Source organism: Corylus avellana, chromosome 1 (genome assembly GCF_965113065.1).
Source record: "Corylus avellana chromosome 1, dhCorAvel1.hap1.2, whole genome shotgun sequence".
NCBI classification, from domain to species: domain Eukaryota; kingdom Viridiplantae; phylum Streptophyta; class Magnoliopsida; order Fagales; family Betulaceae; genus Corylus; species Corylus avellana.
The window spans coordinates 2,769,591-2,838,936 of record NC_142490.1 but is presented as its reverse complement, the minus strand read 5'-3'; the positions used below and the strand labels follow the sequence as shown (position 1 = coordinate 2,838,936).

Genomic DNA, 69,346 nt, shown 5'->3' with positions numbered 1-69,346 from the left:
TAGTTTTGGTGTTGAAGGCAGGGTATGAACAATAGCTTTCAGAAGAGAAAGATTGTTGAAAATTCTCTTCAATCGCAGTGGCTATGTCATGCGTTGTAAACCCATCATAATTTTGGTGGATGTAGTTGTAATCATCCACACCCTATAAATTATAACAACCAAAAATTTAGGAAATGTTCACAGATAAAAAAAAAAAAGAAAAAAAAGTTAATTCTTCTGTCATAAATCATATGATAATTAATCTTACCAATTCAGAAAGCCATTTTGCCGATGAAATTTCCATTGCTGCAATTCCTTTATTCACTCTAAAAGATGCGGAAAGGCAAGAGAAAGTATCTAATTGAGTGAAAAAAGAAAAAAAATCAGATACCAATATCTTTGTTAGGCAAAACAAGAGAAGAAATTAAAGGAGAGATTGAAGCTTACCTTCTCCCTAGGAAAGCAAAGGCAAAGAGCGATCCTTTTCCAAGTGGCCCATGGTAGACCTTTCTCCAGCTGCTTTCACCTTTATAGCAGTTGATGTTCATGATGATCCATTGATTCCTCTGCTTTGCACCCACGTGTGCAAATATTGTCCAGATCCTTGTTCATTCAAATGAAGGCTGGTTCTGTTCAGGAAAAATTAAAAAAATGAAGGCTGGTTCTCTTTCTCTGCTTCTGTCTCGATGCGACGTGGAATCATGGGCACTAATAAAATAGCAACTTGATCTATGAAGTGATAGCGGATCTGTGGAAATTAGAGAAAAAAAAAAAAACATTATGTTTTCTTTTTGTCGCAAGTGGCTAGCTAGGTCTGCCAACCAGAGTCTGAATATTGAAATCAATTGTTTACGTGTACAAAAGGAAAAACAAGTTTTCAATTTTTATTTTACCCTGAAGTTCACGGCTCGATCACTTCAGTAGGCCAGGCCTTCAAGTGTTACTGTTTTCTTCTTTGTCAATCAGGGTTGATTTTTATGAAAATACAGGATGATGCTGTGGGAGGCCACGGCATGGGAAACGATCAGAATAGCTTTGATTGCAATTTTTTTTTTTTTTTTGCCTGTTTTATTATTCTGTTATCTGTCGGACAACCATTGCATAGATCGATGTTTCGGATTGCAGGACAAACAAGTGTTAGCTCGATTGAGAAAGTTCTTGAGACGAACTACACAATTGCTGATCAACTTATCTTGGAACTTGGTCATTTTTCAGCTCAATTCGAGAGGAAAATATTGACTAAATTTCCAGGTTTGTGCTGTTTGATCATCCAAGGATTATGACACAAAATCTGGCATGGGTAGTATAAAAACTGGGTGATAATAGCAACATAAATCAAGCACAACTATCGCCTAGAGCAAGTGGAAGAAGCAATAACTTTCTTAATGGGTGGAAGTAGTCAAGAAAGAGAAATAATTAAGAAATAAAATACATGTTTCTTGTACGTTTTCCTTTGGAATCTCCTATCATATATATATATATGCTTTACATATGATTATATATACATGTGTGTGTGCAAAGAAGGTGTAACAAAGTAAATTTAACGTATATCATAAAAATGCAAAAAAGATGTGCACCTTATGCTAAAAAAGAAAAGAAAAGAAGAAAAATGAACGAGGCTGGAGTTGCAGGCAGCCTATTAACCTTTGAAGTTAGTGAGATTTTATATAAAATGATATAGCAACATATACAAAGTTAAATATAATAAAATAAAATCTTAATCGTATCAAAGAAATACTCATTTTGATCAAAAAGTTAGGCACATGGGCCTTCAACTTGGACCATTAATTCCCTTAAATTCTCAGTACTCTTAGAATTCAATTAAAGATGTGTTTGAAAATGGGGAATGAGAGTGTCGCTTCCTCTGCATTATTTTCTCCTTTAAAAAGCACTTTCGTCAGCTTTAGGTTTTGAGTCTTGACAAAGGTTAATAGTAATTAAGAAAGTCATAAGTATCTAATCTTTTTTTTTTTTTTTTTGTGTTGAAAAAATCTTTGTAAATGGCGGAATAGCTAGTCTTAGAGCATTCACATTAGCTAGCCTAAGGTTATTTTAGTTGCCTATTGCAAAATTGGATCCCACATCTAACTAGATATTTTAACTAAAAAAAAAAATTGCTAGTCAGATGTGGTGGTTTTTAATTTGGTGAGCATTGCACCAAATGTTATATATATATAAACATAAGAAAGAAGGAAAATATGAATTTTAAATAATAGGGCTGTTGAGAAGAGACACAAATTTAAAAATATGACCATTAAGAAAATAAAATTTTTTAAAAATATAGTTGCTTTCGAATAATTCACGAGGGAGATTATCATATTTTTCTACAATTCAATTAGATGCGAAATCTAGAAATACTCTTTATTTTTGTAGTTGTAGAAGATATTTTTTGTTGGAACCCCACCCCTTTTTTTGTTTTTTCATTTTTAAGGAACAGGATCTAATCGTTCGAAATTCTTTTCTTCTCATTCGAGAGATTATGTGAATGAACATACTACTACTGAATCTAATGAGTTCAAATTAAAGTTAAAAAAGGAAAGTAATAAAGTAAAGGGCATTAATAAAGAATAAAGAAATCATTAATAAAGAATATTTAAAGAATAATGCTATATATATACTACACCTTGATACCGTCATCCCACCTCCATCTTACTGAATTGATGTGAAAAATGCCTATTAGCTAGCCCTTAGATTAGCCATTGTTTAAAGAAAAAAAAAATTAAAAAAGAAAACTTCAAAGGCTGATGGACATTGTCACATGAGCCAAGAGAAATAAAAATATAGTAAATAACATTCTTCATATTTAAATGGAATAGTAAAAGTTGATAAGTAAAATAAAAAGTGCGACGCAAGTATACTTTAATTTGGAAAAGTGGGTATATATATATATAAGCTCGCATTCATTTTAGGTTCTATTATTAGAAGGATTGTGTGTGGTGTAATTAACCATCATCAACCCCAAGAGTGTATATATGGCATGAACAGAAGAATCAAGAAGATGAGCAATTAATCCTTCATAAAAAAGCAATGCTTGCTTGTGATGAGCTATTAATTGAATATCACATGGGGGTTTCAAATTTAGTAAAGCTCTCCATAACCTGCAACAAGAATATATAAGATTGCTTGCTGCATTTAGATGTACGATCGATACATATATTTTTTTTAATTCCCAGGAGACCCCTATATCCATTTCTATAATTTGTATCTACTTTTAATAGGATTTTGGAATCTCTTTTGTATTATATTTTAATTAGTTGTGATAATGGCTTTCCAGATGAAGGGCGGGCTAGAGAAATTAGATATTATTTTGTATGTTTATTTTCTATTTTTTATAAAGAACAAGGAACATTTTCCTTAACTATTGGGTCTCCCAAGTTGTTATGTTTATGCCATCAATATCAGTCGCTCTTTATCATATAGACTGAATCTCGTATGAGAGATTTTTTTTTTAATATATATTATAATTTCAAAGGCAAGAACACACATCCTAACTAGACGTCCAAAAAGCTAGCTAGATCCAAATTCTTGCAAGGTGAAATAGATCGACAATTTTATATAAGAGAGTACTCAAACTTCATTGTTTGTTTAAATATCTGAACGTACAAAACTCAAACCAAATGCCTTTCTTATACAAGGTTGTCTATTGCAATGCAATCGAGAGTCTCATTGCCCCCAATTCTCAAGCCAAAAAGCTGTCACATTATTGATCCTACTAAAATAAAAATTTTCCAACTCATCGATCATTGCTTTAGGTTTTGATTTGAATTGATGAGTTGGCAAGTATTTTCATAAGAATTTATAGCGTGGTAGTTTTGAATAGAAATTTCTAGTAATTTTGCCACTTGTTCAAACAAGTTTCCGACAACTCATCTACCCGATTGGTCAAATGATCTCATAATTAAGTACTCTAAACAGAAGAGTACCACAAGGACTGATCATATTGCTAAACATCCTAAACCGGTAGTTTTTGGGTCATCCATATATATATGAAGAATGGTTAAAGATTTGCCAAGTTTCAGGTCTTTCCAGTATCTCTGATATATTGCGTAGGGTATAAGGTATTGTAGGAGAAAAATTGACCTTTTTAGTAAAGATAATAACATTGCTAGTCACATCACAAAGAAAACTATTGATTGGTTGGAGCTTTTTTCTACGCTGATTGGCTGGAGGTTTCTATTATGTATTATGTTGCATATATATATATATATATATATATATATATATATATATATACGATTATCTTCCGGATATAATGCACCCCAGGTAGGTAGAAAATACTGCTCTAGACATTGTAGCCAGCAACCACCATTGATCCTCAGCGATCTTCGGACTATTTTTAATTTTCGTGTAATCCAATGAATGTTATTTAAGGTCAAAGCAGTTCGCATGATTGACAACGAAAGGTCTGCAAATTAACAGAAAACTTCGCTGTAATCCGCTAATCATTTTATATCTATTTAATTGATTTTCGGACAGGCTGTATGAATTTTGATAGCTAGCAGGGAAACTAACTCAAGTGCGGGCAACAATGGCGGTCCAAAATTAACCCATTTTCAAGGTTACATATATGTAAATAAATCTGGTTAATTGTACAGGAGAATACTGTCGTTATCCTAATGAAATGAATGCACGAATTGTCGATCTGCATTTTGAGTATATCTAGAGGGATTTTGATTTTCAATGCTTGCCAGGCAACAAAAACAAATGGGTATTAAAATATTAATTTGATTTTGAATTTGAGCATGTGCAAATAATGTAGCCGGATTCCATTGACCGAGTCATGGAAATTGGATTTTTTTTTTTTTAGTCCCCCACGAATGGAGGAGCACTATAACTATAAGTATATAAGATTGTTGTGGCGAATTTCCCGGCGAAGCTGGCGAATCCAATAAAGAAAATTGAGGACATCGAAGCAGTACTATTCCAACACGAGGAAGAAAGGAGTGTGAAGGTACTATTTTGTCTTTGTTTTTATTGGTGGGTGTTGAGCTTGCTTTGCTTTTTCGGCGACAACGTTGTCTTGTTGGGTGTCCGAGGCCACAGCTCCCCGTTTTGTGCCAATTTTGCAGTGTTGTTGGGTGTCGATTGCTTCGTCAAATTGTGTATCAATAGTTCCTTGCCTTGAGAAGTGGCCATCACAGTAATAATACTATTTGGATTCAGTGTATTTGATTAGCCATTAAAACAGTAAATATTTTTTTAAAAAAATTATAAAATTTATTTATCATGGAGTATTTGTCGAGATAAATGAACCCTATAAAATTTGTAGACAAAATTTATTATCATGGAGTTTAGACACTACTCCAAAGTTTATGAACTTTTAATTAAAGGTATCGGACTTTCAATTTTTTTTCAATTACCTTAATTTTGTTATGATTTTTCGTTAAATTTTGTCAATATTTTTAAAATACCTTTTATTTATTTATTTGATAAAAAAAAAAAATGCAAAGATGTTTGTTTCTTTTATATTTAAATTATTAGTTAATATTTTTATTTTAAAAGAAAAAACAAAAATTTTAATAAAAGGAGCCATTTATACTTTGTTTATGCTTTACTACATATGCATATTTGCAATACTGCAGCAATGAACAGTTAAAGTGTAGCGTGGCATAAATATAATTGGAGTTTATCTATTGACAGAATAGAGAGTTTGAATATTAATCTTACTTTTCGGTTTTGTTGGATACCAACACTATCTTAATAAGTGGAATCCTGGACATGTCACTGTTGTAGTCAACTACTAGGTAAGAGGAGACTTATTAGAGTAATTTTTTTTTAATTGAAAGAGGAAAAATGTACAAGAGAGGGTGATTTTTATTCTTGATTCAAATGGAAGAGAGAATAGGAGACCCTGTGAGAATGCTTTTAAAAACATAATTAGAAGCGGCTCATTTAGTTAAAGCATGTATCTTAAAATTGGCACATCGAAAAATTTTGATTTGGTTATTGGGCTTTATGTTATATAAAAGTTTTGAGTTAATTTTTTTTTTTTTTAAAGAAAGAAATGTCTTTTCAAAATTGAATTAGTCTTTTGCGAGGAAATTTTTTTTCTTCGTTGTCAGCAACATGCCATCTCTTTTAAAAATGTATCATTTTTCAAGTTATTCGATGCAATGTACAACCTAAATTCACATAATTTTAAAATCTACAAATTAAAAAAAAAAAAAAAAAAAAAAAAAAAAAAAAAAAAAAAAATTATAAGGAATCCTGATCTAAATAGATTTGTGGGGTCTGAGGACTTGCATTCCGGAACTGAGAAAATATGAACTTTGTTGTCTAGTTCAGCCGAACTCCATCCAGCACTTTTCCTTACTCCCTTTTCTAAGTTTGTTGAATCAAGTTGCTCACCAGTCACCACAACGACTTCAACCCATATACCACCAGCTTTTGCATAAATATGTGTGTTACAAGTGGGGCAGCGTAAGCGTTACGTTGGCTCCATCTTCAAAAGCTCATTTGCAGCCATTTACTTCACCATGAACCTTGCAAGAACTTAAAAAGGAAATCCACATTACATAATTGGTTGGGATCAGAAGGCATTTCCCGCAACTGCTTTGCTATTCTTAGATGCCCATTTCATTCAACCAAGTATGCACATTGATCTAGCTAAGGAGCAGGTCATACTCCCTTTTCATCTCTCTCTCACAAAAGAAATCCTGCATTATTGCAAAGATGATTTCTGGCTCTTCTCTCTCTCTCTCTCTGAAATATTCATGAGGAAATGTACCTTGCCTAGATGCCTCCTCTAATCCTGTACACGAACTAATAACAATAAGTAAAACAGTTAGGTCTAATCTGGCTACCCAACATCTTTTTAGACATCAAATACCGCATGCTCAGCAGATTCTCTATTAAAACATTTTCACATGATTAAATGACATTGTTATATTAAATACCGGTTTGAACATAGAATTCAATCCGATCTCAAATAAGTAAAGTTCTTAAATACATTGATTAAATAAACCTACAACCTAAAATTATCATGCAGCATAATGGGCCTGGTTCTGTAGAGAAGCAAGAGGTTTAGCCACACAACAAATCTGTCTTCCTCCAAAGATCTTTGTCAGAGCCCCAGATGCAATAATGCTAGAGACTCAGTCCAGGATCAACAAAATCAATCTTTCGTCTGAGTCCAGATCTTTACGGTTTTGTCATTGCCAAGTGAACCGGAAGCAATCATGTTCTCAGAGGGATGACATGATACCGATACAACAGTGTCGGTGTGACCTTCCAATTTCTGAACTATTTTCCTGGTCTGAAGATCCCACAAGTATAGACAATTATCTTCAGAACCACTAACAATATACTTCCCATTTGTTACAGAAAAGGTGGACGAAATGCAGTATTTGGAGTTCATATGACCAGTGTAAGTCTTCAAAAATTTCCCAGTTGAATAGTTCCAAAGCCTCTGCAAAACGCAACATAAACAATACAGATGAGCCTATGAAGGACAACGAATAGAAACCACTACTCAAAGAAGACTGGACAATGAAAACATCAATAATGTAACAATTTATCTCCTTATGCAATTCAAAGCCAACAATTTTGTTTTATATGTCCTGCTTGATATGCAAAAACATTAGAGGAAATTGCTTATTTGTGGATTATATATCTTGCTTCACATACTGAACATAGAAAACCCCTTCTGATGCTATGAAAGGTTTCAAATCAGAAAGGCAGGCCGAGACCATCTATGAGTATATATAAGTTTATAACCAAGTAGAAGGCAGTACTTAAAGTACATCACAGACATCGATGTCCTAAACCAGAAAAATTCTGAAGTTTTTCCAGTTTCACACACAGAACCTTTTCGGACCAAGATCCAATTTAAGGTGCATGAATTAGCAAGGCAAACATATAAGACCTAAGAAAAGCATTAGCCATATCTGCAGTATTACTTCAAAAAGACTAGTCAATTTGGAACTTTCCTAAAATCACTTATAAAGCCCAGACTGTTTTTATAAACCACTTACTATAATTGAGGTGTTATAATCTCCTCTCCTTAAATTCCTGACAAGTCATGTAGTGCTCCAATATCACATGACATTACTAGATAGCTCCGATAGGGGTGGGCGTGGGTCGGGGCGGGGAGGATATTTGTCTTTTCCCCTACTCGACCCGCACCCTGCGGGTTTGAAAAATCCAAAATGCTACCCGGACAAAGTGAATACTATTAGCGCGGGTTCGGGTTTTGCGAGGTGGGTTGAACGGGGCAGGGCAGATTTCGTCATGGAACTCCATGAACGAACCTGGAGAGGTCTTCTTTGAGGACCACAGAAAACTTAAGATTAACCCAGAAGATTAAGAGAAAAAATAATAATAACAAATAAATAAATACCGAAAAGAAGCTCAAGATTAACCGAGAAGATTAAGAGAAAAATATACAAAAAGACCCAAAAATCGATACCCAACAGCCGAAGACTTCGATACCCAAAGATTTCAGTCAACATGAAGAAAGCTCACAAAGCAGTGGTATGAGCTTTGTTGGTCAATGAAGACAGAGACAGACTCTACGAGACATAGCACAGAGAGAAGAGAGAAGAGAGAAAAAAAAGAAAAAAAAAAAGAGAGGCACTGGGGGGGGGTAGGGCTAGAGAAAGAAGATGAAAACTAGTGTTTTTTTTTTTTTTCCTTTTATTTGCTTATGTGGGGTGGGGCGGGTACCCGGGGCCCAAAATATTTTATACCCTCAACCCGCCCCGCCCCGCCCTGCACGGGTTGGAAGAAATCCAACCCGTACCTGCAAAAAAACACATAAATCCGCACGGGACTGGGCGGGGCAGTTTGCGGGTTTTTGCTTGCCCACCCCTAAGCTCTGATACCATTTATAACAATCATATTTCAATAAGGGATTTTGATTTGTTTATCTTTAAATATATATATAATATATGTAATTTTTAATCTTCCATGGAAGGATGACATACAAGCGATCGGATAGAGCCATTAGGGGAGAAAAAACAACCTACTTAGTGCACTAACTCAAACCTAGTTCTTGCATGAAATGTCACTCCTAGTTCTAACAGAGGAGCACTCCTAATATGAAATGGAAGAGCAAACTTCTTTTTTTGGCATCAAAGGGCTATTCTATTACAAAAGAAGTTACGGACTCAGATATGATGTTCAAATGATCCAGGAAAAGCGCTACCCACATCTATGCTATTACTCTAAAAAGATTATTCAATTTGGAGCTTCCTCATAATCACTTATAAAGCCTAGTATTGTGTTTTTATCAACCACCCACTCTAACTAGGGTGTTACAAGACATAACAGGGGTCTTAATCTTCATAGTTCTAACATAGGAGCACTCCTACAAAGAAATGGAAGAGCAAACTTCTTTCTTTGGGGTCAAAGGGCTATTCTATTACAAAAGAAGTTACGGACTCAGATATGATGTTCAAATGACCCAGGAAAAGTGCTACCTACATCTGTGCTATTACTCCAAAAAGGACTATTCAATTTGGAGCTTCCCTAGAATCACTCATAAAGCCTAGTCTTGCGTCTATATCAACCACCCACTCTAAGTAGGGTGTTACAAGACATAAACGGGGGATTGACTTCTATGCACAATGTGCAATAAAACATTATTTACAAGTATGTTTGAATGCCTGAATCGGATTCTTCTGCAACAGCACATGACTGCCTCAAATCATAAAAAGAACTGGTCGGTACCAAACAGAACAACTTGACTTAAAACTCCAGCACACAAATACAAAGAAAAGATGTTTTTCATAATAATTTTAACTAATCCATTATGTTGCTTACTGCTTATAAGCCTAAGTTCTTACTAAAATATTTACGGAAAAATCTTGGATTTTAGGCTTTTTGTTCTAAGCCCCTTTCATAATCCATACACATGTAAAAGACATCTAGATGAAGCCCATTAAGCAAGCGATCAAAATAAGTCATTCAATGGTTTCATTTCCTTACAAAAGTGTCTTTTGTCTTAATTCCGACAGCAAATTATACTACTAACTACATATTTCATAGAAGCAGAGTTCTCCGGATAAAATTGAGAACCAAACTACTATTAGAGACGGATAGAAGCTATGCACGTGAACTCCGGCCATCATATGAGTAATTTAACAATATTATACGAAGGTAAAGAAGTAGTATTTTGAGGATCAATGCCTAAAAAAGCACAAAGAAAGACTCTGAACCGGAAGGAAACATAGCTAAAAGAAGTTCAATTTATTTTGTTCCAAGGCAGTACCGCTGTTTCCCCATACTATCCTATAGACCCTCTCTCTATTCACTGCGGAATTTAAACAAACATGTAGCAGGACAAACCTCGTTTAAACAAACACACACAAAGATAACAATGCCATTGAGCCAATATCAAAACTTTACGCCAATTACTCACCAAAGTGTTATCCAGAGTGCCCACAAGAAGATACTTCCCGTTGGGCGAGAACTTCACGAACGAAACGGGCGGGTTCTCGTCGTCGATCAGGGTCTTCATGCAATGGCCGGTACCGGCGTCCCAAATCCGGCACAATCCATCGTAGCTGCTGGAGACGATCAACGAACCGTCGCGATTGAAGTCGACGGAGGTGACGGGGTCGGAGTGGGCGGGCAAGACCTTGAGGCACTTGGCGGACTTGACATCCCAGACGCGCACGGTCTCGTCGAAGGACCCGGACACGATGATGTTGGACTGTGGGTTGAATTTGACGCAGAAGGCGTAGTTAGTGTGGCCCGTGAGGGTCTTGATGAGCGAGCCGGTCTGGACGTCCCAGAGGCGGAGGGTCTTGTCGTCGGAGGCCGAGACGAGGAAGCGCGAGTCGGAGGAGAAGGCGAGGTCAGAGACGCCCTGCTCGTGGCCCTGGAACTCTTGAAGCGGAGAGAGTGTGGGATCGGAGTTGGACAAGCAGTAGGTGCGGAGGGTCTTGTCGGCGGAGGAGGAGGCCAGGAGGCGGCCGTTGGATGAGAATTTGACGGCCGAGATGGGGCGCTTGTGGCCGGTTAGGGTTTGGGTGAGGGTGTAGGGTCTGAAGGATTCGTTGGGTTCGGTCGTCATCGTCAGATTGGGATTTTTGGTTGACTGGTTGATTGAAGAATGCGAGGACCGGAGGGGGTGAGGGATTTTAGCGGGAGAGGAAGTTGAAGCGAATGAGACACAAGGAGAAGAGAAACTCTTGAGCCTTGGAGTTGGAGCAGCGGATAAAATATTTCTTTTTTTTTACTTTTTCGTTTTTTTGGGACCCAGGAATATTGGAGCTTCATAATTATCCAAGTCAGTAAGATGCAATATCTTCGGAACAGGATCTTCTCAGGTATATTATGACCGGAGAATATTTAATCTATAATTAGAATTTTGATAAAAAATTTGTTCGCTATAAATGGGACACATATTTTACTAATAAAAATAATAATAAAATATTATTTTAAATTAAAACAATTTATATAAAAAAAAAAAGAAAAAAAAAAAAGGGGTGACAATGGCTGGCCAGGGGGTGGCCGAACTACCCCCATAGGCCATGGGGGTGGTTCGGCCACCCCCTGGCCGGCCATTGGAAGCCACCCTCTACCCAAAATGGGGGTGGTCTTCTTTTTTTCTTTTTTATTAATTTGTTTTTTAATTTAAAATAATATTTTATTATTATATTTATTAGTAGGATATGTGTCATATTTATAGTCATAAGATTTATTATTTGAAATCCTAGCCATTTAATGGACTAGAGATGATCATATTCCATTATGTTCAATGTTTTGTCATAATAACTCAGGTGAGGTTTTAATTGGTTTTGGTAAAATCCACATACACTCCTCATTACTAAAAATGTAATTTTATCATTGAGGGATATTGACAATATTTTGGTAATTTGAAAGAGATATTGTCACAATTGAAAGTTCAAAAAGGAACATTGTCATTTAGGTGGTAGTTTGAGAGGGGTGTGTGAACTTTACCCAAAATATAACTTTAACCAAATTCACATATCTCAAAACCTACCATCCTTTACCTAATATCATAACTATCAAATAATTCCTTCATGATGTAAGGCCACACATCAAATATCCCTAGAATCCACTTGTAGTTATTTACTATCTATTTTATTACATCTTGATCTTGTCATACTTTTTTTTGATTTCATAAAAAGTACATTTTATTATTTACTGTTAAATAAAACTTATAAACTTTTTTTTTTTTCTTCTAAAAGGCACTTTTAAAATACCAAATAATTGTAGAAACTCTTAACCAAGAGTCATGGCTTCAACCCTCATTTAACCTCAAGAGATACCATATTTTTGCCAAAAGAATGACTCCTTGTTATGACATGATCATCAAAACGCTTTGATATTGACCCAAAATTCTTATGAATCTATTTTATATTTAACTTTGACCGTTTTATCGTGTCCTTTTAAAATTTTATAGCATGATTGCAACTCACCTTGCCCAGTGTATTTTTTTTATATTAGTTTTTATTGAAGGGACAATGTCTGCACTTTTTATATGCATTCTTGAAAATTTAAACAGAAAATAAGAAAATCATACTTGTAAGTATCCAAGAAGCTAGGTTCCTTCATCTCTTCCTTTTAGTCTTTTCCTTGCCTCTAGAGTCTTTCCTTCTTCGGTTTGCTTTCTCTCATATCTTTTCACACTCATTGGTGATTATGTTAGCTTTTTAATCAACCAGCTAAAAAGTAAATTGTATGACCTTAACCAAAACCAATAGACACACATAAAAAATAAACTACAAGTAAAACGTTTTTATAGGGCAATATAAATTATAGTTTGAACGATAATTGTTGTTTAATACAAGAATTCCAAACAACAAAAAGATTTCAAAAGAGGGAGGGTTGCTAGGAATAGAACAATTATGAAAGGATTTGTTTTGAAGATGGTGATGGTGTTGATCATCCTTGTGCAAGTTGTCGTGAAAGCAGACAACCCTTCATTTTTGTATTTCCCTCTCAAGCATCTCCCTTTTCTTTCTCCTTTTTCACCTTCCCCTCCAATCCTCTCTCATTTTAAATCTCTAAATGGTTCAAAGAAAAAAATTACTCCTAAAATACAATACTCTCCACTAGTACCAACACAAAAAGAAAAGTGTGTCGAAAAGTGCAAAAGGAATTACTTTGCAGCACAGCAAAAGAGTTTCTCTATCAAGAACTTTCAAGATTGTGTCAAAGCTTGTTTTAAAAAATACGCAGAACTTGAATATCCGACACCCCCAGGACATGCAATTTGGTAAAAATCCTCAACCCCTCTCTCTCTCTCTCTCTCTCTGGTAGTTTTACTTTTACTTTCAATTTTTACCTTTATTTTCTGTTGCTCATAAATTACAGTGGTCAAAAGGTCAAATGTTTTATCTTTATTGGCCATTTTACTTCAAAATTCACTTTAATGTTCGTTTTCTCCATTTATAACTCTTAATAATTTAGAGAGGGTTTAGGGCACAAAGTTGCTGCATAGTTAATAACCTTCCCAAAAACTCTGGAAATATTATCACAATAAGTTGTTGTGCAAGCACACACACAAAAAAAAAAAAAAAAAAAAAAATCTAAGACCAATACTCTTTTACTAAAAGAGTTGCCATATCCATTATATCTTCATCTAATTCCTTGTTAAAAAATAATCATAAACTAGTACTTTTATTGTTTCAAAAATCCCCTAGAATTTGGAAAAAAATTAATTGAACAATGAATTTAAGACATAAAATCTCAATAATACATTGGACCAAAAATTTTAATCTCTCGAATCATGATTTGATTCAAAATCTTGAACTTGAACGGCGTAACCAGAGACGGATTTAGGGGGGACCGGCAGTGGCCCTGGCCCCCCACCAAATTACAAGAAAAAAAAATTTTAAGGAAAAAAAAAAATTAAGATAAAAAAATAATAATTTAAGGTATTTTTTGCCAATTGGTCTCTCTCCAAACCTAGTTCCCCCCCAAATTCAAAGCTGACTCCGTCCCTGCGGCGTCATCATAATTTTTTAACCTCCCAACACAAATGTCTTGTGTCAACCAAGAGTTATGACACAAATCTTTAGAGTAACAAGTCACTAATACTAATACCAATGTATTATGCTATAATCCTAGCTTGTGTTTTGGACCAAAAATCGTAAAAACTAGTATTTTATACAATGTGTAACCCCAAATTAAGGTGTTGAATTATTTACAAATTTTTGGAGGATATTTTTTTCCCAATTTAGAGAATTTTACAAATTTTGGACGATTATTTGCTCCTATTTTTTTCTAAGTTATGTTTTTTAGTTTTAAAATAACATCAAATACAAAACTAAAAAGAATAGTTTTCAAAAATTCATAAATCTCTTTCTATGCTGACAAAGAAATTTTTGTACTTATTAGGAGAAAAAATGACGTTTGCCCTCTAATACAACGACCAACGCTTTTCTCTCTTTTTATTTATTTATTTTTTATTTGTGGGGGTGATTTTGGTGAAATACTTTGAATTTAAGTCGACACAGCTAGGATAATTATGTTATGTTTTACAATGTCCTTGAACTATATATATATATATATATATATATATATATATATATATATATATATATATATATAACCATAAGTAATTATTATTATTATTATTTTTTAACTCACTAATACTACTAATGCATGCAATATGGCCTAGTCAGCGGGTTGACATATAGACATAAAAATTTTGTTATCTTGTTTGTTAATGTGGCAGACGTAGATGAAGGTGACATCTATATGGAAACTTGAGAAAGTAAGAATAAGAAAAAAGACAAGTTGTTTTCATGTGGTTGATGAAGACAAGAGAACCACCCTATGGCAAGTTTATGGCGACTTACAATAGCATTGAGAATAAGAGTTATTCAAAAAAAAAGAATAAGAGTTATTGGTTATTTAGCTTTGATATTTACCTTATTTAATGAAAATAGAAAGTGCTATATGTGCTTAAAGAATAAAATTAATTTACTTGTAATTAGAGACGGATTTAGGGGGGGACTGATAGTGGCCCTGTTCCCCCCCAAATTACAAGAAAAAAAAATTTGTAGGCAAAAAATAAAAAAAAATTTTAAAAAAAAGTATTTTTTGCCAATTGGTCCCTCCCCAAAATTTTTTTTTGCCTTGGGTCCCCCCCAAACTCAAAGCTGACTCCGTCCCTGCTTGTAATGAATTGAAAGTACTATTCAGTTTAGCACTTATCAAAGTAAAATATAGTAGAAAGCAAGCACTTATCAAAGTAAAATGTAGCGGAAAGCTAAAAATATTGATCTCGGCTAAAAGCTACATTCCTCAATATCTCGTCTATCATCAAATACATATACAAGAGCCTCCAATGTCCAAGACAATTACAAATATATAATGCCATCATTGTATTTCTCCATGCATAAACATGTCTCTATAAGCCCTTCACTTAGCCTCTTTAGCTTCACGAACATATATACTATAGTTTTACCCTGACCTCTTAGAAAACCTGCTAGAATATAAAATATTAGAATGTTTTACAACTGAAAAAGTAATTGTGTAAATCTACTACTTAGTAACTAAATCACCATGGAGCTTAGCCCATGCAATGAGCCTAGTATAATAGAAAGTAATCAAGAAAATCAAATACCCTAAAGCACTATCATGAGTTTGAATTAAATTGGTGGGTATTATCTTATGTTATTACGCCATTAGATCAAAACAGTAAATTTTGTAAAGCGGTTAAGGCATAATCCAAGGACAATATGTGTTGGATTTTAATGCAAAAAACCATGCTACAAAGTGTGCAATTTAATATGAAAATTATAGCCCAACACTCCAACGTTAACCTAGCCAGAAGAGGGTTGAATAGGTGTTCACAAATATAATGCAGAATTTGAAATTTCATGACCACACAAACAATCACCAAATATAATAGAAGGAGAGCCCATTTTATCCAGTTGTGGTGTAAACCGCACTTTTAGAGCTTCAATAAAAATTTGACACATAGGCTAAACAAATCAAATAGATTGAAGGTGAAAACACCACATTTTTATACCAAATTAACCAACACATTAGATGATTATTCCTTCCATAAACGCTCGAGAGTTAAAACTCCTCATACCAGCAGGCTTCAGGTTCTCCTTCCTTCCCTCCCTCCAATTCTGTGTTGGTAGAAACACATGCATTGGTGGTTGCAGTTCAAAGCCCTTTATAATTGCTGTATGATCAGGAACATATTTCCCTAGAAACAATTGGAATAATCATCTTAGTTTTCTGCTCATGGGATTGAATTAATTTATAATCTGATACAGCCAAAAATCCAACATAATACTTGCGAGTGTCACCATTCATGTGGCATTGCTCTTGCCTGTCTTTGGAGAGTACCTGACTAAAAAATTTCAGTCCAAATTCATGGCTAACGTCAAATTGGTAGAATTATGAATTGCTATTTTTCATTAATCCAAGTAGCCGAAAAATGTACACAAATATATACAGACACAGCATCGAAACAATGTCGCGGAAGCAAATCGACATGTTAGAAAGTCTACCGACTACCTAGTGCTGGACTATATTCACACCAAAACCTTCCTACAGAATCCTTTTTTTCTCCCCCTTTTCTTCAGATAGGAAATTAAAAAGGCTCACCTGCAGATTCTGAGAAAACCTATTAAAAAGCGAGCATGCTCAAACACTACAAGTCTACAACATATATGTACATTAGCAGAAAACAAATGAAAAAATGGGCAGGGGAAGTGGAAAAAAGGAGGTGTAGTATTCAAGAATACTACTGCTATACAAAATTGGAAGGGTGACCTTAGGTATCCGGATTTTGAAAAGTACGATTTGAGCTGAGAAAACCAGGGCCTTGTTCGAGTGGGCTGCATCCAAACAAACCTTGAGTTGTCCCACCATGGCCCATCAATTTTCCTTTGTACAACTCTTGGCTGCTACTCATTCGAAGATGAGGACTCTCGTATAAATGCTGCCACATAGTAGTATTCCATGCATCCTGTGGAGAAAATTAACCAGAGGTCAAAAGACATTAGTCATGCAGTTAATATTCAAAAGAATGGGAACAGAATATTTAAGAAACAAATGCAGCATTTAGAAAAGCATATGGCAATGAGTAGGACATTTTTTAAACAGAATATTAACCTCTCGATAGGAGGAAAAAATTATTCAAGTGCAAGAGTATTGTCATCTGGAAGGTCAACAAAACTCCCCAAATGATCATATGATCGGAGGTCATCCAATTTGAAGATTTTTCTTATAGACTATTTACACAAAACCAGAACATTTATATTCAAATGCCTGTAGGGTATAGAAGACGCCTATTGAGAATTGACTCTTTTGAGTCATATCATCCCAAGCAATCTGGTTAAAGAGAACAATTTAATGATTCTGCATATGAATTTCTTTTTCCCATGTTTCTTCTTCAATAGGAGTCTAGACAGATCAATTCTGTAAAGCATACAACCATGTTGTTCTTCTTCTTTTTATAAATAAATAAATATTAAAAGAAATGAATGTGATACAAAGGAAACTGTTTTAAGTCTATTAGCTCAGATGTCCAAGAGAAGACAGAAGAAAGGATGGTCTAAAAACAAATAGACTAACAAAGCTCATGAGAAACAAGGACTAAGAACAACACAACTTTCACCCAGAGTTAAGAATGCCTTTATATAGATCTATCTGATAGCTACATGACAAACTCCAGGAAGCATGTCCATAATTATAATATTTAGGTTGCTTACCTTATGCTGATTGCCAAAATCAGCACTGTGCGATGAAGAGGACATGCAGCCTTCCCCATAAGGAGAAGAATGAGTTCTAATCTCTGGATACGAATGTCGCAAATTTTGAGGATGTTTCATAGGAGTGCCAAAAAATGGACTTGCCCTGCCACCAACCCAATGCTCACTACTCCTCCTCAGCCTCACACATGATGATGGGGAGTGATCATGCGACATTAAGTAGTATGAGCTATGGTGCTCCTCTCTGCAAAAAGTAGAAGCTGAATCCCAGTGCTCCCTTGAAAATGATCTTGAACCAAAGTCTTGACAGTGCTGGAAGACGCAAGATGTTTTCAAGAACGACTGCCCCATATATGGACAATCGAGGGGTTCCAATCTGCCAGAAGCTGGATTCGGTGACTGCTTCCTGTCAGAAAGACCAAGAAATGGTGCCACCGTCCAGTCTTCAATTGTTATTCCCTGTTTGGCTGCAAGGTCCAATATCTGTCTCTCATCAAGTCCTAATCCCATGAGCAAGTTCCACATGTTTCTCAGTGATTCCCGTTGGTTGTGGATGACTTGATCCCTCATTGCCATTTCAAATTGAAGCTCAGTATTGGTCATTCCCTACATCAGAGCAGCAGAACTGTAAGGCTCTAAAGGCAGGTATATAAAACAAAATATACAGCCTGTGAGATAGTACAAGGTTTCAAAATCTTCAACTTGATGCTCCTGAACCAATGTTTACTATACCAGTTGGCAGTCATCATTTCTAACAGACGGTAACCAACATCAGCTTAAGACAAATGATTATGTCATGACAAGAGTAACCTGTTCATTAGATTCTTAGTTGAGGTCATTAATACAGACTAGGGAGTAATTTTTATATTTAAGTTAAGAAAATCCCATCCCCATGTTTTGTTCAGTAAAACAAAGACTTACTTGAGAATCTCTTTGTACCCTATATTAGTCAAATGGATCCAGGCTCTGGGATCAAGTTTCTACAATCATAACAGCTAATTCCAAGATGACTAGATTGAATCCTACTTATGTCTACTCACCAGGATCCTGTATTGACTGAGAATGCGCAAGTAAGTTTTGTTGCCATTGTTACTAATGGCTTCCTCGATCATATCTTGGAGTTCGCATCGATGCCTCTCATTTGCTTCAATTTCCTGCAAAAAGTAAAATTGTTAATATGGTAAGAAGCATCACAAAATGTAATTCTTAAGTAGTACACGGATCACTACCTTTTGGTAATTGACACCAGCTTCGTCATTGTCACGGATGTTATCTAGAATGACTTGCCGCCTTGCTCTTAAAGCATCCACAACTGCTCCATCTGTTCCAATAGCCTGTGACATAGAAAGTACTCCATCGTTGATGTAAACTATGTAGAAATTCAATCCTGGTTTGGTAAGCAAACCAAGAAAAGATTGGGATGGAGATACAACAGTAAATCAGACATTTAAACCTCTAGGTTGCCTGTGTTTGGGTACATTAACAATAAGATTTTGTTTGTGGACAATTTAGAAATGCGAAGCGTTATATTCTGCATTCTAAGGATTTGCTTGGGGCATCAGATCTCAGAAGAAATAAGCACTAAATATTGTTATAGAGTCCAGACATAGACTTGAGATAGATTTAAGGGTAGACAAGAAACATTTGAAGCCCAAATTGTATAGAATATGCAAAACACAGTCTGCATGGTAAAAGTCACAATCTAACCTGTTGTTTTGCAATAGCATCATCAAGATGTTGGAGTTCAGTGCGGTTACGAAGGTTAGTTTCCTCAAGCTCAAATAATGCCTTCTGCAAGTTTATCCGCTCCTGAACATTTTCACTGATTTCATGACTCAATATATTCAACCAAGACAGCTCATTGTCTGCAGCTTTTTCCACAGGTTTGACACTTAGCTGTGATTCCTTTGCAGCTAGTTCTTTGTTTAGTCGGCAAACCTCAATCTGTAAAATCAAGTACGTCATATGCCAAGAAGTATACCATGCTACCTTAAATAACAGATAAAATTCCATTAGTAGCTTACCTGAAGACTGTCAATCATCCGTTGGTAGTCTGATACATGGGTATCCACTGTGCCAATGTTTTTCTATACAGAAACAAGGGTGTTATGAAAACTTCTATAACCAAGAAACAATTAATGCCTGAAGATGTATGAGTCCAGCAAGTGATAAACAGATAAAGAGCACCAAAAGAGAACATATATCATCTGAAATAAGCCTGATAAACCAAGTAGATACCATACAGAAACATACAGGAAGGATACATTTGGCTGTGACAGAATAGAAAGTAAAGCATTGACAATTCAATTAGCAAACAACAACATGACCATACTCCAATGCCATGCAAGAGGGAAGCTACTCCAAACATAAGGAATGAAAGGTCAAGGATTATTAAAAGCAATAATTTAAAAAGAGCTGAAATTGATGCCTTCAAGCATCATCCAAAGTGAATATCGGTTATAGCACCTCAAGCATAAATGAGATCCACAATGCTCATGCTTTCAAGAATTATAAATTATGTCCCACGATAAATTTGTAAGTCTCACCTGAATGTGTGTCTTTATTTCCTTTGCCCGGTCGGCATACTTCAAGGTATTCACAGTGTGATGATACTGACTGTCTGCAGGGGATACTGTAGCAACCATGACCGTTTGAGAATTGCCGCTCAGACCATCTTTAAGTATTCGTGTCAATTTGCTGCAAGAACAAGTAAATTAGCTACAATAGCAGGGAGGAATTCAGGCTATAATGAGTACCATCAGAAAAAAGAAATAAAAAAGGAAAAAGAAAAAGGTACCATCAGATACCTATTGCGGTAAGGAACATAAGCAAGACCCTTCTTTTGTTGTTTCCCCAGTGCATTTATGCAGTTTGCTAAAGCAAGAAGTGACCGGTTGATATTAGCTCCATCTCTTAGCTTTTGGCCCCCACTATTTGTTTCAGAAGCACGTTCACTGCCAGCAAGATCTACAAGTGCAAGTTTTCCTCGCAGGACTTGATTTCGATACTTATTTCTCTGTTTTCTTTTCACAGTAATCTCCAGAACTGCATGTGATCTGGTTGCATGGAAACAACTTTGCATGAGATCATGAGAAAAGGTTGCACAGGATAGAGGGCTCCATGTAATAAATTTTTCAATATGGAATGATGGTGATGATAATGATCACAGTTGTAGTAAAGTGACAGGTGATAAATTTGTCAAGCTGGTCATGATGGTGGTCATAATATTTATAGTATCACTGAAGTTGCCGTATTATTCTTGGGAGCAGCAGCAGTAGTAGTACCTGCTCCTTATAGGCCAGAAATAGCCTTTAAGAAACAGGGGAGGAGTGGGTGTTGACATAGGGTTAGAGTGGTAGTACCTGTTCTTCATAGGCTATCTACAAACAGCAAACAAGAGTGGGGATGCTCAACACACCCTAATGACAACAATGACGATGATATGTTTAGAGCAAGTAAGAAATTCAACTAATCCATACTCACCGTGACGAAGTTGCATTAACCTCTGTGCTTTCTGTTTTCCGTCGACCATTCCCCAAATTCAAAAGTTCAAGTATCTTATCAGCAGAGTGAACCTGAATCAGAAGCAAAAGCAATCACTGATTAATAGGTATGCTGATCATAGTAGACACTTGCTGCATCAAGGACCATAATGCACATTGATAAGGTAAGTAAAATAGAGGAATCACTGAATTTTTTTATGGAGAAAGTCAAACAAAAACATACCAGATAGCGAAAAGAATAGGTAGTCAAACCATAAGTGGCTATAAGGTCAACTATGTGACCATGCAATATACGAGCAAAACAGAAGAAAAATGAAACATCATTTTACATTACTAGAGACACTGATTAAAATATATATATATATATAAATTGCTTCTCTATGATGAAGCCATTACACAAAAATATCCCACTTGTCCATTGACAAAAACAATAACAACAAAAAACGAAAAGTCATTCAAGATATTCTAAAATTCCGTTAATTTGAACAAGGTTAAGAGACATTAAGGACTCCTATACTTGCAACCAAAATTACAGAGTTTAAATGCCATCTTTAGAAGAATATGTTGATTCAGTTCTCATGAACATCCAAATTCTCAGTTACTGGAATTATTTGCATCGCAACAGATTAGAACAGTAGTAGAATAGAGTCTTCTCATAGATTATAAGACTGAAATGGACAAGCAACGGAGATATTTATCAATTATTGAAGATAACAAAGATATCACGGCAACTTTATTATATTAGTTTAGATAAATCCTTAAAAAACAGTGATGCAGATAAGAAAGTCCCTTTGTTGATTCTTTTCAGACTTTGACATGTTAACAAAGGTGGCTCACAAGTATGCAAATGTTTACTTATCAAGAAAAAAAAACCCCAATATTTGATTCATATATATATGAACCATTTTCTACTCCAACCCTGGCCACAGGAATCTATTTTTATGACTTTACTAGTTGTAGGCTAAAGCCCATAAACCCACTGAATCATTGCTAAGTGCTGGAATCATGTTTAACATAGAGAGAGTATACATGTCACCAACAGATTAGCCACACTTCAGTGATGCATTCAAGGTTTGCATCTTGCATGCCAAAGCATCACTCATATGAAATATACCAAAACCAGTAATTCCAATTAATACACCCAGCAAAATAGATTGGGTGGGGGGAAATAACATTGAACCTTGATACATCTCAGCCCAGCAACAATTATTCCCTGCTCAGGATCCTCTCTAAGCTCCAAATGTCCAGATGATTTTTCGAGCAAATCATAGATGACCTAAATTTATTAGAAATGAAAAAGTCAAACAACTTTGAAAGAACATGAGCAATATAAATAAGTCAATATCTTAATCAAAATGCAATCCCTACTTCATTGTAGACTTCAAGGTAGGAGCATGTGACTTCAAATTCATCAGAGCTCTTGTTTGATTTGATTAGATCAAAAATTGTATGCAGACTCAGAACCATGAGTCCAGGATCATCTCGAGTCCCAACCATTGTATATGTTTTACCACTAGATATGTATAAAAAATGTTGAAATTCAATTATAAACAGAATTAACAAATGGAGAGCACAAATCCCAATACAGAAAGATATAAGATCAAAATTTCGAAGGAATACAAGTTGATTTTGACATTAATTTTTCATCATTCAGGGTGCCCATAAACGATGATGATGATGAACTTCACAACCAATGTGCATCAATGAGCAGCATACAGGCTCACAAGTTGAATAAAATACTCATTACCACAGATGGATCAAGAATGCCTTAAGATATGGAGAAATAAAAAATCTGTGACTGGAGACCAAGAGACCAAATCTAATTGTTTTTATAACTAAAGCCTACTCTTGATCTCAAATGCAGGCAAAAGAAAGATACTTTTATGGCAGCCAAATACCTGCTCCAGGTTAATCAAAACTCTATGGATTAAGTGCAAACTTGTATGGTATTAAGCACAAAAAGTGGTCGCAGTGCCCCACATCAAGCCTTTCTATCCTATTTAGAATATCTTGTGAAATAGTTATCTATTCCCAAATATGAAAATATTTCTAGAGTGATTGAATTTCTGAAGAGAATGCCCCACTTTTGATTTTCAAATTGTTCAGATTCTAGAAATTAGCATAAGACTTTATCTAGGGATACTTCTTTTTTTTTTTTTTTTTGACATGTTCACACAAGGGAAAGGGGAGGGGGATTTGAACTAATGACCTCCGCTTTATGAGGCGTGGTCCATAGCCGATTGAGCTAACCCTTGGGAACTCTAGGGGTACTTTTGAATACCTTTCATGTGCATGCATGGTTCTAACACTTTTTATTTTTCTTACCAAAAAGAAGAAAAAGATTTCAAAGTTACAATAAAATACTTCCCAAAGTTGATCAATCAAATCCTTGACTAACTTGCAGGTAGCCCCTATGCTTTGATGCCAAACCTAAATCATGCCCTACAAAACCCAGTCTCTACATTATAGCTTGCCTTATTATAGCCTATAGGTTTTTTTAAAAAAAAAAAAAAAAAAAAAAAAAAAAAAAAACAGTGTGTATCTGTGAAATCTTGGAAACTAATGGTAGCAAATGTGGAGTAATAAAGCAGAAGAAAAAATCACACAGAATTTCAGATAAATGAGGACCAAGAAAAAGTAAGTTGGCTTGTCTGGTACAGACATAAAAGGGGGAAAATTTGATATTAAAAAAAAAAAAAAAAACCATTAATATATCTCGTTAGTACCTTCCAGTTGAACCATATGCAAATACAGTTGCGTTCAAACCTTGAACAACCCCCGCGATTACAGAGGATATACATTTTTTGTACACATCCTGGATAGATGAGTATTGTCAGAAAAATAGATAATACTAACATAAAGAAACATTAAAATAGCAACTATACTTTTTACAGAAGCTCGTATGGCCTATGACAAACCATCCCAACCTGTAAAGCTTTGCACATGTAAAAGTTTCTAATGCTTTAAGATTTTTATGGATATTAGCATATTAGGAATGCAGGTGAACAGAGTGCAACACCCAGAAGTTATTCGGAGTATAGAACTACTTTACAGTTTACAATAAATTTGTACGAAAGAAACCATCACTACGTCTCTTTCTATGGAATATTGTATCAAAATGCCAAAAATATTAGACATCGTTAATCAAAATGAACAAAAGAATATAACTCTTAACTACATGAAAAATGCAGCATACCACATTTGTACAGTTAGGACCAAATGCGTGATCGAAACAATATTTCTTTTCTTTTGTTCGATTCTGTATGCGAACAAGATAGTCCTTCGACAAGTCAGGATCCAACACAACCACCTCCTACAAATCCAATCACCACACTAACTAATCAATTCTACTCCAAAGATCAACTACACAACTAATTCAACATAGTTTCAAGCAAAGCTAAAATGCTAAACGGCAAAACCAGCACCACACCTTATTGTCGATCACTCGGACAATGTCACGGCCCCGTTCTCTCTCCGTTAACGGCCTACATTTTACGGCAACCTGTGGCGAAAATTGATCAGAGACTATCAATCAAGAAAGAAGGTTGTGACAAAAACAATAATGCAATGCAATGGTTTCTGATTGACATAGAAAGAAAGACTAACCGTAAGGGTCGTGGTTTTCTTCGCAGCTGGAGCTCTAATGCTTGGCATGTTTGACCAACATTGATTTGCAAAGTACCACTTGCTTAGCGACTATTTGGATCTAACTTTGCTTAAAATTCGTTTGAATAACTTTTTACAGGCCTAAATCTGATCGCATTCTTTCTTTACAAACTGAACCCTAAATTCGTATTTGAAAAATTCACATTGCAGCAAAACTAAAACACTGATTTAAAATATAAAAAAATAAAAAATAAAAAAAGAAAAGAAGAAAGATTCAGTACAAAGCTTTAATCTCAGAAAATCACAAAGAACAAGAAGCTTTAATCTCAGAAAATCACAACGAACAAGAACACTGATTTCTCAAGCACATTGCGTGGAGCTCCCCAGTCCCCAAGAAGCCATTAGCTCAAGAAATTTGGAAAACGTTTTCTTTCTGTAAGAGCAAATTTAAGTGCAAAAATCCAAAATTCAAAAACCCGAGAAATTACGTTAAAGAAACGACGTGGAAGCGCGTAAGGGAGAGAGAGAGATCGTGTGTTATAGGTTGTATAGTACTGCAAATGTACTGTGAGTATGTGATAGGCTCCATTTAAAAGCGGGCAGTGAAGGAGGAAGAAGAGCAGGCAAGGTGGAGGGTCATAGCATGATCGTGACCGTTAGTTTGCCTTCTTAATGGGACAAGAGGTGGGGTTTTTTGGAATTTTGTGGGGACGTGAGGGTGTTGTCGGAAAATTGTTGTTGTTAGCGAAACGGTGTTGGTTGGCGTTGTGTAATGATTTTTACCTTTAGGGGATAGTGATTTGTGGTGACTTTTGGATTGGGACAAAAGTTTGGACCTTTTGCGTGAGTCGTGACTAGGTTTTTAGTGGTGCATCACGTATTACAGCTCGTGATCGTGGGTGCATGGTGTATATATTATATGCAAAAGTATATTTAGTAGTTTTTTTTTTTAATTATTATGCAATGATGTCATATGATAGTAACATTTACGATCAAGAAAGAAATTGAAAATTCTCAAATTACAATTACTAACCATCAAAATGCGCTTTTTCTTTTTTTTTCTTTTTTTTTTTTTAACTATTGAAGAAATGCTTATTATTTAAAAAATCAAAATATAATTTTTGGTTCAAAGCTTTTTTACGACATAAAAAGTAAGAATCCTATAAGAATATACTCAATTTTCAATCAACATTTTCAATATGTGACATATGAATTATCGCGTCAAAGAGTTGTAATAAAGGTTTAATTCTAGAATCCTTTATCAATTATGTATCAAATCAACATCAAGTTTTGGAAAGTCTTATTGAGTGTTACTGACGCTAGATGTCATAATTAATAATAATAATAATAAGTATTTTTCCTTTTTAGTAGATAGATATTAATTCATTTCCTTTTTAGTAGATAGATATTAATTCAGGGAAACCAAGTACTAGAAAGCGGCAAGTAAAGTCACAATCGAACATCTGCGTACAAATGCCGTAAAGTTACAATTAAGAGGAATGCAAATCAGATTAAAAAAAAAAAAGAAAAGAAAGGCGAATATTGAGTAAAAGTCTCATTTTCAATCATAAATTCCAAACTTACCGATGGGTTGGGGTCGGGTGAATTGCCCCGATTCGCAATCAATTACACCAAACCCAAATCGGCAGCTTAATGGGATGCAACAAAACTGCGATTATCCTATATTGACTGTCATCGAATCAGATACGATAGCAGTGTGGACCAAATATCTGGAACCGTCACGATGGTCGATGGCCGATGACTCGATGGGTCCTTATTCCCTATTTAATTATCACACCTATCTCTCAAGGAAGCTGCGTGTAATTAAGGAAAGGTCCCCAGGACACCAGACACAAGATTAATTAACATAATTGTTAAACATATCTGTAGGGTTGCTGCCATAAATGATCAATTTAATATTAGAGGAGTGAAAACCCACCGTCGTAGTCGTAGACCATACAGCTCCAATTGTCTCTCTACAGTCCCAGTGGTTTTTTTTTTGGTGGTGTATCGCTATAATCTTTCAGGTGGGAAAAGAGGTGAAAATAAAAGATTTTTGGTTGTGTATGTTTATTGCATTGCACTTATAATTTTTTTTTTTTTTTTTTGAAAAATGCATTGCACTTATAAATTACGCCAAGTCTCTTGTGATTCTGATTTAGAGAGAGGGAGAAAGCATGTGTAAGGAAGCGATTTCCATTTGCTTGATGTGTATATGAACAGAATTTAGGAAGAACACAAAACACACTTCTTATATTGTATAGAATTGTCAGTAATAATTGATATTTACATAATTGTTTGAAGACTATACAGTAGAAAATCGTTCTGTGAATACAAGTTTTTGATATCAACACTATCTCTGAAAAACAAATAGCAATGCTCGACTTTGACATTTACCTGCTTGTTTTCTGACTGATTCAATGTGGAAATATAAATATATTTCACAAATCTTCTATATACAAATGTGGACAGCAATTTTACCCAAGTGGCAACCTAACACTTTTCATCCATATACGATGTGACAGCACCAGACACTTTTGAAGATTAATATAGTAGTTTTTTTTTTTTTTTTTTTTTTGGGGGGGGGGGGTTTCAGATTTACTGTTAAGAGGTTGGAGTTACCCTTCCTCAAAGTCATTCCTTGAAGAATTCTAGGCTTAGAAGACTTGAACCAGAGAGAGGGTAGCTGCTCACCTTTGTCCAACTATCAGGTTACCAATCTGGAAGAGCACCTTAAAAAACCCAGAAGAATGCTGTATATTTTCCACCTCAAATCACCAGTCAAAAGACATGCAAGTAAATTATCAAATTTTGCATTGCATTCGGGAGGAAGCAAGCGGAAGGCTACTGTAGGGGCTAAAGCAAGTGAAAAGCATAGTTTCAAAATAGCATTATAGAAACTTATGCTTCGCTAGAGTCATCTAGCATCTCATTTCTGTTCTCTGCCAGCAATGGCTTCATGGTGGTCTTCTCAACCGTGGAGATGTGATTTTCACCTTCTTCAGCAGACATGTCCACACTGTTCAGGAAGATCCCTGTAAAAGCAATCCAATTTTCATTGGACACATTTTCAGTATATGATGAACAAATTAAGCAAGTTTCATTGCCTTTCATTTCCACTCATCACAACATCACTAGGATGCACGTCTTATCTTTCTTAGCAGTTCAGCAGAATGACTTGTGCATGAAGCCACAAAACTATGTCTAGACTTGAGAAGTTTTAGTCTATATCCATAGTGAAACAAGGAATGAAGATACTTTACAACGAGCCAGGGGTGTTAATAGCTAAGGAAGCTGTTATGAAGGAGAAAAGAAACACTGCAGCACCTGATAATAACTAATCAATGCTTGAAAGAGGTATCGATGATGGCACAATATCAAGGATGTATTGTAAATTTTGAGTTTCTTTCTTTAATTGTTCTAAATTTGAGTTCACTTGAAAAGGTTTCAAAAACACAATATTGGATGCCTAAATTAAAGTCAAAGGTAGATAAAATAATTTATCAAAACATCTATAAAACAATTTAACTGAGTTCTGTCACTCACCTATAAACCATATTCCAGCAGCGATAAACAGAACAGATGTCAGAATAAGTGATGTTTCCCTCCAATTGTTAACATGATCCTGTGTATGACATTTACCAAAGCCAAAATAGCACCATCAAAAAATAGATGTGAAGTGAAGACCCGTATAAAAACAAAGGACCCAAAGCAGGCAAGGAAACCAAATTAGAAGCTTTATCACTTCACAAAGAAAGGAATTGCATGTGCATTTTCAAACAGCGACTATAATGGTTTAGTACAAAGAATAATCTCAGCATCTTAACAAAAAACATGCAAATCTCAGAGTTATTATCATTTATACAGTACCAAGTTTGGCATCAATAATGTGGGATTTAACAGAGAAACCTCCACAACCTTTTTTACTTGAAATAAAAAAGAAGTGCCTTGAATTTTCCTGACCACTGTTTATAAAACCAATTTCAAACAGTGACTATGGTTTAGTACAAAGAATAATTTCAGCATCTTAACAAAAAGCATGCAAATATCATTTATACAGGAACAAGGTTGGCATTCAATATTGTGGGATTTAACAGAGAAACCTCCAAAACCTTTTTTACTTGAAATAAAAAAGAAATGCCTTGAGTTTTCCTGAACACTGTTTATAAAACTACAAGTTTGGTTGGAGTACATGTTTTACGTTTTCCATGATCGGGGCACAAACATCCTACTTTAACCAGGTTTACAGGGCAAAGAATTTCAATGAGGCCATTTATAACCTCATAATATCTAAAACCTCCACTCAGCCATCCTTGCCTCAATATTCTGCCCACACATGCACATGGCTTATGGGACAGTAGAGAATGTCAATATAGCATCAGCTCTTAAGCACCCTGAGAGTAACTTTTCGTGATTTTAAAAGAATTGCAGATTTGATATGAATAATCAACCTAATGCTCTTCCTACTAATACCATATCTGGAAGTTGATTTTGTCAAACACTAAATTTAATTACGGCTAGTTAAAGGAAAAAAATGCAGTGGCAAGATTATCTGTCCATATTGGAACATGCTATTCTTTTCATCACAAAACAAATCATAGAAGTAATTGAATATATATTATTTAATTATATATTGGAACAGTTTATGCATGTGAAGGAGACAACCTAATATCAATAATATTACTCTCCCCTTCCTCAAATATATGAATCAAGAGGGATTCTATGACCCACCTGAAGGATCCCAACAAGAGGTGCGGAAGGCACATCACCAAAGATGTGGATTGAAACAGTCGAGATAGCCATAGACAATGGCCTCAGACTTGGTTTGACACAACGGAGACACACATAATTAACAGGAGCCTGCAAAAGCAAACTTATAATGTTAATAAAATATGACAGTAAATCAAATTTTTAACCCAACTCACAACATGATAAACTTACCTGTGTAGCAAAGACAAGTATCTCACCCACTGAGAAAAGGGCTACAAAACCATACAAGCTTCTAAAACAAAAGGCACTGAAGCAAAACATTGCACCTAGTAATGTTGCTGCAGAAAGAAGCTGTTACAGGAGTAGAGGAATATTTAGAAAATGATAAACAGCAAATGAGTTATTGTCAGACTATTCTGAAATTAAAGACACAATACAGGTTCCATATCTATAACAAACTGCTGATGATAAAACATCCAATCAGTGCAGGTATATAAATATGGAAAGAAGGGATAAAAATAAACTTCAGTGTAAACTTGGCCTCTTCATCTGTAGTATGTATTACTCCGAAGATTATAAATAAATGAAATATCACAATAAAATTTGCTGAAACTAAACTTATTTCAAAATAGAAATATAAGCAGAAGCAGGAGACAAACCTTTAACAGATGATTATTGAACATCAATTGGAAACTCATAATTTTGTACATGACCGCAAATACAATTTTTTTGTTGATAAGTTGACCACTAATACAAATAAAATAAAAGAATAGGAAATGCTAGGTAAGAGACCAACAAAATTTAGCTGCTCTAAAATACAGCACGTATGTGTGTATGTATGCATGTGCATGCGTGTAAAGCAATTATATGATATGAAAGGAAAAAAAAAAAAAAAGGAAAATTACAGTTTACCCCCCCCCCCCCCAAAGTTGACAACGTTTTTCAATTCGAACACTAAAGTTTCAATTTTTGCAACTCACCCCCACAAAGTTCCAATTTTTTTCAATTCAACCAATATTATCCCAAAATTCTCATATTGCCCCTAATTTTTATTTTTTATGAAAAAAAAAAAAAAAAACAAACAAACAAACAAATTTGGGAGTGCAAAAATGGCAAAATGGCCAAAGAGCCACCCCGAATTTATTTTTTTATTTTTTTATTTTTTATAAAAAATAAAAAATAAATAAAAATTATGGGCAATATGGGAAGTTTTGGATACAATTGGTCAAATTGCAAAAATTTAAAACTTTGGATGGGCGGATTGCAAAAATTGAAACTTTGGTGTTCAAATTGAAAAACACCGTCAACTTTGAAGGGGTAAACTGTAATTTTCCCAACAAAAAAAAAAAAAAGCAACTCAGTGAGATTTTGGGGAAAATCGTAAAGCTTTTCCAAAACTGTTTTTATTGCATTGAAAAAAATGTCTTAAGTAAATCACGTGTAAATCATTCAAACAGAAAGTCCAAGCATTTAGGTAACATCGAAAATCGCTTCCATTGGTACAAGTGAACTTCTATAAAGGTTGAATAATGTCTTGTAATTCGCAAGTAGTACAAACTCAAAACTAAACTATATTCAACAGCTAGGATAGTTGAGAATATATGATTATGCACTTCAAGAGCCATTCATTACATAACCCACAGATGCAACATAACTCACCCTAAATGCATTAGAGATTGTGGCACTCATGTAATCCAGGATGCGACCTCCAGATAACGTCCCAAAGATTCCACAAACAATTGTGATCCCTCCAAACAACAAATCTGCATTATTCTGCAAAAAGTTTCGATTAACCAGAGGGCAACCATTACGATTAAAGGCTAAAATTGTATTTTTCATCTAAAGTAAATGAGGTTTGCAACAAGAAAAGGTGTTTGCTAACAGGCAAAAAATGTCAAATGAAAAGATAACAAACGATACCATATGATAAATGTTATAACCAGCCTTTGGTCCCCAGTATGAGTATGCTCCAATAACAAAGTTGTATGATATGTAACCTGCCAACCAAATGGAAGATATTTAGAATATATGATAAGTAACCTGAAGGTCACCATTCCATTAGAGACTCTAGAATGAAACTAACAAAGAATATGATGACAAAAATGATCACATTTTCATATCCGTATGAAAAGAATTCAGGAATATATAGACATGCATACAAAAAGGTTATCATCAAGATCAATCAAAATTGTAAGATTTTGAATTGATACTTTTCCAAGTTTGTATCTTAATGAAGAAAAAACTGAGATGGGAAAGTACCTAAAACATTCACAACATAGACTTTATCAAGCAAAAGCACTTTCATGTCTTTCCAAAATCTAGATAACTGATTCAAAATATTGAATGCACCCCTTGACCTGAAATACAAAGGAGAAGAGACAATCAGATAGAGGAGGATAGTAAAAAAAAAAGGAGATGAGACGCATATAATAATTTCTCTTTGCAAAAACATTCTACGAGGTATCAAAAGACATCAAATGGGTTACTACACAAACAAATGGAACATGGAAAAACTCCAATCCACTGCGATAGTTGACTAAGCATGGCAATGGAAAAAACAAATATGCATCCTGCGTTGCCATGAACCACCTTATTAGCACAATCCCAAGCAAAACATAAACCAATTAGGCTCAATCACAGTTGTCAAAATGGTGATCCATAACCAGATACGTACAATAATGTTAAAAGTAGTGACACCAGATTCATACTTCACTATTATAGTATATGAGATGTGCAAATGAAGTGTTAGGTTGTTCCTATTTGGGAAGGTACAGAGGTACTGTTGTTTGTTTCTTTTCTAAAGGGGCACTAGCAAGTCAATTATCGTTTTTAAACTTGCACAGAAAGTTTTGATTTTTAGCACCTCTGTCAACTATCCACAAAAGAAAAGCTAAATATAAGGTGCTTTGACAATGAGACTCTTCACCATTCACTATCTATATATGTTTTCCAAAATTGTCATCATTTGATTTTGCTCATCATTAGCAACCGCCATTACATGTTCAATCATATGAAAACATAAAAGAGACAGAGAGAAGCACAGATGCAAGAGCCACTTACTTGGAAGCTTCACTAGAGGCTTGAGCACCAATACCTTCATCTCGAGCGACAACACAACCATTTATATCTGAGACCTTTGAATCTACAATTGGGAACTAATTAATACTTGGTGAAAGAAGCCTTAAATCAAAAGAAGCAAATAATAAACAGTTCTATGATCGAAAAATTTAAAGTTAAAGTTGGTCCCTTCAAGTTCATGTGTAGTGTCAGTTTGGTCCCTCTAATTTAAATTGATCAGCTTACTCATTGGACTTCTAAGTCGCATTCAATGTAGACATTCCATCCATGTCTGTCAACATGAGTCCTGGTAGTGTGACACAAGACTACACTTGACATCTATAGGATGCCAGTTTGATGATTTTTTTTTTTTAATAAAAAGAAAGAGGAGGGAGAGATGAAGCAGATATGGCCAAATAGATGCATAATTCTTATGCTCTTTATCCAGCTAGGTGTCAATCCCATGCTGCGCTCTCCTATTTCACCTCTACAACTTCTCTTCCACAACTATCAACTCCAGCCCCTCATTCAACGTTCAAAAACCAGCACAATCAAAGAACCAAATGCGTGGGTCTCAGCCTCCAGCTCCATTTTTTGAATAAGTCTCCATGGAAACCATGACATCTAATCACCTCAATTCCTAATCTCAACTTCTCATGGCCCTCAAACACTAAGGCTCAACAAAATAACTCAAAACCAAGCTTACCCATAAACAAAACACCAAGAAAACCCCTTGCCTCTGCTTTTCTATGAGTAGAGAAATTGCTAGAGCTAATTCTAGTTAAGTGTTTCCTTTTGTATACTTACGCTTTTAATGATATTTTTTTATTACTTATCAAAAAGAGAAATTGCTAGAATTGAGGTCTTAAAAATTTCTCAGATGGTAGGCTTGCAAGAGATAATGATGGTGATTAGGGGAATTGGACTTGCTTTAAGGTGGGTTTAAGTGATGGGGGCTTGGTCTGGCCAGGTTTCATGGAGTTCAGTAAGAGAATTGTTTGCATGAAGCAGCAGTGATGCAAGCTCTGGGTCATAAGATGGGGAACTTCGTGTTCTCGGGTTCCATGAAGTTTAGTAAGAGAGTGTGCTTGCATGAAGAAGACTTGATTTAATTGGACATGTGGACATCAAAGCATATCAATTTTTTTCAATATTGTGCGGTCAGGTTTCATGGAGTGTAGATGCAGGTTTTCACACAAGAGAAAGGGGGTATCTGAGGTTAGGAGTGAAGACAGTGGGATTGACGGAGTGTGGAGGTGGAAGTGTCTGTCTTGGACCAAATAGCATCTGGTAAACGCCGTAATGGAAAGAAGGATGGAACGAAACAGAAAAGCGGCACTAGCACATTGTTGTTTTGGTGATCATGTTGACCCTATGTAACACTAAAAGAATGGATATGAATGAAAGGATTACACTGAAAGCAATCTGAGAATCAACGGAATAAATTGACTAATTTAGAAATACAGGAACCAAATTGACATCAAACACAAACTTTGGGGAACCAGTTTATATTCCAGTCATATTTTAAATATTTAAAGAGTCAAGAAGCACTGAGTTATGTTGCAAAGATCAAGTCAACTTCTAGTGATATCCAGAATCATGAGTGGTAATCAGCAAGAGATGGGAAACAAGAGAGAGAGAGAGAGAGAGAGAGAGAGAACATATGACACTATAACTTATATGGCCTTGCAGGGAGTAGACTAGCAAAAAGAGGTTTTGTGCATTGCACTAAATATAGTTGGCATGAGGCTTTATTGCATTGACTAGATGTATGATTACCACCAGAAAATTGCCTGCAATTACGTCCAAGCTATATATATAGAGCATTACAATAATAGGAATTATGGACTCCTTTTCAAAAAGTGAGAATGACAGGCTTCAATTAGAAACATGATTCACATCAGGCTTGAACTGAGGAGCAATATCTTATCCCAATGTAGCAGGGAATTGTGAAAAGAAGATAATAAAGAGTTTACGACATTGTCAATAGTATTCTTAGTGCCCATGCATGTTCAGAGAGATGGCGAAGTGCTCAGAAGAACCTTGCATTCTGTAACCGAATGAGAACATGAGATTGGCAATTTTCAAAGAAAGGTAGTGATTAAGTTTGTTTATCCATCAAGTACGAGTGCCTAAATATGGGTGTTGGATATGGAAGCTCACTGCTCGTGCTTGAATTGAATCTTCATTCATTTAAATGTCTTGTTTTTGGATCAATGGGAGGGATGCGGGAAGTCATCCATATGATAGTCAAGTCTAAGGTGTAATTAGGTCAAAACTGTGGATTGATGCATATTACACCTGTATCTGTTAAATCTGCAGGATTTCAAGGCAGGCCTGTGTAATGAATTTTGTATCCTGAATTCAGACATATATTGCAGTGTGTATCAGCGTATGGTGCAAAAGGGTTTGTCATCCCAAACAATAATAGAGCTGCAAAATTGGTAATTGCTTTCCCAAACAAATCAAGTCAACAACACAGGAACCTTTATTTTTCTTTTTTGATAAGAATTATTCTGTCACTCCATACTATTAAGGACCACCATTCAACTAAGCATGATAATAACTAATAGTACAATTTTAGTTTTAAAAAAGTTAAGAACAATGTCAAAAATGGTGCCAAAACCAAATCATAACTGCAGTACTCACATATAAAATAGAAAGAAAAAAATGATAATTATAATAACATCAAGACATGCAAGACCTTCAATTGCAGGAGAAACAGTTTCAATAGATGTCGATGCTTTTTTTGATTCAACAGGAGCAAAACCTGCGGTTGCAAGTTAAATAACAGGTTAAAGAAAAATAAATAATATGGGATCAGACAATGAAAACTCAGTAAGTACAAATGATGCACTCCAAAACAAGTACCTTTCAATTGCAAAGGCTTCATCACAAAACCCAGAACAGCAAATGGAAGCATCAAAAATGCCTCTCCAAAAAATGCATAACGCCAATTCAAGTTGTTTCCAACCTAAGAAATGAGCAAATACAAATGCTTTATGATCACAAATCTCCACTATAAAATCCAGAAAACACCACCAACCAAACCAATACATGAATTGAGTAATTATAACAGAAGTCAAATTCAACACACCAAAGAAACAAAGACAGGCGGGAGCTCGGGGCTTTTTAATCTTGGTTACTGAAACCAAAATCATATTAATTAATGAAGCTTCCCGGGTTTAACAAGTCATAGCGACAATCAGTTGCTACCAACCAGCCAAATAGCAGAAACTTCTCCATCATCCCAAACAGGAATAGTATAGGAAATATAGTAAGAAAATGGAAAGATGCCAAATGCCATTCTGGAAGTTTGGGGGAATCTTCAACAGAAGGGAGAACAAAATACACAGTGTGCAGGATAGAAAATAACATTACTTATCTTCTTTTGGTTGATTGCGAGATATAGGAAGACAGAAAAAATAAAGAAAAGAGAGGCAGGGGGTCTTCTGTTAAGAGCAAACAGCAACCCATATAGGCATTTTTGATAAGTACAACCCATATAGGCTTTTATAGAATAGAAACCAGACTTCAGCAGTGGTGTCATAAAAGACCTACAGAATTTTGCAGGGAATTGGAAGAAAGAGCTGTTCACCAGACAATATTTATCTTCAACACCATCATTATAATGACCTCATACAAAACTGACCAGTTGACAATGTGTAGCATTTCAAGGATATTATCAAAAATCACTGCCATATTTTAAAAAGACTAATCAACATTGTGTAGCATCCAAAGGAAATCTTTGTAAGCCAACTAAGAACAACCAAACCCACCTTCACATAAGGAAACAAAAAGAGTTGTAATTTAAACCAAAAAGAGAATCATAGTTGATAAAATAGAATCAGAAGATTAACTAGCACAGATTGGAAAACTTACTAATCCACCATAGACATAGCCTAGAGCAACTCCAGTTGGTATACACATGTAAAAAGTTGCAAGCCATGTTGTTTTCTGGTAACATGACAAAGAATCATATCACATAAATTTCAAAAATCAGCACATGAAGAAATAGAAAAGTCAGCTAATGTAAAAGTTCAATAATAAGTTAAACATAAAAATGAAGCAAAAACAAACAAACCTGTGCAGCAGGCGCATTGTCATCTATAAATGGAGCAGCAAGACTTATGAAAGAAGCCTCTCCAACACCAACCAGCCTAGACAGACAACACCCACATTAAAACTCACAGTCTAGTACCAAAAGATGACAAAAGATCTTAACAAGATCACATTTTTGAATGCAACAATTTTGTTAAACTTACATGCGACATATTGCAATGGACCAAAAATCAAATGAACCACCACACCCAGCTGCAGCAATTGTCCAAACAGATAACCCAACTCCAATAAGCCTAAAAGGATTGTAGCTGCAAGCGCAAATATGTATTATGTATAAGAACTTGAATACCAAAAGGGTAAAGGATAAGATACAAATACACCTTATAATAGATATCTTAATCAAAGCTCTATCATCTTGACATCATTGTCAAAACCTTAAATCATGAACAAGTGAGCAACTCATGTACTAAAGAGGATGTTCACCTCTTTGCCAAGGATGCAAATATTGGAGAAGCTACCAGAAGTCCAACCATAAATGCAGAAGATAGAACACCATCTTGAAAATTGTTCAAGTTAAAATCCCCCCTGCAAGGATCATGATATGATAAGCCAAGGATAAAGGCTAAATTATCTAAAGAAACAAATGCGCATATCATGCTTCAACTACTCAAAATTTTGGAGAATGATAACCGCAAAATTTTTGCCAATATATTAAGAACGGGTATCTCTTCTTAGGAAGTAAATATGTAAAGCATGTTGCTACTGCATGAGCATAGGGGAAGGAGTGATCATAGTGTGTCTGCATGGTGGCTGCCAGCCTGCCCATGTCACCGTTTACACTGGATCTTGCTTTACAGGTGGTAAATTATAAAAGAATTAATGTCTGCTTGGCACATGTGTAGCAAGCACAAATCTAGCAAGGAGCATGGACGCTACAACCCACAAACACATGTGGGTACCCACAGATGCTTATATAATTTTATCAAGAAAAAGTAAAATTAACTAATAAAATGGCTGGCCCCATTTGGATCACATTGAAAGACAACCCTTGTGTTTCAGCGTAAGAATGTAAATTAAAAGACTTCTACGCACATGCACACACACACACAAAGTTCTAGAGAAAATTGATGATCTTTAAATGTGATAAAGATAGTCTATAGAATGTGCCAACGTGTATAGAACGAGAAATACATACATGTATAAATAAAGAGAATGTAAGTGGCAAGGGGAGGGGAAGCACATTCATGAGCTAAATCAGTATTTTCTTTCCTTCTTAACGTAAGTTACACGCACACCCAGTGGATTTTGAACCCACAGCCACAGCCTCCACCCCTTGGGTACATTGGAGCTAGTGCTTGTCACTTCATGACCTAAATCACTATGCAATTGAGTTAAATGAATATGAGTTTCAGAATATTGTTTCACAATCATTTCAAATTTTCAAGCGTTTACTTTCAGAAAATCATTTTGTAGTCATCAAGGAATACAGAAGCCTCTAGTATGAACAATGATATACTATAATATTATGTAGTACATATTTTTCAAGCATTATTAATGTATCATATATGAAAATAGCATGACATGGGCGATTAAATTCATGAGCTGAATTTATCTGTGGACAATTCACAAAAGTAAACTCTTAGCAAGCACAAGATTTAACATGTAGCAAATTAAATCCATGGTAGGTAGGTAAGCAAGAATTGGACAATCAAACAAAATAATTCAGTAAATCTTACTGAATCCCGCTACCCGAAGTACAGATGCCACTCTCCGTGCAAGTCCCAAGACTACCATTTACACCATTGCTTGCTATTGCTCCTCGATCCACATAATTTATCATGTTAATTACACAGAAGATCATAAGTAACCTGTAAACAAAATAAATTTTTTATCATATGCACAAGCCAGAAAATTCCATTTCGTTTTTACAAAGAAAACTGAGGATGAAATAGATTAGAAGCGACCAAAATGCCCAGCCAATTGCACGAGATGAAACCGTATTAAAGCAACCAAAAGCTTCTTTTTGCATTCTTAATATAATTCAGGCAAAAAAAATTATGAAGTTCTCCAACTGCCACTCCAACCTAAAGAAATTATCAACAAACACAGCACCTTTCCTCTTTATTTTCCCACGTTTTCTCGGGGACCAAACAGGGCCATATAGTTTCTCATAAAGCACCCGAAATTGAAACAACAGAGACGCAAAATACAAAACGCAAGGTCAAAATCAACCATACGCAAGCTTAAAACAAAAAACAATAGTACAACTATTGAAAAATACAGATAGAGAGGAATGCGATGGTAGTACCTTTTGGGCGTGAACCATGAAGGAGTGGGAGCTGAGTCTTTGATGGTGCTCCTCGCCATTTCTTCGACTTCGATGGGAGTAGCTTCAGAGGGCTTTGGTTCTTGGTGGACTTCGTTGCGATGATTTGGTTTCTTTGTCTATTTCGCTACGCAATCATCCTCAGACAAACGGTCGCTTCTTTTTTTATCTTTCTTTTTTTTTTCAATAACTTTTCGATGGTAATTACTAATTATTATAGAGAATTTTCTTTATCTTGTTTATAAATCAATAATTAGGTTTGTAAACTTATGTAAACTCATATAAGTCAATGGTACATCCTACAAATTTAATGATAGATCTATTCAATTTGTAAAAAAAATATGGACAAATTATTAACACCGATCATTTTCTCTTTTGGATAATTTTTTTTTTTTTCTTTTATTTAAAAAAGTTTCTAAATAATATAAGGGTGAAAACTGTCATTTGGTAGAATCTACATTTAGGAAAATATTTTCTATAAAATTCGCTGACTTTTTATTACTTATAAGAGAAAACTTCACTTTAAACTCCTAAATTACCATGCAATTTGACATACCCCCAAATTTTAAAACCTCTTTGTTAGAATATATGAAAAATATATTATATTTTTCATATATTCCATAATTATGCTGATATTGAAATATTCTCTATTTATGGGTTGATTGTAATCATATATTGAGATTGTAATAAAATCAAAGGGATTTGATTACCAAATTTGTATTTAGACATTACCCTATAAATAGGGACCTTTGTATTGTAGACAAATTAAGTTAATGAGCACAATGTAACCCTTAGGGGTATTCCGAGTGGTGGACGTAGGTGTCTAACACTGAACCACCCGTAAGTTCTTTATGTTCATTCCCTCTCTTGCTTCCGCTATTATTCCCACATCATCATTATTTCAACATGGTATCAAAGCCACTTTCTTTGTGGGCTCAAATTATTTTTCTTATGTTTTGCAATTCAATTTATCTCATATTTCTTTTCCTCAAGCATGTTTCTGTCTGTCAATCCGATTGTTTTCCATAACAATCGTCCGATCCAACCTGCCATCACAAGATCAAGTCAACTGTTTGCCGACAACCACAACAAAGCCCACCACCAGTCAGCAACAGCCAATTCAGCCTACCTTCCATCCGACAGAGCTGCGCCATCGTCTGGCCTTCTCCAACGTCATCCCACTCCCAAACGACGCCTTCCATAGCCATTGTCACTGTCGAACGACACCTTCCACTGCCAGCAAGTCACTCCAGAAGCAGCCGTGGCACTGCCGGCTGTCCACGGTTCCACGATTCACCGCCACAAATCTCCCTGCAACCAGTGCTTCCACCACTGCCGGCCTTAGTCTTCGGCTTCTGCGCCGTCTAGATCTACTCCTCCGGTTATGCCAGCGTCCTTTCCTCTAGTCATGCATGGCCATCTCAGACAAGCGTAGAGAAACTGGTGAACGGAGGAAAGAGAAAGAAAAGAAAGAAGGGACAAGGGGCGTGAAAAAAAAAAAAAAAAAAAAAAAAAAAAGGTGCTGCGTGTGGCGTGGAGTGAAGAGAGAGAAAAGTGAGAAAAGAAAAAGAAGGTTTCAGCCAAGTAAAAAAAAAAAGAAAGGGTGCTGCATGTGGCGTGGAGTGAGGAGAGAGAAAAGAAAGAAAAGAAAAGGAAGAAAAGAAAAAGAAGGTTTCAGCCGAGTGAAAAAAAAAAAAAAAAAAAAAAAAAAAAAGGGAAGAAGAAGCGGTCCAAGTGGACCACATCACGCGCGCCACGAGCCTGTCAGGTTCGGTGCGCCGATCTAATAACCGCCCAAGTGGGCTCTTTTTTTTTTTAAAGTTTGGCTCATTGTCAGCCTTGGCCCGTTGTCGGCCCCTTTTGAAATTTGGCTTGTTGTCAGCCCTGGCCCATTGTCGGCCCCTTTTGAAGTTTGGCTCGTTGTCAGCCCTGGCCCGTTGTCGGCCCCCTTTTGAAGTTTGGCTTGTTGTCAGCCCTGGCCCGTTGTCAGCCCTTTTTTCGAGTTTGGCCCATTGTTGGCCCTTTTGAATCTGCATTCACCAGCCACCTATTGCCGTCGCTGGCTGCCCGCCAGCCTCTATCTCCTTCGGTAGTCGTCATCATCTACGGCCCGTTCCCCACCTCCACCACCGCCGTCATCATTGTTTCGGATTTCAAACTCAAGGTTCCAAAATATTCCACCTTGAGTTTGAAGGGGGATGTTAGAATATATGGAAAATATATTATATTTTCCATATATTCCATAATTATGTTGATATTGAAATATTCTCTATTTATGGGTTGAATGTAATCATATATTGAGATTGTAATCAAATCAAAGGGATTTGATTACCAAACTTGTATTTAGACATTACCCTATAAATAGGGACCTTTGTATTGTAGACAAATTAAGTTAATGAGCACAATGTAGCCCTTAGGGGTATTCTGAGTGGTGGACGTAGGTGTCTAACACCGAACCACCCGTAAGTTCTTTGTGTTCATTCCCTCTCTTGCTTCCGCTATTATTCCAACATCATCATTATTTCAACACTCTTAATTTGGACCTTAAACTTTTAATTGCAATCAATTTGAACCCCTTCGTCAATTTTTGCTATTAAAACCCCTAAAAAGACAAAATTACCATTCAATTTTTTTTTATTAAAAAAAATAAAAGGTTCACAAGGTGGCCCAACCGTGGGTCACCTTGTGATTTTTTTTTTAAAGAAAAAAATTAATTTGAAATTAAAGGCAAATATGATATTTTATAAAAAAGCAGGGATATAAATGTTATTGTATCACTTTTAACGTTTAACATTTAACGTAAGAGTTCAAATTTGACGTAAGGGTTCAAATTGATTGCAATTGAAAGTTCAAGGTCCAAATTGAGAGGTTTCAAAGTTCGGGGGTATATCAAAGTGGTTCGGGAGTCTAAAATGAAGTTTCTCTTACTTATAATAATGCAAAACCAAAAGAAATGAGGACTAGGACAGGACAAACTTATACAGCATTGAAAAAAAAAATGTGAGAAGGATTCAAGATCGGTAGGCTTGTGATTTTGAAGTTTTGGTGTTGTTGTCAACACACGTGGAATATACGTTCTTCACCTTGTACGTTCGTACATCACCGTATCATTCTATTAAAGTTTAAACTTCTTTCAATTTATTTAAACTTTTATTTGATTTGTTTGATTATTTGTTTCGCAACATTAAGGGGAAAAAAGGAAGGGATCTTTTTTATTCAATTCCTTTATTGCCATTTTTTGTAATAAGTCCAAATGTAACACACGTTAAACATATACATAACCCCCTGCTTCACAAATTCTTTATGGCTGTGTAGGCAGAAACATGCACGTCATAGCACTCTGCATCCCAGGAAAAGTCCATTGCCATTGCGTCCATTATTTTTTGCTTCCATCTTGATGGGTTGTTCTCCTGCACACAAACAAGACAACAAAGCTCAAAAACTTCAGTACCCTTAATCCAAACAAAACATTTTCATCAATAATTAGAAAGGAACTTCATAATCACATAAGTGTATAATTCATACGATTTCAAAAGAAAAAAAAAAAAGTGTATTCATACAATTTCACCCAGGGCTTGGCTTAAGGAGAGTCTTCCAAAGCCAGAACTGATGAACTGGGAGAATTTTGTGCTCTCATAGTTATGATCTACAAAGTGCCTGTCCAGTCATTGTACAGAGGCATGAAATTTTCTTTTTCTAATGAGTTAAAAAGGAAAAAGACAGTTGAGTAATGTACTTCTCTATGGAGAAAAAAAACAAGTTACCTGAATGTAGTATCAGTGGAGGTTACTGCAATTGGAGCAGCTCCATATTTTAAAGCCTTGAGCTACATTTTTCAAATGATAAAAAAAAAAAATATTAAAAATAACAAATATTCACTTGAAGAAGAGATCCATGCAACGAACTTCTAAGTAACAGGAATATAGAGATTTGGTGGGTTGTATGCATATGTATTTACATATGCATGCACTAGTGGACTTATGCATGTATTTCTGTGGGCATGAGATATCTTCACAAAAATCGTAGTAAATCCCAATGGTTTGTCAAGAGAGAGAGAGAGAGAACTTACTGGCACTTGGAGAACAGGATCATGAAAAGATTGGCACATGATAATGTCAGATCCTGCAAAGACTAAATGTGATAGTGCTTCATCATGTTCGTTTATGAATCTCACATTTTCATCCTGAGTAATTGGAAGAAAACATGTATAGGTTATCAACTTATTATAGCATGAAGCTCATCAAACAAATTATTTTTGGTCAATGAATCAAATATCATGAACATAACAAAAAATTGCCAGCTTGAACATTTTAGGATGATGGGAAATTGGCTAAAAGCAAGAAAGCTTTGAATACAAATGCAGATCTCTTTGATGTTTTATATCTCTGTGCCAAATTTGTGCATATGAATAATTTGTTGCAGGATGTCAAAGGCGAGGGAAAAAAAAAGGCCGCAAGGCCTGCACCTTGAGGAGCTCTTGGATAAATTCCAGCGCCCTATCTTTGCTTGACTTTTTGCTAATATCCATGAAGATAAACTGTAGAAAACCACTTAACAATCTCATTAATGAGAAATCCACTGGAAGAAGAGTAAACTTAGGAGCCAGATATATATATATATATATATATATATACACAGTTTTTACCAACTAATGTGGCGCACTACATTTCCCCTACTATCAACGAATGATGACTTAGCTGTGATGAAATAAAAACTACGCTACCACATCAGCTGGTAAGGGATTTTAGTAAATTCAGCCACTAAGCCATGTATTTTCTTAGGGAAAAAAGTAACCACAAACTCTGACAGAGAACACAACCTGGACACCTGTCCTGGTTGCACTCCGAACAACTGCCTTCAGGTTCCCCAGATCAATATCTGATACTTCAGTGATAATGCATCCAACCTGATAAAACATCATCCTAATTTCAGTGGACATTCCATTAAGAATAGAAAGAAAATAATAATAAAGTTTAAAAGTAACCCCAGTTAAAGAAGTTACAAGAACAGCAGAAGCATTGTCGGATAACGCCAGGTGATGTTGTAATGCAACTCTGCAAACAACTTTCCCTTTCATATCCTCCGCACTATAGTTTTCTGGAAGATAATTGTCCTTGGAAGGATCCCAAATGGAGTTGTCAAATCCGCAGGGAGCAATAACCAACTTGTCCCTGCAAATATGGGGGAAAAGAAGAAAACTTTCAGTATAAGAAAGTACTGTTCTCAAAGATATCAGCCAAGGAAATAGAGGAAAAAAAATACAGTGAAAAAACTTTTGGCTGGAGGTGTGCACTATGCTATTTGGCCATTAAGTTTGTTACATCAAGAACTTCCTGCACCACTTCAGTTCGCATGAAGGAGGGGACGAATTAACAGAAACAAAGCATCGCAGAAGACAGAATAATGTATTATCCAAATTCAGGAACAAAGAACAAGTGTTACTTACTTGTGGGTGCTTAAGGTATGTTCCAATCCATGACTAAAACTACGAATGATCCTGCCTTTTGAGTGTATGGATGACATTATCAAAATCTTATTAGAGTAAACAACTCCACCCTGCAAATTTGTATAGACGCAAAAATTTGAGTATGCCAAACAGTCAAAAGAAGCAAAAAGCTTCAGAGATTATGCATTGAGGAATAGTACATCATAATAAAAATGCTCAAAGCAGAGAATACATTGATATTTTTTTTGCTAAATAAAGAATTTTGGAACTATTTGTGATTGAAAGAGTGTGTAAGAAGAAAAAGGAAGCTTAAATAGGCAATAGAGCACACCTTCAAAATGTTGACAAGATGTGTCTTAGTGTTATCTTGTAAACGATCAGGACGGTGAAGTTTAGGAGGATCCAATCCACACAGTGAAAGTTTATCCGGTTGCTCAAGATACTGAAGTATTAAACATAGAGAAAATCACATAATGTCAAGCTTGAAAGGATTCACAGGAAAACTCCAAGCATGAGAGGTAAACAATAAAGAAACTTGCCTGTGAATCAAAGTCATGGCATGTCAATAATATTCTAGTACCCCCAAGTCCCTGTATATACAAGCAAGAACACTTCTACTTCTGAGAATGATTCCCACAAAAAAAAAAAATGTACTAAAACAAAACTAAAATGATGTGAAAGAAATCAATTGTCGAATGTTATGCAAAACCAAAAATCAGCTTTACAAAGCTTCACCTCAGAGGAATTAGTGATATGAAAAAAAAAAAAAAAAAAAAAAAAAAAACAAACAAACAAACAAACAAAGAATATTGAAAATGAGAAATCAAACACATACTCAAATTATTCAACATGACAAAATAAAAGCAGTTTCAAATTGCACCTGTTTAACAAATATATCCCAGAAAAGAGGCCCAACAATAGAAGTCTCCCGGTTGTGTATGTGTAACACATCAGGCTGCTTTCCAGATTTTACAATATAGTCCAACGAAGCACGAGAGAAATAGGTAAACCTGAAGTCATCAAATAGATAGGCCACTGCAAATGAAATTGCTAAGAACAGATCTATCACTATCATAAAGTAAAGGCCCTAATCAATATATTGGCATGATCCAAAGAGAAGAGAGTGAAGTGCCATTACAACCGACTCTACAGGATGTCCTTTCTTGTGTTTTTCCCTGGTTGAAGACTATAATTAGGGTATCTTGCTTTTGTTTAAGAATACAACTTCGATTCAAATAAGATTTAAATTAAAAAAAAAAAAAAAAAAAAGAAGTTCTGAGTCTTACTATTTTGAGTTATATGGAAGCGATGATCCATGAAAACTCTTATCTACCTTCTCATACTGTTTAAGAGGCATCACCTATGGAGATTGGATTGACAGAGTATAGAGATTTCCAGAATTTAATCAGAGTAATGGAAAATATGGAAAAGGGGCACGCCCAGAGTCGGGGATTGTAAAACTGCCCTTGACAAAGATTACCAGGGTAATGCAGCTGGTGCCCAGGAACAGAAAAGTCACAAGATTCCAGAAACTACATTCATAATTAGAAAGAGGTGAAATCGTGGGTTTGCCATTGAGAATATAATAGTTACTTCAAGGATATTCACTTAGTAACTTCTTTCTCTAGCATTTGGCCAGTCAACTCTTGCCCATCATTCATCCATATGTCAATTCAAAGAGTGCACTGGATTTTAAACTAAAATTTAATAAATTGTCATAGACTTCTTTCTTTGCAACTATTTTCATATTGAATCTTGGTAGAATCGAGCTTGTACCAGACTAAGGCTTGACTTCTATCATATAGGATCTACCAAAATCATGCAACTCAAACTTAGCCTGTGCACATAACAATTTGGTGTTTTATGTTTAATTAACTCAAACACACATATCATCTCTACTCTCTAATGCTCACTGATCTTTACATGAGGGTATTTTGTGCTTTGATCGTCACAAGAAACATCTAGTATTAACAATCTAACAGTAAACCAGATGGGTAATAAGTTATTGAATAATTTACTGACCGTTCAAAGTCATCTGAGTAGCCATATACCTTCTCACGGTTGAAAAATGATGAGTAGTACAAAGGTTGAATAAAAGAGACTCCGATGCCATGGACAACACTGTAGAATGAGTACAAAACATTAAGAAGAGTCTAAATAATCAATAGGCACAATGTAGAATGCAGTTTCTGACTGAATCCACTGTTTTTCCTTCCAAAATTACTACCACCAAAGTATAATTGATGTTGATCAACAACTCAATATAAATATGCAGTATATAGAAAAGCAATCTCACCCTGTCCAAATTTTGTTTCCATGTAGTTGCCCATTAAAATATGAATAATATTCTGCATCAATTTCTCGAAGTCCTTGCACTTCATCTAGGTCCATAATCGTGTACCTATTTACAATAGATTTCTTTTAAGGCAACAAATGAGAAACTTCAGACTTGCTATCCAACTTTGAATCAAAACTTGATGGGAAGAGTATATCTAGTAAGATCCTTTCATTTGATTATTTTGAGCACCATACACAAGTGATATTATCTTTCCTCTACAGTAAATAATTTAAATTGTTCATTATCTTTATATCAAGAAGTAAACACATATGATTGTCTCAAAAAAAAAAAAAAAAAAAAACAATTTGATGTCATTTTAGGCAGGGGAGGGGAGGTTTGCAAGTTTTAAATATAAAAAATTTCCAAAGCATTGTGCCTTGTTGCTTGGCAGAAAAGTAGGAAAAATTCCATTGTATCATGTTGGTTTTAGCCTAAATAAGTTCCTACAGACTATAATCCGCTACAAATTCAGCTAGAGCTCTTAGATCCACCAGAGAACTTATCTATGTGATTGTGCAGGCACTCAATAGTCTCTTGCCTCAGTTTCCCAGTTCTCATCTGGCTTCCATAGCCCACAAAAGACATAACGAAGGTCATTGGTAGCCCAAATAGGGAACAGAAACCTAAGAGGTTGCCCTGACTACACCAAAATTTGGGTACTCCGGTCAGAAAATACTTTTAAAAGAAATCTCCTCTTATGATTATACTTCTCTCCAACACATCAACTTATGAACATCAGCCGAAGGTCATAGAAACACATAGAGATCCATTTGGCTTTAACCTCAAAAACAAAGAGGGGGGAAAAAAAGATAGAAGGAAAGGAATGACAAGGTTTGCATCTTTTCTAAAGCACTTCTTGGATGCAAAAGCTAGACATGTGGGACCAACAACAGAAAGACACATGCCACAGATGAAAGACAGGGAGTTATTACATTGGAATGATTAAAAGAAATTTCAAAAAATACAAAGAAATTTTTAACAAATTCAAAGAAAGATCAAGTGAAAGACCAACCCATCATGTCACCTAGGATAAAAATACAATGTTTAAGCATTTCCTTTCTTTTCCTTCATTCTTTCTCAAATCCAAACAGGGTGTTGTTATAGCATTCATTTCGTTTCTAAATGAGCATGAAAAAAGAGATTTAGACCTCCCATAATTCCACCCACAAGCAATCTAATAGAAAATGAACATTAAAGAAAATATCCCTTAATTACTTTGGCAGAATAACCTCCACCAAGTGGCCCTTTCTTTGTAATGCACAAGATAAGCCAGTCACATATGATGCCAAAGATCCAACAGAGACCAAAGGTTCCATCTCAGTGCAAATATGGACAATGCGAAAACCAGTCCTGATAGAAAATGATACAGAACATGAATGTCAGAACAGAGAAAATCTTCTGGAAGATTGGAAAAATAAAAATAAAAGGCAAAGAAAAGAAAAGAAGAAAAAAAAAATTTGATAAGTAAAACAAAATAAGAAATATAACAACATGATATAATAAAATTACATTTAGACCAAAATTTATGATCTTCAAGGGAAATATAATTCAGCTGCCAATTGAATGGGATACCCAATTCATGAAATTATATAATATGCATGAACCACACTTTTATGGGATTGCATCATAATTGAAATATGCCAAGGTTGTTGCAAGACATCCCAACCATTTCCTTTTTTCTTTTTCCTTTTTTGATATGCGAGACGTCCCAACCATTTATTTTTCTATATTCCAGTCGACATATGTGTTTACCATAGTAAATATTCACTACAGTTCAATCATCACACACAATACTGGAGACAAAGACACAAAGAGGATACCGCATTGCAAAGAGAAAAGGCAAGATATTCATACATGGAATAACTGAGGGAGTACTTGCCTTAGCAATTGAAAAGAAAAAATAAATCACAATAAGTGTACACTTCCAATTATATGATAACTTATTAGTTAACTTTAAACATACTAAAGGAAAGAAGATTTAGTTACAAATCAATATCCCACACATAATCACATCTATATATACATACATACATGCATTTGTTCATTCATATATACATATCTCTCTCTGTATGTGCTACTATGCATGTCTGTGTTGCGTGTGGGTGTATGCATGTGACGTAGGAAATACCGAATGCCCATAGTTCATCCTCAACTGTTCAAGAAAAAAGTGTTCCAACATCTAGTAGGCATTTGTACTTTTTGCTTCTATCTGAGAAGTGGCGGAGTTCTGCTAGAAGCTCAGCATCATTTTTCTGCAGGATATCATTAGAAGCATCAGCCACGCCAACCACTTGATCCATGACCAGCCTTCTCAAATCAGATGCCTCCCCGGTGCTAATCATGCCAGTGAGGACAAGTGAGTCTAGTCGAAGCAGCAACTCCCAACAAACTGATAGCTTATCTGGTTTTGGTAGGACACCAAGGGAAAGCAATTTTCAATTCAAACACATTCCTAATTTTGATAATATATTTCCTTTGTTGGTGGATGAATAAGTACCGAAATCAAAAGAAAATGAGCAGAGAACATTGCACTTGTATTTCTCAAACTAAAGGCAAAATATAAAGAACACTGTTACATGTGCAACCTATAATAACTGGTATACAGTCACAGATAACAATGGTGTTCCAAAGACAACATAATTTTTGGTACTAGCAAAACATCTACACACAATTCTTTCAAGAAAAAATCAATCGTTTATTTGTGATCACTGTTTATCCAATATGATGAATGTAATTAATACCCAACTTTTCAAGTAAAATGCCAGATAAATGTTGGAAATACACGAAAGAAAGAATAAAACCATAACCGAGTAAGAGTCTACATTGGGCTACAAAAAGTAATGATTCGCTGCTTCAGCCATGTCAGGCCAAGGTACCATCACCTTATACCTTTTCCAACACCAGCCTGCTTTTCTGCTTCCAAATGCTTTATCCTAGCAACCAACAATTGTTTCTCTCTATTTGCTTTGTTCAGCTCCTCTATAGCCATGAGACGTTGTTTGTTCAAGTACAATATGTCTGAGTATGATAAAATTAAATAAATAAAAACACTCACACACACACATCAGAATACACATAAAAATTTAGAAGAACCCACAAAAAAAAAAAAAAAAAAAAGTCAAATGAGGACTTACTATGCTGAGCTTCTCGGAAGAGTCGCCAAATATCACCTTGTTTCACTTCCATTTCCTCGTTTGAAGACTGAAATAGTTCCAATAGAAGGGAGCAAACAACAAATTCCTCACCATAAAAAATACATCCCATATAGAAAGAAACCCATAAGTCATATTTGGAGAAAGAGTGCTGCTAGAGATACTACAAATTTTACTCGACATCCCTTACAAACTGACATGGCAGTCTATGTGGCACTTACCATGTCAGCCATTAAACAATTAAATTTGGCTGTGACTAACGTAGAGGTGCTAGGTAAACTGGCACATCAGTTTGTTAGGAGGTTGTCGTTGTAGTACCACGCAATTTGTAAGAAGGTTGTCGCTATAATACCCAAATCATTTTTCTTGGAGCAAGCACTGCCTACCTGAGTCATCTTCGCATTATCATGGCCTTCTGACCTGTAATTCATATATATCAAACTTGTTGGTGCATTTTTTCCCCTTTTTTTCGAAAGAGAAAGAGTTGAAAAGAGAGAAAGGAAAAACTCACTTCGCATTTGGTGAGGCTTTATTATATAAGCTATTGGCGTCCCCGTTACTCCTGAAAATAAGATCAATTACTTTATTTTTTTCTAATCAATACAAGGGAACGGGAAAAATACGAAGGGGGTCATTGCCGCTCTTAATTCTAATGGAAGAGAGAAAAGGGGAATGTGTGGGAATGCTTCCAAATAAACGGTGGGAAGCGGCCCATTTGGCAACTTGGTGTGCAAAAAAGTTGCACAACCAGAAGTCTTCAACGCAATCCTCTTCTTCAGAAGGAGCAGCTGCTAATGAATATCAGAAATAATGGCAGCACAGGACCAATCAGTGAATAGGTGTGCTTTGTTGGTGGCTAAAATAGACAACAAGGAATCCCCTTCAAGGAAGAGAGAGAAGCAACCGCTGAACAAAGCCAAATTAATAGAAAGGAGGGCTGCCTGAGCCTCCCCAACTGAGGCTTCCAAAGGGGGGAGCCTCTTGGAGGAGGCAGCGATGATGTTACCTTCATGGTCACTCAAAACAGCAGCAGCTACAGCAAAATTTGGGCAGATAGCCACATCAAAGTTTGCCTTAAGCGAGCCGCTAGGTGGGGGAGCCCAATCAATCTTCAGAGGAAGAGGAGAATTCTCTCCAAGCAGTAATATTGGCTTTCAGTGTAGAGAGCATGTGCTTCATGAACAAGCTTGTTCCTAACAAACCAAATTTGTCTAGAGTAACTAGGGCTGAAATTTGGAACTCCTAAACTGCTCTTTTGGGAATGCCGCGAAGGAGATTGGCTGAGAAGCAAAAACCGAAGTGTTCAGAGGCCAGTTGGTATTGTGACAAATGGGCAATCCAAGAAAACGTGGTCGGAAGATTACTAAAACTTCAAAGAGGAAGAGGGACCGTATTGAACTCCGCTCAGTGTGTGTTTAAGAGCACTTTTAAATGATTAGATTCCAAACAGGCCCTAAAGGATAGAATCTAAGAACAGGAAAATGGCCTTCAGCCAAAATTCTTAACAAGTAACAGAAATCAGGGGTTAAAAACGTCAGGATTCATAGCTTAAAACGTTGAACCAAATCCCAGAATTGTTGGTCCAGAGTTATTTACCTCAAGCAACAAACAGCTCGAGCTTTAACCGGTTTCCGGTGCGCTGTGCATGGATAAGGAGGACGAAGAGGCGAAGGGATCGCTGCATTTAGCGAAGTCGCCGTTAACATTTCTCACAGCTAGCTTCACATTCAAGAACAAACAGAGATGAGAGAGAGAGAGAGAGAGAATGTTGATTGTTGTTTTCGCAACGAAGGTTAAAACCGCGTCACTGGAAAGTACCGGAAAGTCAATCTTCGTGTTGTAACTTGTAACGGTAATAACAGTCGCCTTAAGAAAAACCGTTGACGTAAGAGAAGTGTAGGTTCCAAGCGTGCGTCTAAGGCGACACTTGATGCTGTAACGGCGACAAATGAAAGCGGTTGGATAACTTGGATGTTGCCCGCTCGCAGCTACGACAAATTCTTTTACGATGGCTTCTTTATAAATTTTATACGGCGGTGAATGGCGGTAAACGAGTGTTTATCCGAATATAATACCAATGAAAAAGGCGAACAGTTAGTGCAGTTAACGGTTATAGCCTAGCGGTTAGCGATTAGTAGTGTTTTTAAACACATACTAACCGTTAGCAATTAATGATGTTTTCAAAATTACTAACCGCTTTATTTATATATATATATAGTAGCACGTAAGGTAACACTTACTTTTATTAAATATAAGCTGCTACATAAATTTGTGGAGAGTTATAGTATTCAAACATATTTTACAATGTGTATTCCATTTTACGAGAGTAACCTTGGATGCCTTTAATTATAAACACCGAAACAAATGATGTTGAATTAAGAAGAAAAAAAATTGACACATCATAAATTAGACTTTTTTTTTTTTAAGCAGTAGAAATCAACCAAGAGAAACCTGAGAGAGTACTTAGCTTGATGTTATTAAAATAACAGCATGTATGTTTTTATTTAATCAACGGTCAAGATTGAATTTTTCAAAATCTCTCTCTTATTAAAAGCTTCTAAAAGTAAATCAACTTTAAAATTTAATCTTGACCGTTGAATAAACTACAGCGTAGCTATTATTAAAATAACAGCATGTAAGCCGGATCCTCCAACTAGGACACCCTTTACAATTCTCTGAATAAACATTTACTACATTGAAATCAATATTAATGTATTCTAATTCTCTAAAGATTTAAGATTATGTAATTTTTAAGGGTTAAGTGTTAGTTACACCAGGGGTTTTAAGTATTTTATTAGCATCCAATTGTTTTAATCCCTTATTTCCATCACATTATAACCTTTTTTCTTATTTTAAAATGAAATTATGTAAATTTTTATGGTCATAAATGCCTACAATAATAATGGTTGAAGATTATTATTATTCTATCTATTCCGGGTGGGGGAGACGTTGTCGTCCACTTTTCCGATTTATTTTTTTCTTTCTAATTTATTTAATTGTCCATAGAATGCCAGCACCAATAGATAGCTGCCACACGTTCTTCTAGCCAAAAACACATGTAAAATCGGCGAAACGATAATCTTACAATTGAATAATGAACCGGTACAATAATTTAGTCGAATTGGCGTCAAAAAAAGGATTCCAACTACAACAAAACACTGATATGTTACGACGAGGGGCATGAAATTCCCCACGGTCACTAACGGCCCAGCTTACGCTTCTTCAACTTTCTCAACCGCTCTCTTTCCTCTTCCTCCTCTATCAAGCGAAGTTGCTCTTCATCCTCCTTCCTCGCAATTTTTGCACTATAAAAAAAAAAAAGAAAAACATTTAGCTCAGACATAAAACAGAAAAAACCTTAGGTGAGGGAAAGGAAAAGGAAGGAAGTGAACATAATTTCATCAAATTGGAGGAAAAGATTTCAGCATTAAGAAAAAGTGAAGCAATGCAAACCTTCTTTTCTCCTCCGCCATGATATCCTCAAAGTTTGCTTCCATGTCGCTATCATCACCATAATCATCATACCTGTTGGGATTGTACCTGCAAAATGATTCACCAGTTTGATCATCAGATGTAAAACATCAGTTTTTTGTTTCAATTTTCCCTCCTTCTTTTTTTTTATTAATTCAACAATTAAAAGTACCAAAGCATGCCTTGACAAAACAACAATCCACACCCATTTTCCCAAACACATTGGCCGTTCTGTTTAGAGTTTTACAATCCTGACAAGAGACTTAATCAATGCACAATTAAAAAGCAGTTTTAACTGAGCAATTGTCTTTTTATGTGAACAATTACATACAATCCAGGAGAAATGGAAAAAAAAAAAATGATTTTTTTAAATCAACCTCAGACTTCTTAACACCATTGTACCCAGTAAAAGAGAGTAATAAATACATAGAGGGGTGAAGAAGACCCTTTACCTGAACATTTGTCTGATCATACTGATAGCCTTCTCACCATCTTCATCATCAGAATACCGTGCCGGAGGCTTCTTCTTGAGACGATGGTCCTGTGAAGTCGGACGTGATGAAACTTGCTTATGTGGCTTGTTTATCTGTTAAAATTTGACAGAGAGAAGACATTATGAATATTAACAAATAATTGCAATGATTTCCCAAAAAAACTGACAGGCCAATGTAGGGGTGTGAGGGTGTGCGAAGAGTTGGCACAAACCTGTGGTTTTGACGATGCCATAGGCTGTTTTGGCATCATTTTAGCCTTCTTAGGCTCTTCTAGCCCCCTTTTCTGTTCCAAGCGCTGCATCGGAATGGATGACTTCAACTTTGAAGTTAGTGGCTTCTGCACACCAGGTATGGAATTTTTGGCACCTGGTGCCAAAGCCTTCTTCTCCATGGTAGCAACAGGCTTCTTCAAAGGCAAGCCTTTTGGCCCTATAGGCCGGCCAGGCCCATTCCCCATGTTGCTAGCAAGCTGTTTTCTAGTTTCCACTGAGGTAGAATTGGGCCTATTAGCAGAAGTCAACTTGTTAGACCCAGTTTTGGAATACGATTGGCCATTCACAGAAACTGTTTTCCTTTCTCCATGCATGCCATGAAGATGTCTGCCGCTATTGCCCAAAGGTTTTTTGCTCTTCAATGGCACTTGAGTTGATCCCGCCTCTTCAACATCAGCAAAAAACCTGTATAAGTTTCCTCAATGAAATAGTATGGTTTAAGCACAATACATCAAGAGCTTGACAGATCTAGTAAAGCAGCAACATACCAGAATTTGGAAAGGAGGCATTTCTAGGCCGAGGTTCTTTAGCAGGAGCTGGAAGCTCTGCATCCTCAGATAATAGGAAGGAGTAATCTCTCGTATCCTTAAGTTTTTGTACTTTATTTTTTAGCTGCAAATAAAGATAATTTATTGCATTGGTGAAAACAGGTCAAAAGCAATTGTCAATGTTCACAAACACAAAACAGACAGCTTTATAATACCTCACTTCTGACTTTGGGTAGCTGGTCACGTGATCCAGGTCTTGATTCTTTAGAGGTTGAAGAGTTCTTTTTGTTCTGCAAGGGCCAGTAACATAGTCAATATAAAACATTTAATATGAAGTTGAGAGCGAAATAAAAACTACAGGGCATGTTGCTAAGGGCTCAGCGAAATCACTTTGGATGTGTGCCCCTAAGGTCAAATCAAATGATGAGTCAAAATCTTAATAAACATGTATATAGCAGCTTGGGACAAAGATCAGATTTGCAGCAATCCTATGACATATCTAAAGACAGAGATTTACAGTACATACGCCATGGAGGGAATTTGGAAGTCTAGATGGCAAATGCTGGATTTCTAACAATGACTTGCTTTCTTGTATTACTCTTTGAGCAATTACTGGCTGAGAAGGGCCAAAGAAGGATCCATAACTGCAGAAATAGCAAAATTAGATATTTAGAAATCTATACCACTGTAAACTTCATTTACTAACATCAACATGGAATATTTTTTTTGATAAGTGCATCAACATGGAATATAAAACAAAACATTAAGCATCACAAAGCGTAAGACATTAAAACCATATTATTTGATAGCAGACTCTTACTATTGCAATTCTGACTATTGTCCCAATCGGTGGGGAAGAGCAGTAGCCAATGCACATTTGTCTTAACTTTTCTCCAATAGAGTATCGATGTACCATTTTAATGTAACCAAATACAGAAGCGCATTCACACACACAAGCATGCATGTTGGGCTGTGATAGTCCTAATTTTTTTTAAATTTTCCAAGTCAACAAGCCTGTGTCTGTGGCCTATAGAACCCACTATAAGTCTCATCTAAAAAGCATATAAAGTTAATCCAAAAATCGACAAATGTTCTTTTTTCTCAAAGTGTCAAGATATTGAAAGCTTATAGGCCAACTATTCATTCATTGATAACAGGTAATCAAATAAAGCAACATATTAAATCTTTATCTACTCAAAACAGTTCAGGAAGAGCATCTTATTGTCACTTTGCAAGTTCAGGTACCATCAATCTGACATTAGTTTAGTTGGAACATAATCATAAAAAGATAGCCACCATCCTCCCCCCCCCAAAAAAAAAAAACACCGGAAAAGGGGTAATGACATGTGTTATACTAGTTGAAAAGCAACAGTTGTGTCATGATGTTAGGAGAAAATGGGCACATCACTTACTTATCATGGGGAAGTTTCTTCTTTTTCTCATTGGAACTGTTGAGAGAAGATCCGTTTTCCTTCTTCATCTGTTTTCTGATCTGTTCTTTCAATCGTTGCCTCAATGAAAGATAATCTAATTCCTCCTTTGTGGGCTTCGGATCTTCCTGTTCTTCTTCTTCATATCCTTCCTCCTCCCCCTGCCCCTCTCCAGAATCGTCCTCTAGCTCTTCCCCTTCCTCCTCATACTCATCATAATCTTCAATACCTCCATGCAATTCCTACATCAACACAAACAGTGGGAAAATTCATCAAGTACAGAAAATTTAGAAAATGATAATAATGAATTCAACAAAGATCCAAGTCTGCTTACATCTCGATCATATCCCCGCATTTCTGTGTTACACCACCAATAAGATTGTTTCAACAAACAGTCAATCACCACTTACATATATTGCAACACCTGAAACCAAAAAACCGGAAAACTTATGATAATTCAACACATAAACTCAATTCTAGTTCCTTATTTATTACCAAAAAATGAGTTTCAAAAAAAAAAAAAAAAATCTCTAATATTTCAATTTCAACACTAGCAGGTACAGAATGCAAAGAAAAAAGATGAATCAGGTTGCTTGTGTTTCAAAGAAGAAATTGAGGAAATTAGTCATGGATCTGAGGACAAATACTTCAAAAAAATCAATAAAATTCTAAAATTTTCTGTCCCTAATGGAAAATTAAACAAAACTGTTTAGCTTCTGGAGATTGAAAAGGAAAACAAAATTAAGCTAGAGATATTAAAATTTTAATCAGCTACCAATTAAATGAAACCCTAGACTTACTCTCCCGATTGAACCCTAATTTTGATCGAATATCAGGTTATGCAATTTCAATCGAAGTTCAAACAAAAGAAACCTTTATTTTCTGATCAATTTCTAATTCAAGAATTCAATGAACTCCCACTTCAATAAAATTGATAGGCACAAAGCGAAGTCGAATAAATCACGACGTAAACTTTACCAAAAATTGTTTGTTGAGGCACATCACGTTTCAGGATTCATTCACTAGTCTCTGCTCGTTTCCGGAAAAAAAAACAAAGCTGTTTTAATCAATTTCTAATTAAACGAAGCCCAACACCTACACCCGCGATCAAACCCAAATTTTGATCAAATATCAAGTTGATGATTTTGATAGAAAATCACAAAAAAAAAAAAAAAAAAACGACACCCGATTTTCTTATCGAATTCTAATTCAGCCATCCGATTCAATCCCTAGTTACTAAAATCGAAAGGCGCAAACCGAATATGAATCAATCGAAAATTAAAAATCTGATATGAAATCGAATGAAATACCTGAAAATATGCCGAAAATTGACGAGTTCCGATCGAAATTCCGCGATTTTCACCACCGAAACCCTAATCCGCACAAGGAAGAGCTCGAAACGAAGCGACACGCGGAGAGAGAGAAAGAAAGAGCAAAGCGAGCTCAGATCTGCGGAAACGAATACAATGGGCGAATGGGGGTGGGCGTTCGGGAATAAAGAGAGGGGAAACGGAAGGACCCAGAAACAAAGGGGAAGACTGCTAACGTGCACTTGTAAGCGTAGTGCGCCCACTCCCAGTTGAGTTGCGCCAATCCGAGTTGGATTTGGAGTTGGAGTTTGAGTTGGAGTTGGAGTTCCGAGTTTGCACTCGTGCATGTTCGAAATTTGAAAGTCCAAGTTCGAGCTCAAAACGATGCGTTTTGGGGAAAGAACTTGTCAAGTACGCCTGGCATTTTACGTGGACGACAATAAATTCCAGAGAGTAGTCACGTCAGCCAGAAAATATTGCTTAAAAAAACTCATAATCACGGGAGAAATTTTCTCAAACACCTCATATATGCTCCCATTTCCTTTCCAATATTGCTTAAAAAAAAAGTGAGATGGCATTCAGCTGCAGCATACCATATTGGTAAAATATTATCTTTTGGATTGCCTTTGTAAAAAAGTATGCTTAACATTCTAAAAACTCGTTTAAAACAAAAATAAAAAATAGTCTCTAAGAGATAGTTCAATCGGCTAAAGACCACGTCTTATAAAGCAGAGGTCGTTAGTTCGAATCTCTCTCCCCCTCTTATGTGGACAAGTCAAAAATAAAAATAAAATAAAAAAATAAAAAAAAAAAATAAAAAAAACATTCCTTTGGTAAAAAAAATTCAAAGCGCTTTTAAATATTAAAAAGCCTAAAATTTGTCAAAATTCACTTTTGGCAAAAGCTTAAAAAATGAAGTTTTTGCCCAAAAATACTTTTTTATTTAAAAGTTCTATTTCTCAAACGCGATTCCAAACAGGCCCTTACTTTTTTAAGTTTTTATTTGATTTGAATTTAGTTTTTAAGTTTTCAATTTTAAAATACAATCCTTAAGTTTTGTACAAATTTAAAATAGATTCTTCTGCCACTTTACCATTTTAAGTTAACAATTTGGCATCTGTCACATATGTCTTATTTGACACGTCATGAACACCCCAATACAATACACATCAACAAATGCTAAGTCATTATAGAAAGAACAAAAAAAATCATTTTGAATATAAAATTTAAAGAAACACAACCCGAAAAACCTAAAGAGTAAACCCACAATAACAAAATTCTATGTTCCATTGATGTGACATTGTATTGAGGTGTTAAGATGGACGTTGAACATGCCAATATCAAATAAAAATTATGTGGTAGATGACAAACTATTAACTTTAATGATAAAATGATAAATGAAACATATTTTAAACTTGGGCAAAACTTAAGGACTATATTATTAAAATTTAAAAATCAATGAATAAGTCTAAATCAGATTAAAATCTAAGGAATATATGATTTTTTTTTCCTAAATTTATGTCTTACATAAAAAAAAAAAATTACAAAAATAAGTCTGACTGCACCGATTTCCATCAAGTATTTTAGCTTTTAAAAAATAACTTGAAGGCACATTTAGTTGGTAGAATAAATCCCTTGAATAGAATAGCGTGAGAAAATATGTCGTTGTTGAAGATGTTGTGTGGCCAACATATTTGCTGGAAAAATTTTAACATTATATATATATATATATATATATTATCTTATTTGATGGGCTTGTAAAGTCATAAAGGGGCAGCTTTTAGAAACAAATATTTTCCATTATATGAAGATATTTGCGTTGTCTCTACATAAGATCATGCTATTGGCAAATATGTTCAAACACAAGTTGGCATGCACGAAGAGATACCAAAAAAAAAAAAAATTCCTTACTTGCAACAAATTTAATTATTGCATCAAATAACAGTTATCGGGATAACAACACTTGATAATAAATCAAAAAATAATGAGGAGCTATAAAAAATAATAGGCCTTGACATTAAGAAGTGTCACAAAGCAACAAGATTGATTGTTTGTTAGCTTGAATTAATTGATATATTTTGTAGCATTCAAGATGATGAAAATGAATAATGGGTGTATGAAATTATTAATGATGTATTATGATGTGTTATTTTCTGATGGTTAAGATGTTTGGGGAGATTTTAGTGATTTTGTCTTGGATTTTTTATTTATTATTATTGAGTATTATGGGATTTCAATAAATTTATTGCCAATTTATATAAACGAAGTATGCCTAAGTAATGGTGAATTTATTTTTGTAAGAAAAATATGAGCTTGATCAAATAATAGGATCATGCGGATACGATTAATGGTTAGTGGCTAAAACTGCTAACCACAACCGCTTAAGCGATTAGTACATTTTACAAACCGTTAGCCTGGTTAGCGGTTAACCGCATCCGGCTAACCCTTTCTTTACTAACCGCTTTTTTTAGCTTTGTTTTTTTGGCCGAATTTGAGAAATAGGTATTTTTTGGGGCTCATTTTAAATGTTTTTTTTTTTTTTTGCCTTTTGGTCCAATTTTCAGTTTTTTGCTTATTTTGCCATTTTTTGTGCTTTTTGGCATCAAAATATGCACTATTTAACAAGCATATAATTTGCGATATACCACACTAGACTTACTCCAAAATGAGCCCATATAAAAAAATAAATGTAAATGGTACCTTAAAAAACTCAAATGCTATCAGCATAAAAATAAATAAATAACATAGTTACATGAAAATCATCAGGATGATCAAATTCTTAATCTAAAATAATACAAATATAAAAATCAAGGAACACCCTATTGTTAAAAAGCCTTAGAGTAGATATCTCAAACAAGGAACACAAGCATAAACATATTCAATACACCATAATAAAAATATAATATTATATATATTATATAAAAAAGCGGTTAGCGATTACAAAGCGGCTAATAAAAACCGCATGAACACCCCTATCAAAGAGGGGAAGGAGTAACCCATATGTTGCAAAACTTAGGCCTTGTTTGGCAAAGGCTTTGTGCCTTTTTACGGTATTAGAAAGTAAATTATGTGATATAAAGTTTTGAATTTTTTGTATGAAAAAGTGAAAACAAGAAAAGAAAAAAAAAAAAAAAAAAAAAAAAGGTTTTGTAATTATTATTTTAATTTAAATAGTAATAAAAAATTATTGATGCGATAAAAAAAGTAAAAATGTTTGGGAGTCAAAAATTAAGTGGACTTTTTTTTTTTACCTTTGCCAAACAACGCCTTAGTATTATGTTACTATTTATAATTTTATAAGGGCTATAACTTACATTTGAGATGTGTATCCTTATGCCCACCTACTTATGCATTAAAAAGCTTGAAAGTGCATAATTTTCATGAAATTTTCATCAAACATATCTTTTGCATTATTTTAGCATATTTTATTTTAAATTGAAGTTTAATCATTTTTGCAATAATCTCCTTAAAATTAGACTACAGACGAGGAAATGACAAGTAAACCCCCTGTAAAATTAATAAAATTGCAAACTTTGTAAAAATTGATTCGATAAATTTGAGTGCGTAAGAAATTGAGAGTGGTGATTACAAAAGAAATGAAAGTTCATTTAAAGATTAAGTAAAGTTTTCCCTATTTTTGTGAATTTGACAAAGTATAGTGTATTACTTGAAAGGTTTGAAATATTGAATCTAGCCCTAACAGTCAAGCAATTTAGATAAAGATCTTTTAAATTGTAGTCAAGCAATTTAAAAACCATGAACTTTTTATATCAATATAGGCTTGGACAAAAAGCATTAATCTCCATCTAAATATCATAAAGTTCTAAACGAACTTACACAAACCATTTTACATATAAGTACTTTGAACTACATGACTGCATCTTAATCGAACCAATTTCTTATTTCTATTAACCCACACTTTCCCAAGATAGTTTCTTGCTTTTCTTCTTATTCTTCTGCTCCCAATTAGAAGTTTGGACCAGCTGCAAGGATCTCCTCAGTCAGCTTGTTGTCCTTGCCAATCTTGTAGCTGGTGAATGTTTCAAAGTTATTCTTGAACAGGCCAGCCAGCTTCAACAGTGTGTCTTGATAAGCCTTCTTGTCTGACCACTGCAACCCAAAATCAAATATATCAGCACATTGAAACTGGAAATCACAGTGCCCAATAATAGTAAAAAAGGTGTGAAGTGTATCAAGTAGAAGGACAACTAACAGTGTTCACTGGATCCAGAATTTCTGTAGGCACTCCCTCAACCTCAGTGGGGATCTCAAGCCCAAAAACTTCAGTCTTTTTGTAATTTGCCTCCAGGAGGCTGCCAGAGTGTATGGCATCGATGATTTTCCGTGTGTACGGCAACTTAATTCGACTCCCTGAACCATATCTGCAGTGACAGAGAAGAAGAAAATCAGCTTTTCTCATGAAATTGGCCTAATGGTGTAATTTAACTTCGATGAGCTCAATATATGATAATGTTCAATCCATACCTTCCACCTGACCAGCCAGTGTTGACAAGCCATCCTGTGGCACCTTGCTTCTGCATCTTCTCAGCCAGCATGGCTGCATACTTGGTAGGATGCAACATAATAAATGCTGCACCAAAGCAAGCTGAGAATGTAGCCTGTGGCTCCTTCACACCTTCTTCTGTGCCTGCTACCTGAAATTTTCATCAAGAGATTCAGTCACCAATAAACAAGTAGCCTGACTAGTATGCTTGAATGCAATTTCCGCTCATTCATATCTTAAACAGAGCAGAAAGTGCAACTTTGCTGACAATGTTATTGGGAAAACCCTTTATTACCAATTACTTTTCAACTAGACAAGTATTTCAATAAAGAGACATTTACCAGAGCAGTATAGCCGCTGATGAAATGGTACATAGTCTGCGCCAAGCTCAGCTTGCTCACTGGTGGGAGCACACCAAATGCGTCACATGCCAAAAGTATGACATTCTTTGGATGTGGACCGACACATGGTATCTTCGCATTGGGGATGTACTCAATAGGGTAGGATGCACGAGTGTTCTCTGATTCAACAACAAAAGCAACCTCATTAAAAGTTGTCTGGTTTAGTTGAATTCATACATCAGCATATTAGTATACGAAGTTGAGACTGTTTTATCCCTTACAACCATCCATTTCAGCTGTTCATCAGCTTTACTAAGTCATAGCTTTATCACATTCTATGTCAACTTTCAGCAGTGATTATTAAGTATTAATCATATTCAAGTAAACTGTTCTTTGGATCATCTTTCACATCTTCAAGCAGTGATAGTTATTATTCATCATAAAGACAAACAATCAAAATTTTACCTGTAACTGACTTGTCACTATAATCGACCTCTCGGGTATGCTCGTCAAACACTACATTTTCCAGCACTGTCATTGACAGATCAATTCAATTATTTTAATGATGACATACCCAACAAAGAAAAATTCCAAGATAAACTTAGCACTATAATCCTTTCTATCATCTTTAACATTTTGATTACCTGTCCCAAATTTAATGGCATTCCAGATATCAGGCTCCTTCTCCCTGGAGAGATCAATGCACTTGGCATAGCAACCACCTTCGATATTTGACACACCATTCTCACTCCAACAGTGTTCATCATCTCCAATCAAATACCGATTGTGATCAGTAGACAGAGTAGTCTTTCCAGTACCTAACACAAAGACATTTGAAAATAAAACTCATGAGTGACAAGTGAAAGAGAGCATATATAAACGGCACATGCCAAATCTTATTTCATAACAGTTATATATTAAGGGCTCAAGGACTGGCGAGATAAGAGTTAGAAGGCACATATCATATGGCAGCATTTGGAGCCACATCATGACTGGCTCCGGCGATACTATACCTGACAATCCAAAGAAGAGGGCAACATCTCCATCTTTCCCCATATTGCAGCCAGAATGTAAGGAGAGGATTTGACGCTTAGGCATGAGATAATGCATAACACTGAAAAGACCCTTCTTCATTTCCCCGGCGTACTGGGTGCCGAGGATGACCATTTCCCTCCTACCAAGATTTATATCTATGCTAGTAGAGGATGTCATGTAGTGCGTGTAACGATTACACGGGAACTGTCCGGCATTGTAAATAGTGAAGTCCGGAGTACCGAAATTCTCCAGCTCTTCAGGAGTGGGTCGGATACACCTGTCACCCACCCAGTTATCCAATGTACACTAAGCTAATAGGCCATTACATTTTTTTTTTTTCACGGATTTTCCACCACGGAATCAAGCTAGGGCCGATAATTACTAAATACAGGATAAATTAGCATAGTGTCAACGTTAAAGGAGACTTATCTGGTAGGCTTAGACCTCTGTTGAAGGAACTACAGAGAAACAAAGAATGCTGTAATTATCAATAATTCAAATGTTCTACTTACATGTTGTGCATGAACAAGGAATGGTATGCTCTGGCAGAGACGATCCGGACTCTAATTTTGTTTTGCGGGTCCCAGTTCAAGAATTGATCATTCACAAAGACCTGAAAAATCATGAATTTCAACCTCATTGTCAATTACTCTGAGTCTCCAGGGTTACAAGGATAGTTGAACAATTATAATAATCAGTGTCTTCTCAACAATATCCCTATCACTTAGTTAGCAAGCCATAAAACTCCATTACTTTATTGTCTACTCTGTATCTGATTACAACACCAAAACACACTTAAAAATAACTTTCTTTTCGCAATCAAGTATTATAAATAAGGAGCACCACTAAAACTCCGTCAAATAGTTTAATTCCACTGGGAAAAAAGTTGGCTGCTTAATTCTTCCAGTAAATCAGTGGCAGTTCGACCAACTAAATTAAAAAAAAAAAAAAAAAAAAAAAGAAGATAAAATAGATACCAAAACTAACATCATCCTATCTAAAGGTAAAAGATTCAAAGATAACAACCTCCTTTTCATTCGTCTTCTCTATTCTTTTTTTTTTTTCACCCCATGTTGAAAGGTCAACTCTTTATTATTATTTTTTTTCAACCAGAACACATGAATCTATCCAAAAAAAGATGTAAACCAATGATATGAATAATGGCTTGTTAAATTATACTTTGTTCTAAAAGCTTAAGCTAATAAAAATATGTGAATTTAATTATTTAAGTAATATTTTAACACGTGAAAGTGAGGGTTCGAATTCACAAAGAACCACAAGTTTTCAATGAACACCAAATAGAAAGGCATAGGCATTAGCAAAGTAAATAAGGTTAGAATAGAAGGTAACCTTGTCCAAAGAGTTCAAGTAATCAACAGCTCTTTCTCTGTTCACCAGGAAGGTGTGCTCGTCCATTTCAATGTTAGGTGAGCCCCTGGCATACAAAAATTCAAATATTGTAGACGTTAAAATGGCAAAAAGGTGGATGAAACTGTAGGCAAGTAGTGGAAAATGAGCAAAAGGGCACTTACTTTCCCCACCAAAGGTCATTCTCGGTAGTCTCATCTCTCACAACGCGCTTATCTCTGGGAGCGCGACCAGTCTTGGCTCCAGAAAGTGTTGCCAAGGCGCCGGTCGCCGTGATGAACGATCCTTGCTCATGCTTTATGGCCTGCTCATATAACTCTGCACCAAACCCCAAGTCCCAAAAGCTAGTGTTTTAGCATAATAATACACCTTCATCTCATTAAAATACATTGAGTTTGCCATTAATGGAAAAAACACACCTAATGTTTCACATACCTAGATCTCCAATAATTTTTTATCTGGATTGCTAGCAATTTCTTGTGCAATTAGAATAAGAAATATGAGACAATTATTATGAAACCACCGGTCAAGCAAGTGGATGGCAGTCCAAAATTTGCATGTACAGATGAACCTCATATTAACTCTTTCATATTTGTTGTCTAAATTATTACCTAACAATCCAAGCAACAAAATTACTGGAGATTTCTATTTATGTTTTACTGTCATTATTCAATAAGAAAGTACCACAATAACTACCATATAATAAGTCATATGAGGAAATCAGAAATTAGTAAGAATAGGAATGTTAGGAGCAATTTAACCCCAAAACAGTCCATAATTGATGAAATGAGCATTAAAATATTGATTTGTCAATTTAATTAGTTAGGAGTGTTTACGGCAACCCTTTCTCTCTTTCTTTTTAAGGCTCCGTTTGGTAGTAAAATTTTTGTTTGAATAGTAATAACTTCAAAAAAAAAATTTTTTTAAAAAAAAGTGATTGATGTAATATAAAGTATAGATAAGTTTTGAATTTTTTGTAAAAAAAAAAAGTTGAAAAAGTTATTTTTATAATTATTATTTTTTATTTAAATAATAATAAAAAATAATTGATGTAAAAAAAAAAAAAAAAAAACTAAAGTTGATCGCCAAACGGAGCCCAATTGACTTGTCGGCGACCTAATAAAACTGTTGTATGCATTTCACATCCAGAACTGGGACTCAAATATGTGGCACCCACAAGCCACAAGCTAGTGGGGCGCTTTTTCTTTGCCGACTTTTACAGGACGGTATGGCTAGTGTTGGTCAAAATTAAAATATTAATTAAACTCAAATTTTGTTATATCAAGTTCCTGTTAACACTTAACATCACAATCAACTCCTAACTCAACACTAATTCTACCACCTCCACGTTTTAATTAAATATGTCATATCTTTGATAGAGAATTGATGATTACACGTTTCAACTTTTAAAATAATTAATCACTACCATCACACGTCATAAACTAATTGCACCCCACTTTTGTGTCCCCTCCATATTTGTATCACGTCACGAAAAGGATTTGCTCCTCAAATCTCAACCCATATATGAATAATGCTATGTATACCGCATTGACATGTTTAACAATTATATAAAAAGAGAAATATTATCTTTATTTTTATTTTTTTATATAATTTTTACATTTTAAAATTATCAATAGATTAATACCTATTTAAGATCTATCTCATACGCAATAATAATTTTAAAAATTACATATAAATATAAAAAAAATTGTGTTAAAAAAAAAAAAAAAAATTGTAACATTACTCTTGTATAGAAATTAGGTGACATCATACCTGCGGGGGACAGGTTGTAGAGGATATGTGTGAACTTCAAGGAACTGTCACTAACGTTAAAAGCTGGTGTGAAGTGGTGGTCTGGTACGTGCTTTGGGGTCTCTGCCTTCCGGGCCGGATCTCCTTTCACAACCTTGGGTCCGGTTTCTCTCGTCAGTGACGCCAAAGATGCACTGTTTGAAACAACAAAAGTACACGTGAGATTAGAAAAAAAAAAGCAGTTTAGGGGGGAAAAACAAAAAAAAAAAAACAGCTAGTTTCAATTGTTTTCTTTCTTTCCTGGAAATTTCTCAACGGTTTTTTGAAAACACGTTAGAATAAAATAAACCTTTTAATCCTGCTAAATAACCAAAATACACAATTATTCGGCCTCATGCCTGGCCCACAGTAGGGGGATATTTTAGTAATTCCACGTTAAAAAACAATTTCATCAGATTCTCCGGGATCAAGGATGCCTGGTAAGGCTTAAAATACCGGATCTGGTATTGTGTCGTTTCTTAGCGAGGCTGTGTGGCACGCTGTCCAACATAGTGTGGCTCCGCTGGTCAATAATAAAAGTCCCACTATGACTCTACACCGCTTGATTGTCCTACTTTTTTGAGTCAAATGGAAATCACAACCCCGTCCAGTTTATTGCTGGGTCCCAGTCTATCACGTTTTTTTCTATCTGTTTTATTAAATATCACTAGAACTTTTTACTAGTTTTATAGAGCTTTCACTTTCACTATTTAAGTATTTATTAAAGTATGCTTCGCGTGTTTATGTAACCTGATGGACTGCAGCTGCTGTTTCTGGCGGTCTTCGTCAGAGACGGTGGCGAACGCGCCCTGGGAATCCTTAATGGGAGTGGTGGGCGCGGACCGCTTCTTTTGGAGGGAGTGGAGCTCGTCAATTGTCTGAGCCTTAACGGGCGGCCCGCTGTCATCGTGGCAGATCCCGTTCTGCTTCTTGTGGGTCTGGATCTTCGCTAGCCCGTTCCGTGCCGTTCCGGTCCCGAAGCTGAACTCTCCGTTCGCGTTTCCGTTCTCTGCCATCTCTACTCTGCACAAGAAAAAAAATATATATATATATACGGAAACTTAGCACAATATTTACGCTAAAGTATTGTTACGTACAGCTCTAGTAATCCTAATAATCTTGATCCTTGTTCTTAATATATTTAGCCGAAACAGCTATTTCTCGTATTTATCGTATCAGAAAGTTTAAGGTTGCAAATTTTCCCAAGATAAAGCATGGGTATATATGAAAATTGCTTCTCTTTTTTTTGTCAGGTTTGGCTTGAAGTTAATCTATCTATGTAGCATGATTGAAGATGGAGGAGGATGGTCTAGCGCATCATTAAAGTAGCCATGTAACACAAGGATAATGATAATTAAGAGATACGGAAAAGCAAAAATAAAAAAGAAATAAAAGAAATAAAACTATGAGAGAGAGAGAGGTTGGACCAGAGATTGCAAGCTTGAAGCGAAGATAAAGAAGGAAAAGCGAAAACACTAAAGGGAAATGAAATAGAAAGAGAGGGTTGTGATCATCAAAGTGGAGTGATTGTTTAGAGAAAACGCAAACGAGAAGGTGATGGGAAAATGGAACGCCATGGGGTGCCTTTTAAAGGCTTCACGGGGCGTGCTTAACCAGAGTTTAACCCGGGCGGTTGGTAACCATGGTTAAATCCTATCCCTCTCTCTCTCTCTCTCTCTCTCTCTCTGTGTGACTCTCTGTGTCAGGCCCCAAAAAGAGAAAAATTCCAAAACCCATTAAGCGAGAAGCTGAAGTCGGATAAAGATGGAATCTGGTGCCCCTCATACCATAGCTGCTAGGTGGTCTCTCCCTTTTTCTTTTATTTAAAAAAAAAAAAAAAAAAAAAAAAAAACTAGAGCTATTGTCTTGTGTTATTATGGTTATTTTAACTTCTTCTTCTTCTTTTTTTTCTTTATTGTTATTAGATTAATTGTGTCATTTTTTAACCATAGTAACAACAGACAAGTTAAAGTTTTGGGTGAATTTTTTTTTATAAAAATCTAGATCAAGCTATTTTAAATTGTTTAGTTTAATTTTATTATAGAGTGCTAAATAATTTAGATTTTGTACTTTTTAATTTGTCTTTAAATGAAATATATATAATAGACAACAAAATTAAGAATAATTAAATCTTGATATGATAAAATATAAATGATTTAATTCTTTTTAGAAAAGTATAAAAAAAATCTTTACCTATTTGAGGTGGGAAACGAACACGACAAAATGATTGGCTGAGGCTATCCACGTTCAGCGGTCTCATCCTCAGCTGATTTCTCCTAAAATACATGCACAACGACGGAGGCAAACGGCAAGCAACGTAGCCCCCACACGCAATCAGAAAATTTCCAACATGATCTGCTTACATTGAACCAAATTTAAGTTCATATTCAGTTCCGGAGGTTCGAAACCACTGTGAAGTCTCTTCCAAATCTCTTACTTTTACACGTTGGAATAAAATCTCTCTTTTTTTTCTAGCCGTGTGAGCATTAACTGTGTTTGGTAAGTCACTTTATTTCCTTTTCTTTCTTTTTTTCATAAAAGTCAAACAAAAATTTAACATTATCGAACAATATTTTTTTAAAAAAAAAAATGAGTGGATTAGAATTGTAGGTGAGAAAAAAATAAGAATATTGAAATTGATTTTGAGATAAATGGTGTTATATTTTGAATCCTTTCGGTTCACTCCTTTGGCAAACGGACCCGAATAGAGTTATTACCGTGTGCTTGTATGTACCAGATTTTCGAATATGTGCATGGAGATCTGAGATAGCTAATCAGCGTCTGGTCGCTTCAAGCAAAGGTGCGTTCCTATTGGAGTCTTGAGATCAGTCAGGCCCGCAGTTTTATGTGTTGGATTCATTATCAGCCGTCCATTATCTAGGGCAGCAATATAGAGGCACAGGTTAATGTTATCAGAGGGTTCGCTGGGCCCATTAATTTTTACGGTTTTTGTGTCCCGATCCGTAAGGGATAGAATTATTTCTCATTTTATTTTCTGCTTTTCTGCTT

The 69,346-nt window shown here is 35.4% G+C and overlaps 7 protein-coding genes across 13 annotated transcripts in view; all 7 read right to left on the bottom strand.

The window, feature by feature from the left end:
• Positions 1 to 283, bottom strand: part of LOC132168494 (transcription factor bHLH18-like) — a 1,943-nt gene extending 1,660 nt beyond the window's left edge. The window contains exons 1-2 of the mRNA XM_059579482.2: positions 248 to 283; positions 1 to 142 (exon numbers count right to left, since the gene is read on the bottom strand). The exon at positions 1 to 142 is cut by the window's left edge and continues 443 nt beyond it. Coding sequence (XP_059435465.2) covers positions 1 to 142; positions 248 to 283 — 178 coding nt within the window. The remainder of the gene's footprint in view (positions 143 to 247) is intronic.
• Positions 284 to 6,846: 6,563 nt separating this feature from the next.
• Positions 6,847 to 11,153, bottom strand: WDR5A (Transducin/WD40 repeat-like superfamily protein). The gene is made up of 2 exons (XM_059582333.2): positions 10,340 to 11,153; positions 6,847 to 7,387 (listed from the first exon to the last, which is right to left on the bottom strand). The coding sequence occupies exons 1-2, from the start codon at positions 10,994 to 10,996 to the stop codon at positions 7,094 to 7,096; spliced, it is 951 nt and encodes a 316-aa protein (XP_059438316.1). The 5' UTR covers positions 10,997 to 11,153; the 3' UTR covers positions 6,847 to 7,093.
• A 4,036-nt stretch (positions 11,154 to 15,189) lies between these two features.
• On the bottom strand, positions 15,190 to 25,215 carry LOC132173099 (P-loop containing nucleoside triphosphate hydrolases superfamily protein). Of its 4 annotated transcripts, XR_015912840.1 has the most exons (18): positions 25,081 to 25,215; positions 24,743 to 24,965; positions 24,567 to 24,638; positions 24,333 to 24,449; positions 23,863 to 23,951; positions 22,505 to 22,649; positions 22,317 to 22,412; positions 21,117 to 21,208; positions 20,441 to 20,689; positions 20,180 to 20,330; positions 19,658 to 19,720; positions 19,341 to 19,577; positions 18,863 to 18,967; positions 18,674 to 18,787; positions 17,634 to 18,239; positions 16,693 to 16,888; positions 16,001 to 16,120; positions 15,190 to 15,385 (listed from the first exon to the last, which is right to left on the bottom strand). XR_015912840.1 is itself a non-coding variant. In XM_059584678.2 (17 exons), exons 2-16 carry the CDS (start codon positions 24,788 to 24,790, stop codon positions 16,694 to 16,696), a joined length of 2,379 nt encoding a protein of 792 aa, XP_059440661.2. In that variant the 5' UTR covers positions 24,791 to 24,965; positions 25,081 to 25,215; the 3' UTR covers positions 15,730 to 16,120; position 16,693. The 4 variants fall into 4 exon arrangements, 3 of the variants coding, with proteins under 3 accessions (XP_059440661.2, XP_059440658.2, XP_088374383.1); XM_059584678.2 differs by lacking the exon at positions 15,190 to 15,385 and having other exon boundaries at positions 15,730 to 16,120; XM_059584675.2 differs by lacking the exons at positions 15,190 to 15,385; positions 16,001 to 16,120 and having other exon boundaries at positions 16,129 to 16,888; positions 25,081 to 25,214.
• Positions 25,216 to 26,974: 1,759 nt separating this feature from the next.
• On the bottom strand, positions 26,975 to 39,032 carry LOC132170568 (putative sphingolipid transporter spinster homolog 2). Its single transcript, XM_059581589.2, has 16 exons — positions 38,880 to 39,032; positions 38,308 to 38,439; positions 37,055 to 37,156; positions 36,775 to 36,879; positions 36,594 to 36,669; positions 36,392 to 36,466; positions 35,381 to 35,483; positions 35,214 to 35,279; positions 32,513 to 32,594; positions 31,712 to 31,809; positions 31,373 to 31,449; positions 31,112 to 31,225; positions 29,684 to 29,803; positions 29,474 to 29,602; positions 28,289 to 28,367; positions 26,975 to 27,777 (listed from the first exon to the last, which is right to left on the bottom strand). The coding sequence occupies exons 1-16, from the start codon at positions 38,936 to 38,938 to the stop codon at positions 27,644 to 27,646; spliced, it is 1,551 nt and encodes a 516-aa protein (XP_059437572.1). The 5' UTR covers positions 38,939 to 39,032; the 3' UTR covers positions 26,975 to 27,643.
• Positions 39,033 to 42,089: 3,057 nt separating this feature from the next.
• Positions 42,090 to 51,612, bottom strand: LOC132168877 (UDP-Glycosyltransferase superfamily protein). 2 transcript variants are annotated; one of them, XM_059579956.2, is made up of 20 exons: positions 51,430 to 51,612; positions 50,345 to 50,395; positions 50,220 to 50,253; positions 49,816 to 49,882; positions 49,571 to 49,699; positions 48,878 to 49,082; positions 47,897 to 48,031; positions 46,640 to 46,744; positions 46,366 to 46,464; positions 45,224 to 45,353; positions 44,883 to 44,933; positions 44,675 to 44,785; positions 44,344 to 44,453; positions 43,900 to 44,068; positions 43,717 to 43,803; positions 43,363 to 43,434; positions 42,967 to 43,080; positions 42,662 to 42,723; positions 42,458 to 42,554; positions 42,090 to 42,307 (listed from the first exon to the last, which is right to left on the bottom strand). In XM_059579956.2, the coding sequence occupies exons 1-20, from the start codon at positions 51,537 to 51,539 to the stop codon at positions 42,188 to 42,190; spliced, it is 2,058 nt and encodes a 685-aa protein (XP_059435939.2). In that variant the 5' UTR covers positions 51,540 to 51,612; the 3' UTR covers positions 42,090 to 42,187. The 2 variants fall into 2 exon arrangements, with proteins under 2 accessions (XP_059435939.2, XP_059435940.2); XM_059579957.2 differs by lacking the exons at positions 50,220 to 50,253; positions 50,345 to 50,395; positions 51,430 to 51,612 and adding an exon at positions 50,186 to 50,209.
• Positions 51,613 to 52,897: 1,285 nt separating this feature from the next.
• Positions 52,898 to 57,631, bottom strand: LOC132172337 (uncharacterized). 3 transcript variants are annotated; one of them, XM_059583818.2, is made up of 11 exons: positions 57,299 to 57,631; positions 56,967 to 57,017; positions 56,323 to 56,412; positions 55,971 to 56,230; positions 55,076 to 55,202; positions 54,774 to 54,848; positions 54,559 to 54,682; positions 54,010 to 54,455; positions 53,757 to 53,890; positions 53,287 to 53,373; positions 52,898 to 53,138 (listed from the first exon to the last, which is right to left on the bottom strand). In XM_059583818.2, the coding sequence occupies exons 3-11, from the start codon at positions 56,341 to 56,343 to the stop codon at positions 53,033 to 53,035; spliced, it is 1,380 nt and encodes a 459-aa protein (XP_059439801.1). In that variant the 5' UTR covers positions 56,344 to 56,412; positions 56,967 to 57,017; positions 57,299 to 57,631; the 3' UTR covers positions 52,898 to 53,032. The 3 variants fall into 3 exon arrangements, with proteins under 3 accessions (XP_059439801.1, XP_059439800.1, XP_059439802.1); XM_059583817.2 differs by lacking the exon at positions 56,967 to 57,017; XM_059583819.2 differs by lacking the exon at positions 56,967 to 57,017 and having other exon boundaries at positions 55,085 to 55,202.
• A 3,413-nt stretch (positions 57,632 to 61,044) lies between these two features.
• LOC132170407 (phosphoenolpyruvate carboxykinase (ATP) 1) lies at positions 61,045 to 67,880 on the bottom strand. The gene is made up of 13 exons (XM_059581387.2): positions 67,765 to 67,880; positions 67,088 to 67,360; positions 66,320 to 66,492; positions 64,711 to 64,864; positions 64,529 to 64,613; positions 63,691 to 63,791; positions 63,157 to 63,455; positions 62,788 to 62,961; positions 62,609 to 62,674; positions 62,144 to 62,322; positions 61,784 to 61,953; positions 61,512 to 61,680; positions 61,045 to 61,408 (listed from the first exon to the last, which is right to left on the bottom strand). Exons 2-13 carry the CDS (start codon positions 67,351 to 67,353, stop codon positions 61,265 to 61,267), a joined length of 1,980 nt encoding a protein of 659 aa, XP_059437370.1. The 5' UTR covers positions 67,354 to 67,360; positions 67,765 to 67,880; the 3' UTR covers positions 61,045 to 61,264.
• Positions 67,881 to 69,346: the final 1,466 nt, after the last annotated feature.

Coding starts and splice junctions, on each gene's coding strand:
- WDR5A (XM_059582333.2), bottom strand. CDS start 10,996: ATGACGACCGAACCCAACGAATCCTTCAGACCCTACACCCTCACCCAA. Junction 7,388..10,339: donor GCACTCTGGATAACACTTTG/GTGAGTAATTGG, acceptor TGCGTTTTGCAG/AGGCTTTGGAACTATTCAAC.
- LOC132173099 (XM_059584678.2), bottom strand. CDS start 24,790: ATGCCAAGCATTAGAGCTCCAGCTGCGAAGAAAACCACGACCCTTACG. Junction 23,952..24,332: donor GTCCTAACTGTACAAATGTG/GTATGCTGCATT, acceptor TCATCTATCCAG/GATGTGTACAAAAAATGTAT. Junction 18,788..18,862: donor CTGGTGTCAATTACCAAAAG/GTAGTGATCCGT, acceptor TACTTTTTGCAG/GAAATTGAAGCAAATGAGAG.
- LOC132170568 (XM_059581589.2), bottom strand. CDS start 38,938: ATGGCGAGGAGCACCATCAAAGACTCAGCTCCCACTCCTTCATGGTTC. Junction 36,670..36,774: donor TCCATTGCAATATGTCGCAT/GTAAGTTTAACA, acceptor TTGTCTGTCTAG/GCTGGTTGGTGTTGGAGAGG. Junction 35,484..36,391: donor GCTATGTCTATGGTGGATTA/GTAAGTTTTCCA, acceptor CTCATTTCTTAG/GTTGGAAACAACTTGAATTG.
- LOC132168877 (XM_059579956.2), bottom strand. CDS start 51,539: ATGTTAACGGCGACTTCGCTAAATGCAGCGATCCCTTCGCCTCTTCGT. Junction 43,804..43,899: donor ACAATGCTTCTGCTGTTCTT/GTAACTTCTTTA, acceptor ATGTTTTATCAG/GTTGGATGCATTATCACTGA. Junction 42,555..42,661: donor TCCACTGATACTACATTCAG/GTAACTTGTTTT, acceptor ATGACTGGACAG/GCACTTTGTAGATCATAACT.
- LOC132172337 (XM_059583818.2), bottom strand. CDS start 56,343: ATGCGGGGATATGATCGAGAT. Junction 54,849..55,075: donor CCCTCCATGGCGTATGTACT/GTAAATCTCTGT, acceptor TGGCCCTTGCAG/AACAAAAAGAACTCTTCAAC. Junction 53,139..53,286: donor ATGGCGGAGGAGAAAAGAAG/GTTTGCATTGCT, acceptor TTTTTTTTATAG/TGCAAAAATTGCGAGGAAGG.
- LOC132170407 (XM_059581387.2), bottom strand. CDS start 67,353: ATGGCAGAGAACGGAAACGCGAACGGAGAGTTCAGCTTCGGGACCGGA. Junction 62,962..63,156: donor CCTCTTCTTTGGATTGTCAG/GTATAGTATCGC, acceptor TCTTTGTGTTAG/GTACTGGAAAGACTACTCTG. Junction 61,409..61,511: donor TTCTGGATCCAGTGAACACT/GTTAGTTGTCCT, acceptor TTTGGGTTGCAG/TGGTCAGACAAGAAGGCTTA.